Raw genomic sequence first — 72,089 nt, forward strand, 5'->3', positions numbered from 1 at the left:
GTTCTGATATGCATATGCAAAACACGGGGGATACCGGAGATAGCGGCCAAACAATAGAACAGAAGCATTCCACAGTGGATGGCCCCAGACATGTCCGTTTGGTAAATAGCTAGATGAGCTACTCTAAATACACAAATTCTGTGTATTGTCGATGGCTGCCCGTCTGCCACCGGGCCCGCCCCGCGATCGACTTAGAAGGCTTTGATGATCTACCGGTAGATCGTAATCGACTGGTTGGTTACCCCTGCTCTATAGCAATGATTACTATCATAATATAGTGCTTTAACCTTTTAACAAAATACTTTTTGTTTTAACCCAAAAATATCACTTACCCTAGTATGGAGACAGACAATGATATTTTCTGTCAGTTTGGGTCTCGGGGAGACTCAGAGCCGTTTCACACTCGGGTCCCGGGTGCGCACTCCAGACCGCTTGGCTAGTGTGAATGTTGCGAATCGTCCCCCGAAACGGGTAACCGTTCCGTTCCCGAAACCACCTCCGGAGGCAGTTTCGGATCCGGATCATGCGTTTTCGGGTACGGTACGCTGCAATGTGAAAGCAAGCGTACCATTAGACGGAAGTGGCCCGCTATTTGGAATAGGTGACGTATATAAACTCGACAAAAACAGCCAACAAAAACACCGCTCTTCTAGCCGGTGCTACTGAATGAATGAAAACGCCCCAGAATGCATTGCGCACTTAAGGTGGGCAGGTGCATATTACTCTTAAGGTGGAACATAACAATTGAAATAATAATCAACTTATATGATGGGAGCCTTTCTAACAATTTTACTCATTCAATTCTGAACCGATTCTTAAAATTTAAAATTCTCTATTAGCTGTGAAGGGCCTTCTTTCATGTCTATCAGTCATGAAACATTGGCGGGTCTCCATCGCGCATTTCAGGTGCGCGAGCAGCGCATATAGTATATCTTGTGGGTATCTTGTGGAGTTTCAGCTACTATGCATCCCAGAAATATATAGCTTATAAGGCTTTGTAATTTGAAATTTGTAAGTAAATTTGTAAGTTTCCCAAGGACTATAGCCGTTTCACTCATGATGCAATTTCTCTTTCATAACAGATACATACATGTGCCAGATAATCCCCACACCAAGAGAGTCAAAAAAGAAAAGACGTTGGATTGATGTACTTTATTTAGACATGAGACATGAGAAACAGTACATGGAAGTACAATTCACAATACAAGGTTTCAGTCATTCAGTCGGACTTCACTGTATAGGCTACTATAGTTGCCTTTTCATAAATGATATATTTTTGTACTTAAGCTGTCGTGAAAGTTTATAATATTTAGAGAAATTTAAAGTTTCAAATACAAAAGTATTAGTAGTTGTGAAGGTTAGCAAACTGGACATTTAGACTGAATGTTTCCTGTATCCTCATCTTGCGCTAATGCACACAAGTGTTTCACCAGGTTTTATTTGTGTTGTTTCTCATAAGCGTACATCCGTTGTCCGTCAACAACACAGCATTCTGTGCATTGACGCGCTGAGCGCTCAGTGCGTTGACTCACTCCCCAGCCGCAACCCTATATTTATGCGAGCCCAGCACAAACATTGTCGCATAGTTGATGACGTCTGTGTCCACAGAAGAAACACTATGTGCATGCCGCCACCTATAGGATCGGGGGTATACATGCAAGTGTTCTCTGGTGCGATTGGATCTTGGGCAGTGTGAATGCTGGCCATCCAAGCGTACTCGGGACCGGTTTGATTCAAACGAACCCAGTCTGAAACCGCCCTCAAACTCCTTAGGGTCTCAAGATAAAAAGTTTGGGAACCCTGTTATAGCCCATTAAAACCGGGAACGCTTCTGTGTAACCACTTTAACCATTATCTTATACTTTGGCAATTCAAAAATAGCAGATCTACAAGCTCATAGCACGGTACCGAGTGCCGCACTATGAGCTTGTAGATCTGCTATTTGGTTAACCAGATTTGGTTAAAAGCAGTCTGATGAGTGGTGTGACTCTGCGCCTTGCCCTGAAAAGTTTGAAATATTTAAACCTTTCTGTGTTTAACCAAGTTACTTAGGCCAGGAACAGAATACCAGACTACGCCACCTTGGGAGTTTCACCCAGAGAATACCATATACTGCACCATGTACATTGAATACCCAACCACAGGTTTGAAAATAAGGAGGAGCAGAGACGTGTGTTTCCAGTTTAAAAAGGATAATTATTACGGGGCCAGGCTGCCAGCATGGCAGCAGGCCCTGTTTTAAGATTGGCAGTATTCTTCCGATTCTTCTGCCACTTTTTTGGCTGAACCGTGCTGTCGCTTTTTACGAAACTCGGCCATATGGTAGATGGTCATGAAAAACGATCAAGAAATAATTCTCACAATCTTTCGTCAAAAGGTGGTGCTATAGCACTCAATTGAAAAATGCCAACTTTGAACAGGTACAACTCATGCCCTGTTTGACCTACAGCCATGAAACTTCGATACACATATATGTCTCCTCATGCTGAACAACTTTCACCCTCTGACTTTTGACCTCTGACCTTTAGATCTCCCACCATTTAAAATTATATGAAAAACAGTCATTGGCTCATAACTTCTGCATTTTTTCACTTATGGAAATTCCGCTACTAGCGTTTTGTCGGCAGAGGTCCAAAGTTCACGTGTAAAGATTTTGTGCAGTTTACTCAAAAATCCCAGGAGGAGATAGATTTGAACTATTGCAGGTTTATGAAAATTATTCATCTGCCCCTAATACATACATGCAGACTCACATTTCTTTGAAACTTTGCAGAAAGGTTGAGGGTCATTCCAAATATCACTGAAACCAATCTTACTCTAATTGGCCAAAGGGGGGCGCTATAGAAATTTTTAAAAAATGCACACTTTAACAAGGCATAAGTCATGCCTCTTTTGGCCGAAAGTCGTGAAACTTGCTTACACTTGTGCCTTGACTCATGAGGAACACATGTATCTCTTTGACCAGTAATCTCCGCCCTTAGATTGTCCGCAATTTTGAGCAGTTTGAAAAAAACTTAAACCCAGGATTTTTCAGCTATTTGCGTGAAATGGTATCATCTGTCTGACCTCCGTTTTCACTAAATGAGGTCTGTTGGTCCAATGGCTTCCCGCTTAAGTGTATGCCTCACAACCTCAAGATCACCGGTTCAACCCTCACTTGGTGTAACCCTTCATTTAAAGTGCATTGCAAACAACAATACTGTATCAATGAATACATGTGCAATTATTAAAGATAACATGAAATGCTTATTTGAGAGCGTGTTTTTTCAATGTATGACATACTTCATTGTGAAAATAGCCGTTCTACAATCTCAAACTTTTCAGATAGCAACGTTTTGTGAGCTCTCTCGCTCCATTTTCATGTCTGTCTCTCTCTCTCCAGTTTCCATTTCTCTCTCTCTCTCTCTCTTCTCTCTCTCTCTCTCTCTCTCTCTCTCTCTCTCTCTCTCTCTCTTTCTCTCTCTTCTCTCTCTCTTCATTCTATTTCCGTTTCCATGTCTCTCTCTCTCTCTCTCTCTCTCTCTCTCTCTCTCTCTCTCATCTCTCTCTCTCTCTCTCTCTCTCTCTCCTCTCTCTCTCTCTCTCTCCAGTTTCCATGTCTCTCTCTCTCTCTCTCTCTCTCTCAGTTTCCATGTCTCCTCTCTCTCTCTCTCTCTCTCTCTCTCTCTCTCTCTCTCTCCAGTTTCCATCTCTCTCTCTCTCTCTCTCTCTCTCTCTCTCTCTCTCTCTCTCTCTCTCTCTCTCTCTCTCTCTCTCTCTCTCTCTCTCTCTCTCTCTCTCTCTCTCTCTCTCTCTCTGGCCTCTCTCTCACTGCCTCTCTTTCTCTCGCTCTCTCTCTCATCATCATGTAGATCGGCTACTTTCACTGGTTTCTGTTCCGAGGAGACATACAATTTCTCTATCGGTAGATGGTTAGGGAACCAGTGATCTAGATTAGTTAACAAAACAAAGGCCTGGTCCATCAGGGACGGAAATAGTTATATATATCAACAGACACTACTAGGACTATCATATCTCTAGCTCAATGAGAAGAAAGGCAGCCTATGAGTCCGGAGGTCACCGGTTCGTTTTTTAAATCTTTTTTTCTGGATAATTTTAACTTTAAAAATTGATTTGAGGGGTGAGGACGCTCTGAGCCATAATGATAAGTCACTGGGGGCCCCTGGGAATATTAATGGTCAGCCACCAACCAGACACCGACTCTCCTGTGAGCCAGTCAGACATAGGGACACCCCTGACTGCCTGACACACAGTCATGCACCACGTGGAGGTCTTACAACCACAACTATGGGGGGGGGGGGGTCCCTCCTCACTAACTATGCCCACTCACGAGTGCCCATCTCGGGCATAGGAGCCAGCATGGAGGTCCACTTGGGACCAGTGGGACTATCCAGTGAGCCAGGCGACATAGGGAAACTCCTCTCAGCCTAACGCATAAGCTTAATTTCTGCCTCCTCCTCACTCTGTCCTCCAGCGTGAGGTGAGCGCAGGCTCCCTAAGCCACTTGGAGTGAAATCTGGCAAGATACAAGTGTATCTTTCATGTATCGTTTGGGGAACTGTCTTCGTTGAAATGCGTGGCGTATAATTTCTAATAGTCCAGCAATCCAACTGTGTGACACGTCATAATTGCTGTCACTTCAAAATGACGCTCCTTGCCTCCTCGCTCGGAGGTAGGGCTTAGGCGGGAGTGGAGGACTTGAGGATGGACACTTGAAAATTGGAATTTGGCTATCGCGATGCACAACGTGCATCAGGGGCTGACAAGCCCCATTCTCTTTAGCTGCCTATGAACACTCGTCCTGAGCTCCCAAGTGCCCACTATAGCTTTAATGGGACATGTCTGAGCCAACTGTTGAAGGTTTTGCACCTCGGACATGGGGGAGAGGAGAAGCTCAGGGTCTCCTTGGCCCCTATAACTTTGCTCTTCTGTGCTCCAAGTGCCCAGGGAGCAATCCAGTGACCCCCACTCCCCATACTCCCCTGTACCCACCTGAGGGGAACCCTAGGCCCACTAAACTCTACACCAGACCCCATTTTACCTCCTCACACAACCCCACCCTCATACTCCCCTCTGCCTAGGCACCCAGTAGAGAAATGGGTTCTGACAGCTCTGCACTAACCTCCGTAGCCACCCCTCTTTACACACTCACACTGATTGCCTTCCTAATGTGTTAAAAACGTTTTTCAAAATTTTGTCTACAAGATGGCAGTTTGATTCACATTTGATCCGCAGAGCTATCTAAAATGTTTCAATATTGCAAGCAATACTATATCAACTGACAATATTCTCTTTCTCTGCCACCTTCTGAATGAAATTGTGACTATTGTTTTGTTGTGTTTTGAGGATATCTTGAAGCCTTGTTCCAGTAAAACAAATATAACTAGTTGAAACGGGTGAACATTTCAGAGGGTTTTAATAGAGTCAAAAACAAAATATTGGATTTCACAATTATCTCTGCAATTTGGACAAGTCCTGTGGATTTCTATGCCCGCAAAACATAGGGTTAACCACAAAAAGTACTTGTCTAGGATAAATAATGAAGGAGTTAGGTTATTTTAAAGATTTTTTGGCCATTTTGGACGCCATCTTGAAAATAACACCTTTCCAGTGATCAAACTTTGGTAAACTTTTAGTATGTTATTAAGGACACCTAATACTACAAAAAACTTTTGTTGCAATTTGTTTTGGGTAAGGTGCTTTTTTTTCATAACTGCACCCGCCTATTTGCATTTTGCACACTGTTGCCTGACATGCAGTTTTCTTGCCTTTACCATGAAAAGCTGACACAACTGTCTTTCCACTGGCGTGGAAGGACAGCATGCCACTGGATTTCTCTGGGCCAACAATTACTACCATATCATGAATTGGCAATCACCTAATGGACTGACCCTAGCCAAATTATACCCAAATGCCAAATCATTTCTAAGCCTGCACTGACTGCAACAACAAGAATATCTGTGTTGCATGCCTTAATCAACACAGACTTCATTTGTTGCTTGGCTGCATGGAGAGCATGTGTGAAGATGCTGGAGTCAGCTTCTTCGTGGTTGCAAGGACTTAAGCCTTCAAGGCTGATGAGTTTGTTTGAAAGAGGCCATCTGCCATCCAGGTAACTGAAGCCCCGTTACCCTTGGCTCGGCTCTCCCGCGCTGGCACATCCTGTCAATTCAGGTGCGGCTATCTAACTACAATACTACAACTAACTAAACTTGTAGTTGAGATATATACAGGGGCTTATTAGATATCATTTGGGACACTAAAGTATACTACAGTACAAACTACAGTGAGTACACCACTACAACAGTTAGTAAACTACAACTACAGCTAGTACACTACAAGCCGACACTGAACCCCATGCTGAGTCTCACAGCAGTGATGTCACCAGTGTGCCCTGGTTGTGCTTTGACATCACTCTTATAAACAATGACAAACCAATAGAGCTTGACCACAGCATTTCAATGAATGATCATGGATGTTTCCCTTCAACTTAATGCAATATCTGTGATCAGACAGCTTCCGAAAATGCTCATTTTGAGTTACGTAATAGCCGCCATATTGGAATTCAATTGACACTATTGAGTTCTTCCAATCAGAATACATTCATTTAGATTTTTGGATCATTAATACATTTCTGTTCATTCAAGTTGTACTTCAAAAACATTTTTTTATTATTCTGATGGAATATTGATTTAATATGCCCCACTATTAGTGTTAGTGAAACAGGGGCTTGGTTCATGACAGAAGGCAAGAGTTTATGATCTTCAACAGACAACATCAGCCTGGACAAAGCTATAGCACTATAGGTAGTGTTGCAGCCTGTTAATCCGAAGGTTGAGAGTTCGATTCCTGTTAATGGCAATAGGTTGAAATGTCTAATCAATCCATTCTGTTTCCATCTCTCTCTCTCATCAATCTATTCCATTTCCATGTCTCTCTCTCTCTCTTCAATCTATTCCATTTCCATGGCTCTCTCGCTCGCTCTCTCTCTCTCTCTCTCTCTCTCTCTCTTTCACTCTCTATCTTCAATGGGTTGTATTCTTGACAAATACCTGACAGGTGAAAGCATGGCTACAAAGGTGGTCAAAAGAGTAAACCAGAGAACCAAATTTATGGGCAGAGTTTCCTCTTTTGTCAACCCTCAGGCCCTCAGGACCCTCTCTGGGGCCCTGATTCAACCACTTTTTGACTATGCTTGCACCTCCTGGTACTCCAACACCTCAGTGTCACTGAAGACTAAGCTTCAAACCTCCCAAAACAAACTGATTCGGCTACTCCTCGGACTGGGGCCCATGACCCACCTTTCTCCCACCCATTTTGCCAGCCTAGGCTGGCTCAGGGTGGAAGACAGGGTTAAACAACTAAAAATGGGACTGGCCTTCAAAATTGTAAATGCAAATTTGCCCGATATGCCCCCTATTCCCGCATATCTGAGTAAATACCTCCAAAAGGTTAGCGACACCCACAGTCACAATACCAGAGGGAGCGTTAACAACAATTTGGTACCACCCACCCATAAAACAAACATGGGCAAATTCTCCTTCTACAGCACTGCCACCCAGGATTGGAATAGTCTAACTCCATCCCTCAAAAAATGCAGTTCGCTGGGCTCATTTAAAAGAACCTTTCAGGAGGCCAAAAGAGGAGGTAGTACCATTTTCCCGTTAGACAGCAGACCCCCCCCCCCTGTTCTTGTACATATCTTTTTCCCTCTCTTTTTTTTTTTTTTTGTTGTACATACAGTAGTGTTATTTTTTGGCTGTTTTTTTCGTAATGATATTCGAACTGTGGTGCCACTATATATGTCTATGAATTGAATACCAAGGCCCTCATTGGAAACAAGTCCGCAAGGACTTTTAGGAACGGACCTATTAGACAAAGTATTTTAAATGTAACTGTGCTGTTTTACATTTTTTGCCTAATAAAATATTCAATCAATCAATCAATCAATCTATTCCGTTTCCATGTCTCTCTCTCTCTCTCTCTCTCTCTCCAATCTATTCTGTTTCTCTCTCTCTCTCTCTCTCTCTCTCAAAGAAATCTAAAGTGACACAGATACGTTTCAGGTCTTAATGGGTTAACTTTACGAGTCACCAAAGTTATTCAAAGAATTTTTTTTTTATGTTTTTACTTTATAATGAAGAAAATATATAGGCTATATTTTGAATTATTTTACAAAAAAAAAAAAAGTGCCAGACATAGACATGTCTTGCAACAGACACGTTTGTCCGTGTTGTCATGCATTAGGGTATACAGACAAAAAGAGGGAGTCCACACAAAGTAAAACGTTTAAATTATATTTATTGTTCTGAATTAATTAAAGAATATGGATAATCAAAAGCAATCAAAGTATGAGGTGTGAACAAGTCAGTAATCAGTAATGTAATGCAGTGTATGGAGGTGTGGAATGTGCTGTGCGAGTGTTGTATAAGGTGTGTAAAGGAACTGAAAACAAAAGGGTTAGGCCCCACAGGCCAGGTAGCAGAGATCCTGCTTTCAGGGAGGAGCGAGAGAATGAGAGGTTGTGGGAGAGCTCCCTATATACTCTCCCAAACCACCTCACCCAGCTGCACCCAGTTGGTCTAACGGCCTGCCACACTCCGCCCTACTCACTCAGGCTGCCGGCTAGCCATCAGTGAAGGCATAGGGGGCAGGGCCGTCACAGTGTACAGACATGTTGATCACCTCTGTGTTTGGGCCTCAGTAAAAACACTACTAGCACTTCCCCTTCTTGAGATTTTCTGTGGAATTTGCGTCAATGTCCTGCCAACAAAGGCATGGGTTTCCGAGGCTATGCCAACATTGACACATCATCACAGGTCACCAGATAATTGTGTGTACTTTTCCATTCTATTGGATTCACAAATTGAAACAAATCTCTCCCCATAGGAGGCGGGCCCGAAGAACAAGTCATCCCGCTGTCTGATTGGACAGGTAGGTGGTGGAGCCTTTAAAAGTCTGCACTTTGGAAAGGATGAGCTCAGTACAAATTAGACAAGCCCAGAGAAGCACATCTTTCTGCAACCCTATTGGATATAATCATGAGTGAATTAGAGCAGCACTTGTAAGTTGAATCCTTCCATCCTCTGGAGGAATCTGTCTGCTTAGCTGACGGAGGACTATTTTTATTAACCACATGAACCCCAACATGCCTATTCTGGGCAGAACATTCTCCAAAAATAGCAGATCTACAAGCTCAAAACACATCGCATTGCGGCGTGTTTTGAGCTTGTAGATCTGCTATTTTTTGGTGAAGAGATTTGGTGACGGAAGAAAGCGGTCCGAGTGCAGTTGTAACCTTGCGTGGTTAAGCTTTTAATTCAGATATTCTAAATTGATTCGTAACAGGCCTTGGAGTAGTGTTGATTTTGACAGCACATTTTTATTCAATTTTAGTCATAGTATTTTGAATCAAATTCCATTTAGTTTTAGTCATCTGAAATGTTTTACGGTTAGTGTAGTTTTAGTTGACTAAATATCATAAAGATTATTATAGTCTACTAAATCTATGCTACAGTTGATTTAGTCGACTAAAATGTATTTTGGCGGTGCCTTGATGGCGTCGTAATGGCTGATTTTACACTTGGTTGCATGCTGAAAATAGTCGATCTGCAAGCTCATTTTCGGCTATTTTCAGCGCAACCAAGCATAACAATGACTTGTCTTTTAGTTCTACTGGATCTGTTCTCCATTAGTCTAGTTTTTATTTGTTGACAAAATGTCAATATATTTAGTCTTAGTTTCAGTTATAATAGCTTGGTTTTTATTTTGTTCATTTTGTTTTCGTCAGTGAAAAAAGGTAGTCGACGAACATTTTTCGTCATAGTTTTAGTCAACGAAATCAACACTGCCTCTGAGCATTAAGTGCTCAACAGAATCATGTTTTTTGTCCCTGCTGATGGGTTGTCTCTCCACACTGCAGGTTGTTGCGCGAGGATGATGATGTCGCCAAGGCTGGGGTCAACGAGGCCAGTGAAGGGGGCATCACCTATCATGGCTACCTTCAGGTAAAAAAACACCACACATGCGTTTTAACTATGTTTTAAGGGATATGTCACTTTAAAAAAAAAATTGGGTCATTTTATCGTCTACTCAGGCTTTTGTGAACCCCCCTGACAGTTCTTAAGTTGCTTGATTCAGTATTTAGACATTTGATATTCATTTTATCGGACACGCCCCCTTCCTATACAAACCCATTGTAACTTCAAACTCCATTTTAACCATGTTAGATTTATCGAACACACCCGTCCTTGGTTCTGGTGACTCATACCGCCCTCCTAATATGTGAGGGAGGGGCCATGTTTTTTCGAATACTTTTTTCATTTATTTTATCTTTTTTATTTTTAATTTTTTCTGTTTCCAAAATAATTATTAATTTTTTTTTTTTTAAGTAATTGAAAAAACACTAATATACACTATAATATACTATTGTATTAGAAGGACAACATCAGTCACCAGAACCAAGGACTGGTGTTTTACATGGTTAAAATAGAGTTTGAAGTTACAATGGGTTTGTATACAATGGGCGTGTCTGATCAAATGAATATTAAATACTGAATCAATCAACTTAAAGGGATATTTCACTTTCAAAAAAACTTTTGGTCATTTTATCATCTACTCAGGCCTTTGTGAGCCCCCCAGACAGTTTTTAAGTTGCTTGATTCAGTATATAGATATTTGATATTCATTTTATCAGACACGCCCCCTTCCTATACAAACCCATTGTAACTTCAAACTACATTTGAATCATGTTAGATTCATTGAAAACACCCGTCCTTGGTTCTGGTGACTCATCCTGCCCTCCTAATGCGTGAGGGGGCCGTGTTTTTCCGATATTTTTTTTCATTTATTTTATATATTTTTTTTATTGTATTTTATTTTTTTCATTATCCTAAAAAAATATTAAAAATAAATGAAAAAAGTAATTGAAAAAACACGGCCCCCTCGTGTATTAGGGGGGCGGTATGAGTCACCAGAACCAAGGACGGGTGTTTTTGATGAATCTAACATGGTTAAAATGGAGTTTGAAGTTACAATGGGTTTGTATAGGAAGGGGGCGTGTCTAATAAAATTAATATCAAATATCTAAATACTGAATCGAGCAACTTAAAAACTGTCTGGGGGCTCACAAAGGCCTGAGTAGACGATAAAATGACAAAAAGTTTTTTTGAAAGTGAAATATCCCTTTAAAAACTGTCCGGGGTGCTCCCCAAAGCCTGAGTAGACGATAAAATGATCCAAAATTAGTTAGAAAGTGAAATATCCCTTTAACCCATTCAATCCGGGATTTTTTTATTTTAGCTATAACCATTATTTTATACTTTAGCTATTAAAAAATCGTGAACATTTGCGCAAATCTTTGAATGTATGTTTTATAAAGCGAACATTTGTAAAATATTTTGTTCCAGGGACCTCCAGAAGCAAAGATTTGAGTTATAAATGTTCGCTTTAAACAATATATATTCAAAGATTTGCACAAATGCTCACGAAAAAAGAAAAAAAAAGCAGATCTACAAGCTTGTATATCTGCTATTTTTGAATAGTCAAAGAAATCTAAAATAACAGATGCGTTCCCGGTCTTAATTGATTAAGGGGAACTTGATGAACACATTTTGTTGTTTATATCCAGTTGTGTTTTTACACTTTTAGCTTGACAAAGTCCTGAAAGCTCAGGTGCTTCAGAGTGAACTGAAGAATGATAAGATCCATGATGAACACCTCTTCATTATCACCCACCAAGGTACAGTAAATAGCAGTGATGGAAAAAGCACTCAAATGTTTTACTTAGCGAACCTATTCATTCAGTTAATTTAACTTGAAATTAGTCAGAAAATGATCGTTCAAGCCTATCCTATAACAACAACCAACCAGTTATGTCCATCCTTCGGTCCGGTCGTTACAAGGCTAAGATGCTGTATGAATGATCAGTGGTGGAAAGTAACTAAGTACATGTACTCAAGTACTGTACTTAAGTACAATTCTGAGTTTTTTTAAAACGTTTTTTTTACCTTTTTTTTTTACTACTGGAGTATTTCCAATTTTAAATAACTTACTACTTCTGCTACATCTCAGAGGCAAATATTGTACTTTTTACTCCACTATTTTGTGAACATTTTAGTTACTAGTGACTTCTGTAGATTTTGATTATTATTACAAAACATACATTAACCACTTCAGACCTATATACATTGCGGCCACAACGGCTCACAACGCATCGCGATGCGACAAATTGTCAGCTTGTAGATCTGCTATTTTCAAAAGAGAACTTGCGACCCGTTTTGTTATTTATGCCACACGTTTACACCTTTGTTGGATAAGCATAAGATAAAGTTGAATAAGAAACATGACATCACCGCAAGAGCTGTTGTGTCCTACCAAACTGTGGATATACTCTGCAACAGGAGTGACTGCATGCTACTGTACCCTGGACGTCACGACACGTCTAACTCCATTAATAAACTCACCATTAAGTAAAGTATTTACACACTGTAGTTGTCACTATTGAGCGTAGAGCCATGTTTTTTTCTGCTTAAAAAAGAGAAGAAAATCTGGCGTGAGTGCAGCTGTTGCGCACCACCACCTACATTGAGTGACAGCACAACGTCACTTACAGTATGAAATTATTTGACAACAATCAACCATGAATGGATTAGGAGAACTACCAACACCTGAGCTCAGAGCTGTGTCTTCTGCAGAAAAGCCACTGCAAAAAAATAAAAATAAAAATGTAATGACAAATGTCGTCAGAATAATCAGCTTTGATGTACAGTGGTCGAATAGTGGTTTGATTGTCGACTAGTCTGTGAATGCCCTAGTAAATAGCAGCTCTGCTGTCTAAACAACACAAGTTGTCTCATTTTTTTAATTCAGTTTAGAATTTGACTAAATCTGTTGATGAGAAGACATGTATTTCTTTTGTCTTTCCCCCTTCATTCTGCAGTTTCTCTTTTTAAAAATATTCTTCAAAAAAACATACTGTAGTATCTTTCATGGCACATACTCCACTAACAGTCAACATATTGTCACTGCCAAATTCTAAATGATCTGTAATAATTTGATATAATCTGAGCTGCACAGGTCAAGTCCAATGCTTATTATTGTTATATTATTATTTATTTTTATTATGTTAGTACAGTGGTGTATATTTTACATTCTTTTGTTTCAGCTTATGAGCTGTGGTTCAAGCAGATTATATGGGAACTCGACTCTGTGCGAGAAATCTTCATCAGTGGACAAGTGAGTTCTGTTTCTGCCAGGAACACACTGAAACAGTTTTTTCCGTTGTGGCGGGCTATTTAAGGGGCCATGGCCATAGGGCATTTGGACCCCTTATTGCATCTCTACACTTTTTTTCCACTGTTTTTCGCACTTCAGGCTTAACAGTCGCTTTTTACGAAACTCAGTGTAATGGTAGAGAGTCATGTAGGTTCATGTCTCGTTTGGCCAACAGCTATATGACAGCTTTTGTTACTTATTACTTTGCAGATTTAATTATTAATACAACACCTACAGTAACCACATACAGCCGAACTACAATGTGATACGTTATGAGCTTGTAGATCTTCTATTTTCTGAAAAGTTTAGTACTTTTACTTTGGTACTCAAAGTATATTTTTTAATTTGCTAAAACGTTTGTACATTTCACGCTCCAAACCCCCCATACATGGAACTTCGGTGTATATGTACTACAGTGTGTGTGTGTGACAAGTGACACGTGCATTGCAGATCCGTGATGAGAGGAACATGTTGAAGGTGAACACGCGAATCCACAGGATCGTCATGATCTTACGACTGCTGGTGGACCAGTTTGCTATCCTGGAGACCATGACGGCGATGGACTTCTTTGACTTCAGGTGCCATTCTAGAGGAACCTCTGACACTCTCTGTCTCATTGCAGAGCCTTAGGCCACGTTTTGACGACAATAACGGTCTCTAGAGAAAACGGCAAAATAAAGCCGATCTACAAGCACAAATCTTGCATGGGGGTCCCTGGCACAAAATATTTTCAGAAGGGGGGTTTGTGGACAAATACATAATTTGAAGAAGTTGGCGAAATCGTCGGGGAGGAGGGACGAGGAGGGAGGAGGGGGTGGTGGTTGCAGGAGAGAGGAGAAAGTTTCAAAGAGTTTTTTAGGGTTGGAAGCAGAAGCCTGAATTTTAGTGCAGAAAAAAGCAGCTTTAGCAGCTGATAGAGAGGAGGAAAAAGTAGAAATGAGAGATTGGAAGGTGAGAAGGTCCTCCAGGAGGTTGCCATTTCTCCATTTGCGCTCAGCCGCTCTCAGGCTCCGTCTCTCAGTCCGCACTGAGTCCGACAACCAGGGGGCAGGTGGAGTTTGGCGTGCAGGCCTGATGGTGAGGGGACAGAGATGGTCGAGAGAAGAGGATAGAGTAGAGAAAAGAAGATCTGTGGCGGTATCAGGGGATAGAAGAGCAAAGGATTCAGGGGCAGGGAGAGCAGAGAGAACAGAGGAGGAAAGAACAGTGGAGGAAAGTGAGCGAAGATTGTGACGTGAGGCAATCATGTGGGTAGGGAGGGGCTGTGAGGGGGGAGAGGAGAGAGAGAGAGAGAGAGTAGGACATGAAGTAGTGATCAGAGAGTTTCTTACCCTTTTCACTGGAAAGAGGAGTGACAGACAGGTTAGCAATAGAGCAGCCTCTGGTGAAAATCAGGTCCAGTTGGTTGCCCGCCTCATGGGTAGGAGGAGATGGGCAAATAACTAGGTCAAAGGCGGCGAGAAACGAAAGTAGTGGGTCTAGCTGCTTCTCAGTCGGGAGGTTGAAGTCACCCAGAAGGATGAATCCAGAGCCATCGACAGGGAAGTGGGAGACTAGATGGTCCAGCTCCTCCAGGAAGCCACCAGCAGGGCCCGGTGGGCGATAAACAACTGCAATGGTGAGCTTGACTGGATGAGAGACAGTGACCACATGAAATTCAAATGAGGTAGGAGAGAATTGTGACAGTGAAACAGGAGAGTATTTCCATTTTCTGGAAATTAGCAGACCAGCCCCACCACCTGTCCGCACGGCTCTGGGAGTGTGAGAGAAAGAGTACACATCTGACAGAGCCGCGGGCGTAGCAGTGTTTTCTGGTCTGATCCAGGTCTCAGTCAGAGCAAGGAAGTTAAGTGAGAGCAAGGATGCGTAGGCTGAGATGAAAGCAGATTTGCCTTCCACCACAGCCGAGTGGCAATTCCAAAGCCCTCCCGTTACCACTTGCTCGACGTGAGTGGAAAGAGTAGGATATATTAGATTAGTTGTATCGCGACATCTGGGTGTAACCCAGTGTTTTTGCGACCACCAGGAAGAGGAGAGGACAGGACCACACCCTTCCTCTTCTGGGGCCAGTTGCACCACCTAACACTAAGTTCAAACTTAGCCTAGTTATAGCTTAAATGGCCGTGTTATGTGTCTGCTTGTGTCCCCTGTGTGTTTGCATGCGCCTGCATGCATAGGCATGCAGTCACTGCATGTGTGTGCATGCGTGCATTTGTTTGTGTTCACATATTGTAGGCTTATGCTACTGTATGAACATTATTAGATGTATTTATATTGTTTAATTGTCATAGTATGTTATTTAGATGTCATGTTGTCTAGATATATGCTAGGTTTGATGTTTCTAGATACCTAGTACTTTCCCCCTTGCACTCTATTTACTGACCGCTTACCCTATTGTTGGTTGACCACAGTGATGGAAAAAGTACTCATATTTTTTTACTTATATGTAAAAGTAGCAATACCACAATATAAAAAATACTCTGTTAGAAGTAAAATACTTGAGTAAAAGTACAAAAGTATTGGCATGAAAATGTAATTAAAGTACAAAAAGTAAAAGTACTAAAACGTTAGAAAATAGCAGATCTACAAGCTCACAACGCGTAACATCGCGACGCGTTGTGAGCTTGTAGATTGGCTATTTTCAAATAGCCTACGTATAAAATAGGGCTAAATTAGTTAATGTGTGTTTTATAATAATCTGCACAAGTAACTAGTAACTAAGGTTTTCAAATAATTGTAGTGGAGTAAAAATACAATATTTGCCTCTGAGAGTAATGGAGTAAAAGTACTGAAAACTGGAAATACTCCGGTAAAAAATACCTCAAAATTGTACTCAAGTAGCCTACAGCACTTGAGTAAATGTACTTAATTACTTTCCACCACTGGTTGACCAAGGCAGGGTTCATACCGTTGACTCCAATCTTGCACTTTGACACTCTGGACAAGAGCATCTGTTAATTGTAAATGTACGTACATTTTGTGTTCAGGGGGTACCTATTCCCTGCCTCTGGCTTCCAGAGTCTTCAGTTTCGCCTCCTGGAAAACAAGATGGGAGTCCTAGACGAGCTGAGAGTTAAGTACAACAAATGCAGTTACAAAGACACCTTCAAAGGCCACGACAGCGAGATGATATCGACCACAGAGCAGGACCCTCCTCTACTGAAACTCGTAGAGGTACAGTAGCTCACAATCATGCATTTCACTGTTATTTCATGCATTTCACTGTTATTTCCAGTGGTGCAAAGCAACTAAGTACTAAACTACATTTACTCATGTACTGTACTTACTTAACTTAAGTACAATTTTGAGGTACTTTTACTTTACTGGAGTATTTCCAATTGTCAATACTTTTACTTCTACTCCACTACATCTCAGAGGCAAATATAGTACTTTTACTCCTCTACAATTATTTGACAACTTTAGTTACTTTTCAGATATAAATTATGATATTATAAAACGAACATTAACCAATTTAGCCCCATTTTATACCTAGGCTATTTGAAAATAGCCGGTCTACAAGCAGACGCGTTGTGAGCTTGTAGATCGCTATTTTCAAACATTTTAGTGCATTTACTTTTGGTATATATACATATATTTTGATGCCAATACTTTCGTATTTTTACTCAAGTAACATTTTTTACCTTTTACCTATAACAGAGTATTTCTACTTTGCAGTATTGATACTTTTACTTAAGTAAAACATGCGAGTACTTTTTCCACCACTGGTTTTAATTCTGCTTTCTATTTTGGTAAACAGTTTGTGAATGATGAATATAAGCTTTTTATAAGATACTCTGGATAGGACTGTCCAGTACACATGTCAGAAATACCTTATTTGCCAAACAAATGTACAGGACTTCAGATGTGAAACTGATTTACATAGCCACACATAAGTACAGAACCTCACACACTGTACTTTTATATACATCATGCATTATATAAAAATATAATTATTACAACATTCTGTAGGAACAATATGTGGATTCATGGTCTATTTCCAATAATCCACGCATTTGCATTGACAAAGCATTGGCAGATTCCGCCCCAGAGGTAAAATAACATGGATTGTACATACTGTATGTTTTACCTGAGTAAAAGTACAAAAGTGTTGGTATCAAAATGTACTTAAAGTATCAAAAGTAAAAGTACTAAAATGTTTGAAAATAGCAGATCTGCAAGCTCACAACGTGTTGCATCGTGACACATTGTGAGCTTGTAGATCGGCTATTTTCAAATAGGTATAAAACAGGGCTAAAGTGGTCAATGTATGTTTTATGATGTATTCATTTATATCTCCAAAGTAACTAGTTACTAAAGTTTTCAAATTGTAGTAGAGTAAAATTTCAATATTTGCCTCTGAGATGTAGTGGAGTAGAACTAAGAGTACTGAAAATTGGAAATACTCCAGTAAAGTAAAAGTACCTCAAAACTGTACTCAAGTACAGTACTTGAGTAAATGTACTTAGATACTTTACACATGAAGACCACCATGTAGGCTACCTTGTAGATTGAGTAAAGCCTGGTTCTTGTTGTTGTTAGGAGTGGCTGGAGAGAACTCCTGGCCTTGAGGAAGATGGCTTCAACTTCTGGCAGAAACTGAAAGTCAACATAATGTCTAAACAAGAGCTGACGGATGATCTGGTCAAGCAGAAAGAGCTGTTCACTTCGCTCTTTGACGAAAAACTCTTTGACAAAAAACGAGAAGGTGCGAGAGTCCGGAGTCAGTTTAAATATATAAATACTTTTTTCTGTGACTTCCCTTTTAACAATAATGCTTTTTTTCTTTTGACACAACTATATACTACAGTTGTAATTCTTTTTGATGCCATGCCATGCCATAGTATATAGAACAATTAAGTTTGTAATAGCACGTGATTTCACATGAACTATTTATTTCCTGTGTGTGCAGGTGACAAGCATCATCATATGTCATACAAAGCTCTCCAAGGAGCTCTGATGATCTATTTCTACAGGTATGAGGAGTTCATACCAACACTTTCTCACCTTCTGTGTACTGTATAGTCAGGTGACATTTACTCAGAATGCATGTTTATTCAGCAGCAACCTGCACTCACACACTCACACACTCACACACTCACACACTCACACACTCACACACACACACACACACACACACACACACACACACACACACACACACACACACACACACACACACACACACACTCACACACTCTCACTCACCTAAATCGTCACGGACGGGGGCAAATCAGTTGGCCTGTTTTGAGACCAATTTACATAAAACCCCAGATATGCTGTGAAAGCCTGAGTGCTCAAACTGGGGTATTTTTCAGGATAGAAGAGAGGCATGAGAGACCAAAAACACACAACAAGTTCATATTCATGGTCTAGTCCCTTAAGTTGTCTCCGCCGTGACGCCGTCTCCCACAGTGCAATAAATAGCCTTACATTGTACAACCTTCTGTTTTCCTTCAGAGATGTGCCCAGGTTTCAGGTTCCTTTCCAGCTGCTCACCGGTCTCATGGACATCGATTCCATGATTGCTAAATGGAGATGTAAGTCACTGGCACTGCTGTTAGCACACACACACACACACACACTCAGGGACGTGCTGGCCACTGGGATATTCGGGAAAATTCCAGAACGGCCGCGGTTTTCTTTTTTTTTTCTTTTTTTTTTAATCAAACATTTTTTTTGCTCCCGTTTTAGGATTATTACGGTAATTTCCGGGTCGCGCGGCCCAATTATTAGTTACGTTACTGTTGGGCTGGGACGTTTTTCAGCAGTGGCGTAATTTACAAAGGGTTGCTGGGTTAAAACCAGCCCCCCCCCCCCGAAAATGAAGCTGAATTTTGGTCCCAGCACGCCCCTGCACACATTCAATCCTCATCACAAGCTGCTTATACTGTACCAACCAGTGGACAAGACATATTACTGCACGTACATACAGTATGTACAATCCATGTTATGCCAGACAGCAGCAGTGTTTGGCAGTGGTGGAAAGTAACAAAGTACATTTACTTACAGTAAGTACTGTACTTAAGTAAAATTGAGATTTTTTCTTTACTTGAGTATTTCCAATTTCCAATACTTTGAAAATAGCCGATCTACAAGCTCACAGATGCGACGCGTTGTGAGCTTGTAGATCTGCTATTTTCAAACATTTTAGTACTTTTACTTTTGGTACTTTAAGTACATTTTGATATCAATACTTTTGTATTTTTATTCAAGTACATTTTGAATTCCGGACTTTTACTTGTAACAGAGTACTTCTACATTGCAGTATTGATACTTTTACTTAAATCAAACATTTGATTACTTTTTCCACCACTGCATACAGTATGTACAACCCATTTTATGCCAGACAGCAGCAGTGTTTGGGGATCCCTCTGGCAGACAAGTCACACAATTTATACCACATCTAGATTTGTTTCTTCACCTGGAACATGAGATCATTTTATTTTGTTGATTTCAAGAACTTACGCAAATGAGCTTTCACATTGTTGGTCAATAACATGTTTTATAAACTTCAATTCAACTTTATTATCGTTTTACAGGTGTAAAAGAAGTGGGTGAAATATATTTTGTTCCCATCATTTGTAGTTTTCAGGAAAGGGAAAAAGAATAGAGGTAGAAGGAAACAACAAGGAAAACATGTCAGATATTCAAATATTCCTGATATGAGTAAAATGAATAACAGCAAAATGATGTGTTGCAGACAGAATTCTTCAAACACTCTTAAACTCGGTTACATTTTCCATCGCACAATGGTGTCACTTTCCAACTAGAACTAATCTTCAAGATCGTCAGCTTTGTGCTATGGATTATAAATTAAGCTACAGTATACATTCTAATGATCCTGGAATGATTCCCTGGCTATTGTAGAGGAAAAGATCAACCCCCAAAACTGAGATCAACCCCCAAAACTGATTCTAAGTTGTTTGTAATGTTTCTTGTGTTTTAGACACTCATATGTTCATGGTGCATCGCATGATCGGCAGCAAAGCTGGTACAGTGGGCTCATCTGGGTACCACTACCTCAAACCCACTACCCTTGGGTAAATATCATCATCATCATCATCACAGTTGAAGCTGTTGAATGGTCAATTCAGACACGTTGTACAGCACATTTGAAAAGGGTGTCTACATGGCATCTCTTCTATAATGAGGATCCAGTCTTTAGAGAATTTGCCAAACAGTACTTATAACTAACTTTTAAGAGAAGAATCATGGGCAAAATTGGATGACTTTGTATTTTTATTTTCTACTGAATCTAAATGCTGATCTAAATTTCCACCAATTGATTATTTAATCATAAATTGACTGTTTTTGTTCTTCCATTCCAGTGATCGCTACACGGTGTTTTTCGATCTGTTTAATCTGGCTATGTTCCAGATCCCTCCTAGCTGGGTGCCAAAGCTGGACCCCACCATTCACACCTTCATGTATAGACTAATCCACAGGCGCGCTGCCTGTAGCTGCATGTAGGCGGCCATTGCTGCGGTGTCTCGTCCGCGGAGCATTGACACCGCAGCAATGACTGCGCGCAGGGCAGCGCTCCGTGGATTCGTGTATACAGCAGAGCTTGACAGTTCAGTAGCCGCGGCCCGTCCATAGAGGGCGCCGCACCACCACCCCCACCGACCTGAATAAAAATCACTTTCACTTTGATATCTGCGTCGTCCTGTAATTTAATTAAAATTAGCAAGGTAAATATATAATAGTAAGTAACAAGTGGGTAAAAGGTATAATCTGCCCTGATGAAATGTCAAATGTTGATAAAAATGTTCTACGTTGTTCTACTTACTGATAGGTTACAGACTGTCACATGTTTGTGCGCAGAGATCTTTACTCTCTGCCTCTCGTTTTAAGTTGGACATGCGCAGTTGGATCCTCTTCAATGCAAACGATAGGATCGCTGTTGGTCGCACATTAAAGGAGAATACCGGACAAATTAAGTGTTGTCTTTGATGTCTCGTTACTCACCTATTGACGTGAAAAGTGGCGTTCTTTTTTTCCATCAATTCCCCTGTCGTCATTTTTTAAACCCCCTCCGTTGTCATAATGGGAGCGCGTGGGTTAGGGAGATTCGTCTATTATAACCGATGCAAAGTTGTTTTTTTCTCTACTGCTAGTCATTGTGGAGTCTCATGATAGTCAAACATGAGAGTAGCTAGCCTGAGAGGCTAGCGCTACTGCCGAACGATTTAACACTGGATGCTTGTTTCTTTCCAGAACCTGGCAACTCGTGTTGCCAGGTTCTTGATTTGTCCGGTATTCTCCTTTAACTGCATTCAGACCAATACACACCACCAACCTCTTGGGGGCAGCATACACCTCATAACAGACTGACACACAGCGTTCATAAATGAATGATATTGAGGAGTAGTAGATTTATTTAGCACTTATCATAAGGCACTTTTTATTTAGTTTTGGAAATGTTCAAGTCATATGAAAAAATAAAAGCCTTCCTCTGAATGTGATAATACCTTTGTGCATGTTTGCTTGATTTTTGAGAAAGAAAAAGAGATGCATCATAGGTTCCTCTTTGCCTGGCCTACTTGTTAACTAGTTGTACGAACTCTTGTTTTATTTTTGTATTGGATCTTGTTTAGTCGATACACTTATTTGTTTTAGCTCGTGCTCATTTGATTTTGCTATTTTGTCTCATCTGTTTAAGAAAGTAGGTAGCTGATATATTGCACTTTTACCTTAGCGCTAGGTATACATATATACTTGGTTGCTTGTTTTTGCAGGAAATGCACTTAAGACTTCTGGTGATTAGTAGTTTCGTTCCCTACCTATGTTGAATGCACTTATTGTAAGTCGCTTTGGATAAAAGCGTCTGCTAAATGACTAATGTAATAGGTAATTAATAATGAAGAATTAACATAACACAGTGTCAAATTAGCTAGATTTGAGGATAAGTAGAAAAAAAACAAAAAATACAAAAATGAATGATAATACCTTTGTGCATGTTTGCTTGATTTTTGAGAAAAAAAGAGATGCATCATAGGTTATTAATAATGAAGAATTAACATGACAGTGTCAAATTAGCTAGATTTGAGGATGAGCGAACAGAATCACATTTACGAGTTATAAAAAGAAATAACCGCAAATAACCACCAAAAACTCGGAAATATCCACCCAAAACCGCAAAAATAATTCCGCCACTACAGTTCACACCATGGACCAGGGTTCCCCAATTACTTTTCCTCAATGGCCAAATTGTATCTCGGGTACCAAGCTGAGGGCCAGGGGTAAATCGTGCACGCGCGCAACATTTAGTTTTTTTATTCACTTTCTTCACTTTTCTTTTTGCTAATCGAGCTTATTTGACACTGTTATTTTATTCTATTGGGGAACCCTGCCATAGACGCATATCCTGTGGGGACCACGGGGCATAAGCCCCCACCTGAAATGATCAGCCCCCACACGAATTTGAGATGTCAGGGCCCAAATTTACAGTACTACCATTAATAATAACTACAAGGTACAAAAGCGTGCCCACGAGAGAGCCGGCAACGCGTCGATAGACACCTAGAACAATAGCCCAAACAGAGTGCAAAAGGGGATTCAGCGGCCAGATGAATTTAATCAACCCCCAATCCTTAAGGTTCATCAAGTTACATAGCCCACCTATACTGACTGGGACTCTACAGATTATGTGATAACTTGGCTGAGAGATCCCATTTTTCTTTGCCATTATTTTAATGCCATTATTTAAAATGATTTTAATGTTCTTGCTCTTCTTTTTGCTGTATTATATTATTATTGCTTTTTTTTATACGATGACGTATATGACATTTATGATATTTGATATTTGCCTTTTAAAGAATATGGTAGGATATATGTAGGATTGTAGGATGTTCTGTATGTTTTCTGTCTTGTCGTCTTGTAAAATGCTGACCCTGGGAGCTGGACTCCAAAATGTCCTATGGCAAATAAAGTCTATTCTATTCTATATACATAAAGTTGTATTATTATGATTATTGAGAACCAGACACTCTAACTAGGTTATCCCTGTCATTTTGACAAGTTGTCTGATTATTTTAATTTAAATTTTATTTTTGAGTTGAGCCCCCACGACCGCGCACATAAATCGTTGCAGTGGTTCATACTGTAGTAGTGATGACTCCGACTCCTGAGTCGTCACATAAGATGTCTTCTTCTCTCTGACGTCAGTCCTCTGAACACTGATTGACTCGCGTGAGAAGCAGGACGATTGAAACATTTTGTTGAGTAAAGAGGCAAAAATTAAGCCTGCATTTAATTAATGTTTTAATCTCAACATGATAGACCTGAACGCATGGGTTCATGGGAAGGCAAATTGTATAGTCTGTCAGCTTCTCCTCTCCCTGATGCTTGTGAGGATTGGGTCAAAGAAAAGAAGTCATGCACAATGTCTCACAAACACCAACATGTAAAATGTGACAATTATAAAATATACTATGGTATGTACATATTGTTATATATAGTTTGTACGGTGCATTTATTGATGCTGTATTTTTGTGTACTATGCTGCCATTGTTCCTATAAAGACTCCATTAAAGTGACATGAAGGTGTTAGGATATTATGCAGTGGGCAACATAGGCACACATACATACCGTTCCACATCCTGCACACATGTTTTGTTTATTTTCATTTATTGTTTTGGCACTGTTTCTGTACGTCACAGCGGCGGAGGCCGGCCACTGGAGGCACGGCTATATTGCCCCCGGGTTATTGCCCCGCACCTGAACGGTGATATATCCAGCATCTCGCTCCGGCTGCGCGGGCCAATGCCAGGGCTGGTCGTAGCCAGTAGGTGAGTGGATATGAGGGGTTGTTGACGTAAGAGGGAACAGTGCCGAATTGTTTTAGTTTACCATTATACACACACGCACACGCTCACACTTCCACACACACACACACATTTCAGGTCAGGGTAGCTCCTATCTACGGTGTTTAGCGAGCTGGTAGGAATAGCCTGTGACAAAGGTAAATTACTGCAACAAAACAAGTACTGTAGTTAAAGGAACTGCCACAGAATCTGCAACACCTGTCAAGAACAAGGAAAGCAATCAATATATCAGTTTACTTTTTAGTAATGTTCTCATTTCTCGTTGAAAATCATTCATACTTAGTTGACCGTATTCCCTAGGGCTCTATAATTGGCCCTCTCCTGTTTTATATAATTACACCAAATAACCGAAAATGGACGATCTAGAAGCTCACAACATGCATGATAACGTTACTTGTGACACGTTGTGACATGTCGTGAGCTTGTAGATCAGATGTTCACTGTTAGCCCCTGAATAGGAATGCTAAGATTCAAGTGGTTAATTACAACCAGTGTTGGGCATAACGGCGTTTAAATAAACGGCGTTACCTAACGCCGTTATTTTTTTCAGTAACGAGTAATCTATTTAATTACAATTTCCATCGTGACAACGCCGTTACCGTTACTGACAATGAAAGCTCCGTTACTATGTCAAGCGTCCCCAAGCTTTCTGTTACCACGGGCCGGCTGACTGTGTGTGTGTGTGTGTGTGTGTCTGTGTGTGTCTGTGTGTGTGTGTGTGTGTGTGTGTGTGCGCGCATCGCTACTACAGGCTGGGGCTGCTGCTCCTGCTGCAAACATGACACGGTTAGAAAAAATACCAAGGATACGACAGTGATGTCTCTTACTTTTTGCTGTTACGCAACCAGGAAGTAACACAGACTCGACGCTGTTTAAGCAGTGACATGTGACATAACATCACTGACGAATCCTTGGTATTTATATCTTCATGGGTATTTTTTACACACAAACCCAGCGCGGCGCACACACAAACAAACTAACTTTAACAACCAGACCAGTAGAGAAGAGATGGCGAGTCACGAGCAATCCGACAAGATGGCTTTCACAAATTTGCGGTACAAGCACTACTTTACCTTTATTGAAAGGAAAGGAAAGAATGTACACGTGAAGTGCACGTTGTGTGCCGGGGGGAAGCGTTTGTCCACGTCTGTCCAAAGCAACTCCAATTTAGTGTGTGTGTGTGTGTGTGTGTGTGTGTGTGTGTGTGTGTGTGTGTGTGTGTGTGTGTGTGTGTGTGTGTGTGTGTGTGTGTGTGTGTGTGTGTGTGTGTCAGCCAGTTTGTGTCTTTAATTCACACTAGTTTTAAAAGCACTTGTTGTTGTTTAACTGTTTACTTCTGCTCAAAGAAAATACTTGAAGTAGGCTACAGTATTGTCTACCAGTACCATACCAGTTGTCTTGTCTGAAGTTGTAACTAAGAGAGTTTTTCTTTAATTTACACTAAAAGCACTGTAGTGTAGTCCAGTGTTGTTCTTTATGGTTGACAAATGTATGTGAACATCTCTGTAAAGCTTTAAACCAAATTAAAGGTAGGGTAAGTGATATTTTTTGGTTAAAACAAAAACTATTTTGTTAAAAGGTTAAAATACTATATTCTGATAGTAATCATTGCTATAGAGTGTTTTTTCAGTAACAGATGTCTCCCTGTCTCTCCAGCTCTTTAATAAACAGAAAATATTTTTTTCGGTAGGTGTCAAAATCTCAGCCAATCAGGAGAAAGTACCCATTTTTAAGCTTAATTTGTATAGTGTTCCAGTTCCAATTTTGCATGCTCATTTCTTAGTGTCATCACTTCCAATTTCACTTGTTTAATCTGTATCCTGATTGAGTTCTCTGTCCTGATTGGATAAAATTGGAAATGAAACTGAAACTGAAACGAAAATGCATTTTCTGTTTAATAAAGAGGTGGAGAGACAAGGAGACTCCTAATACTGAACAAACACTCTATAGCAATGAGTACTATCAGAATATAGAGCTATTTAACAATTATTTTAACCAACGCAAATCACTTACCCTACCTTTGAGGAAGAATTTTGACTAGCACAACTGTCAATGAATGGAAAATAGGATACTTAAAAAAAAACGTATTTCAACATATTGAGACTTAAAAACTGGACTTTCAAAAAGTTTGAGAACCACTGGTGTAGGCAATTACACCTGTTTTACTGTTGTTATCTACCAGTTGCTGTGCGTTGAGGTGCAATATATTATATTGAATTGCAATACATATATTGAAGTTTATTTCTCCCTCATGGCAAAGGTTATTATGTGTAAGTAGTAAGTACCTGTCTATGCTGTTCTACTCTATGCACCTGGCTTGTGAAACCTGCTCCCAAAAACAATCCAAATTCTTTGACATATTACAACTTTTTCATGCAAATAGTTACTTTTCCTAGTAACTAGTTACTTTTACAATAGAGTAATTCAGTTACTAACTCAGTAACTTTTTTGGAGAAGTAACTAGTAACTATAACTAATTACTTTTTTAAAGTAACACGCCCAACACTGATTACAACTGTAAGACCCGAGATTTGAGCCCGTAAGTAACTAGTAACTAAAGTTTTCAAATAGTTGTAGTGGAGTAAAAGTACAATATTTGCCTCTGAGATGTAGTGGAGTAGAAGTAAAAGTATTGACAATTGGAAATACTCCAGTAATGTAAAAATACCTCAAAACTGTGCTTAAGTACAGTACTTGAGTACATGTACTTAGTTACTTTACACCACTGTCAGCTTGAGAGAGGTCATGTATGGGGCATTTGTGCAGCAGTGACAGTGGAGCAAGGATGGAAAACAGAAGTTGGTTAAATGACAAAACCACACACAGGCACACCCACACACATACAGTAGATTGGGTGTGAGGCCGAATGCTGTGATACAGACACACACTCATATGGGAAAAGTCCTGGGCCATTACAAAACCACAGGAACCACCTCAAGAAAGAGGATCTTGACCATACATGGGCAACTGGCAGCCCGTAGGTTAATATCGAAATACTGATATATTATTGATTTCAGCTGTTACAATTGCAAACATGACCCGCTTTAATTACTTCAGTCTATATTAGTAGCTTAATGACTAGTATTAAAATTATATTGTCTTTTTTTTGTCCAATGTATTTGTATTTAAGTTCATAAAGTTAAAGGTAGGGTGATATTTTTTGGTTAAAACATAAAGTATTTTGTTAAAAGGTTAAAGCACTATATTCTGATAGTAATCATTGCTATAGAGTGTTTGTTCAGTAACAGGAGTCTCCCCGTCTCTCCAGCTCTTTAATAAACAGAAAATACATTTTCCGGTAGGTGTCAAAATCTCAGCCAAAATAAGAAATAACCCGTGTATACTCCACTCTGTGAATATGGGATTCTGTCCATACGTTTTTGAACTGGAGAAGACCTCTATCACCCTATGCTCCCATTTGGAAAAACCCCACATTACCTTTTATCTTCAATGGTAGTATATTTAAGCAACTGGTGGACAAAGGTATTTCAACTTTTATAAATGTATACAAAAACGGAATTTTGCTTGCTTTTAGAGAACTCCAAGCAAAATTTGGTATACCTAATTCACTATTTTTTTGTTTTTTACAACTAAGAAGTTTTATTCAGTCCACACAACATACACTTGACGAACCAGAACCCTCTACAATGGAGAGGATCCTGAGACAAACAGAAAAACCAGTAAAATGATTGTCTAAATTATACCATGGGCTGATAGAGGCTTAATACTTTGGCTACAAAAACAAAATGGGAGACAGATGTGAGAGAGGGCATCAGTGAGGAAGAGTGGGTACAGATATGGTCAAGCATACATTCCGAATCATATAATTGGAGACATAAACTTTTGCAATTTAAGATCGCACATAGAACATATTATACTCCAGTGAAATTGAACGCTATGCATCCAGAAATGTTCTTTCTATGCTGGAGATGTAAGAAAAAAAAAAGGTTCTTTTTTACATAATGTTATGGTCCTGCCATAGACTTGTCCCGTTTTGGGAAGATATATGTTCCTTTATGTCCTCTTGTCTTGACCTTAGGCTGATGCCCTCCCCTCGCCTCTGCTTGATCGGTAATTTCAAACATGGTGACAGTTACCAAAGAAAATTGAGCAACCTTGTATTCATCGCTGCCAAAAAATGTATTGCTGTAAATTGGAAAGCCCCTTCCCCCCCAACACTAGCCCAATGGAAGACAGAAATATCAAGTTATATACCTCTAGATTACTTACACTACAAAATTAAAGGAAAGTTGGACATCTATGATAAAATATGGACTCCATTCATATTCTCAGATGGGCTGATGTAAGAACTAGACCCTGGAGGGTGTTTGGAAAGACAGCTGCATCGGCAAACCTATGTGTTTTGTTTGTCTATTTTTGGTTATTGTAATATTTTATTTTGTTGTTATTTTTCGTGGTGTTTTTTTTGTATTGTCTAACACTGTATTGTCTAAAAAATAAAAATAAAATCTCAGCCAATCAGGAGAAAGTACCCATTTTTAAGCTTCATTTGTATAGTGTTCCAGTTCCAATTTTGTCTGCTCATTTCTTAGTGTCATCACTTCCAATTTCACTTGTTTAATCTATATCCTGATTGAGTTCTCTGTCCTGGTTGGATAAAATTGGAAATTAAACTGAAACTGAAACGAAAATGCTTTTTTAAATAAAGAGGTGGAGAGACAAGGAGACTCCTGTTACTGAACAAACACTCTATAGCAATGAGTACTATCAGAATATAAAGCTATTTAACACTTATTTTAACCAAAGCAAATCACTTACCATACCTTTAACATAAATAACTAAATGCATTTGAAATTAAATAAAAAAAAATACTTTTCAGGATTCCAATTCATCCTGAAACGTTTTTTGTACTTTCGCTATTCAAACGCGTTTTGAGCTTGTAGATCGGCAATTTTTGCTACTTTTGTGTGACATAGAATGGCCCGACGGTATATGTTATGTGGCCCTCTGGACTGGAGTGAGTGTTGAAATATAGTGGCCCTCTCCATCATCAAAGTTGCCCACCCCTTATCTTGCCTGTATTGAAGCAGAGTGGCAGAGCTAATGCTGGACATGATGACATTTATGATTATTTGAATAATGTAATTTAATCAACAGTATCGATCATGCTGAAGTATGAAACTAACTCAAAGATATGTGTACAACATCTGATAATGAAATGGAGGAGAAGTGATCTGTTGCTTCTAATATGAGTGATGGAATTAATTGTTTATTATAATAGAAATGTGGAATTAATCATGACTAATTGTTTAATGTAAACAAGGTAGGGTACGTGATATTTTGGGGGTAAAAAGGTTAAAGTACTTCATTCTGATAGTAATCATTGCTACAGAGCGTTTGTTTGGTCACAGGGGTCTCTCCAGCTCTTTAGTAAACAGAATATTGTACATTTTCAGGTAGGTGACACAATTTAAGCCAATCAGGAGAGAGCACTGAAAATGCATTTTCTGTTTAATAAAGAGCTGGAGAGACATAAGACTCCTTTTACTGAACAAACACTCTATAGCAGGGGTGATGCAACTTTGAGGAGGGGGAGGGCCACTATATATTTCCACACTCATTCCAGGGGGCCACATTGCATATTGTTGCTGTCGGGCAGACACCTCTTATCTCCATATTGTAACCTTTATCGTAAATGAATGCAGCACTTCATCATTCTAGTATGTCACACAAAGGTTTTGAGCTTGTATATCTGCTATTTTTCCTTTTTTTGAATTGGAATCCTGAATTCTTTTTTGATATTTTTGAATTGGAATCCTGAAAAGTAACATTATTATTTAATTTCAAATGCATTATGCAGTTGATTAAGTGTTTATGAACTTAAATACAAATACATCGGTCTTAAAAAAGTCATTACACTAATAATATAGACTGAAGTAATTAAAGCGGGTCATGTTTGCAGGTTTGGAATTGTAACAGCTGAAATCAATAATGTATCAGTATTACGATATTAACCTGCGGGCCGCATTAAGTGAGGGTGCTTGGACATGACATGGCATTTCCTGTTAAACCTTTCTGCTTGGACAGGGGTCATCACCATGGCAGCTTGTGATGGACATGTTCATTAATATTTCATTTTTGCCACGGACATGCAAAAACACATTGGCCTAGCCCTGAATGTATACTGGACTCCTAATGGGTCATAGGGTCTATTCCAATGTGCTGCACATTTTAAAACTATAGTATGTCTGCATTAACTACTGAGCCACTTAACCACCAAAAAGTACAGTACAGACAGTGCTTCCATCGCAAAGTACAGTACAGACAGTGATTGTGACAATGGGAAAAAGACACACACGGCAAGAAATTGATTTGATCTATTAGACGTAATAATTCATGTTAAATGCTTCTCACAGAAACGTCAAGGATAAAATGCCAATGGAACACTGGAACAAGGAAAAAAGATATGTAGGCCAACATGATGAGTGATTAATGAAGGGTATGCCATTTAACTGAATGCAGTCACAATAGTTTAATGCGAAGTCACCTAACTCATGATTTATAACCTTTATCTGCATGACTCAGTACATGTGGTGAATCACTCATCTAAGTAAGCATAACATAAATCAATCTGTGCGTAAACAACCTTTACTGAGTGGCAAATATGTGCCATCGTTAAGAGAATTTTTTATTTTTGAGCAGATACAATACATGAATTGTAGGGCAAGAAATTAAGTTGATTTCAGAGATCAGAGGTGAGCTAACTTTTAGGTTGGAGAAGGACCAGGCTGTGGATGGAGGGTTTCCATGGATGATGATTGTGGAGTGTTATTATAGTTGTTATTGTCATTAGTGGACACTTTGAAACACTTTCTCTCAACTAACGACAACCAGCTTTATACTTGTCCAGTTCTGCCCTCCTTTGCCTTGGTAGCAAATAGCTCCTTCTGAAAAGATGACATGCCTTCTGTTTTTGCTCTTCTCCTGCACCATTTTTTCACTATGGACCCTCGCATAACATTAAATGTGTCATTGTCTGACCACACCAAATTGTCTGACCTGTACACAATACAAGGTACCATGTGCAATACAAATCTCCTGCCCATTGAGGCCTGAGGTTCCGATTATACAAAATATATATATATATTTTTAAATAAAATAAGTAAAGAAATATATATATATTCAAAGATTTGCACACATTTCCCCAAAAATTGCAGATCTACAAGCTCGTAGCGCGGCATTCGGTGCCGCGCTATGAGCTTGTAGATCTGCTATTTTTGAATAGCCAAAGAAATCTAAAGTGACACAGATACGTTCCAGGTCTTAATGGGTTAATGAGCATGTTACTTTACGAGTCACCAAAGTTATTCAAAGACATTTTTTAATATGTTTTTACATTATAATGAAGAAAATATATAGGCTATATTTTGAATTATAAAACAAAACAAAAAGTGCCACAGACATAGACATGTCTTGCAACAGACACGTTTGTCCGTGTTGTCATGCATTAGGGTATACAAGACAAAAAGAGGGAGTCCACACAAAGTAAAACGTTTAAATTATATTTATTGTTCTGAATTAATTAAAGAATATGGATAATCAAAAGCAATCAAAGTATGAGGTGTGAACAAGTCAGTAATCAGTAATGTAATGCAGTGTATGGATGTGTGGAATGTGCTGTGCAAGTGTTGTACAAGGTGTGTAAAGGAACTGAAAACAAAAGGGTTAGGCCCCACAGCCCAGGTTGCAGAGATCCTGCTTTCAGGGAGGAAAGAGAGAGAACTAGACGCGTCGCAATTCAGGGCAATTGCAAAGTGTGGTTGCGCCGACGCCGGTCGCGGGTCGTTGCCGCCGGGACGCGAGGAATATGCTTGGAGGAATACCGTCGGAGGCCGCGTGACGTGCCATTCGAATTTGGTGCTGATTGGATCCTGTGTTTGTGATACATGGCGTTTTGATTTGAAGAAATTGGCCCCTCCCACTAAAATAAATAAGCCCCTCCCACAAATGTAGCGGGCCAATGACATCGTCATGTCACTCCTGAGATCACCTGCTTTTCAATTTGAGAGGAGTGATCCCCCCAAAAATCATGTTTTTGCATCAAACGGTTACGTTTTGCGCAGTTGTGGCGCCCCCTATGGGTCAAAGTGGAAATGCTTTTGGGGATTCGTTGAGTAAACCTCCCTCGACATGTGATTCAAATTTGGGATTGATTGGACGTTTCGTTCGTGATTTTTGGCCTTTTTGGTAAAACGGGCTCCTCCCACTAACTTTGGAAGCCAATTACGGACGAACAGTAAGGACTATCAAAATGCCGTTTGGATAGGTTTATCGCATGAGTCCATAGATCACGTGTACCGATTTTTGTGAGATTTGGAAGAAAAAAAAATGGAAAAGGTGCAAAAAGTGTGTTTCGAAGAAAATTCAAAATGGCGGGAAATCTATCCAGACGCAAATGGGCGTGGCCTATATGGGGAGATGCGTAGTGACCCAAGGAATCCAGGGAAAAATACATTTTGATTTTACGACCTACGGTTCAAGAGTTATAGGCCAAAACGTAAAGGGCACTGTTATAGCGCCACCATGTGGCCGATTAGTGTAATAATTTTTTCAATAATTTCTGACTAAATTATGAACCTCCCCTCCAAATGTGGTAACTCTAGCTCTTACGGTTTCTGAGAAAAAAATACTTCAATTTGAGTTTTTTCACTTTTACATTAAAGCGGATGGGGAAATTTAATGCACTAATAAATCAATATCAATTAAACTATTAAACCAATCTCTTAGCAAAATACAAGCGCACGATTCCAGGTCAAGACGGTCATTTTGAGATATGGCACAACATTGGGGGAAAAACTGTGGGAAAAATAGCAGTTTGAAATATTGTTTATATATAAGTACTATAGTCTGGTTGTTGTGGGAGAGCTCCCTATATAGGCTACTCTCCCAAACCACCTCACCCAGCTGCACCCAGTTGGTCTAACGGCCTGCCACACTCCGCCCTACTCACTCAGGCTGCCGGCTAGCCATCAGTGAAGGCATAGGGGGCAGGGCCGTCACAGTGTACAGACATGTTGATGACCTCTGTGTTTGGGCCTCAGTAAAAACACTACTAGCACTTCCCCTTCTTGAGATTATCTGTGGAATTTGCGTCAATGTCCTGCCAACAAAGGCATGGGTTTCCGAGGCAATGCCAACATTGACACGTCATCACAGGTCACCAGATAATTGTGTGTACTTTTCCATTCCATTGGATTCACAAATTGAAACAAATCTCTCCCCATAGGAGGCGGGCCCGAAGAACAAGTCATCCCGCTGTCTGATTGGACAGGTAGGTGGTGGAGCCTTTAAAAGTCTGCACTTTGGAATGGATGAGCTCAGTACAACTTAGACAAGCCCAGAGAAGCACATCTTTCTGCAACCCTATTGGATATAATCATGAGTGAATTAGAGCAGCACTTGTAAGTTGAATCCTTCCATCCTCTGGAGGAATCTGTCTGCTTAGCTGACGGAGGACTCTTTTTATTAACCACATGAACCCCAACATGCCTATTCTGGGCAGAACATTCACCAGCAGATCTACAAGCTCAAAACACATCGCATTGCGGCGTGTTTTGAGCTTGTAGATCGGCTATTTTTTGGTGAAGAGATTTGGTGACGGAAGAAAGCGGTCCGAGTGCAGTTGTAACCTTGCGTGGTTAAGCTTTTAATTCAGATATTCTAAATTGATTTGTAACAGGCCTTGGAGTAGTGTTGATTTTGACAGCACATTTTTATTCAATTTTAGTCATAGTATTTTGAATCAAATTCCATTTAGTTTTTGTCATATTTTAGTCTGAAAATGTTTTACTGTTAGTGTAGTTTTAGTTGACTAAATATCATAAAGATTATTATAGTCGACTAAATCTACAGTTGATTTAGTCGACTAAAATGTATTTTGGCGGTGCCTTGATGGCGTCGTAATGGCTGATTTTACACTTGGTTGCATGCTGAAAATAGTCGATCTGCAAGCTCATTTTCGGCTATTTTCAGAGCGTAACACCCGAGTGCAACCAAGCATAACAATGACTTGTCTTTTAGTTCTACTGGATCTGTTCTCCATTAGTCTAGTTTTTATTTGTTGACAAAATGTCAATATATTTAGTTTCAGTTATAATAGCTTGGTTTTTATTTCGTTTTCATTTTGTTTCCGTCAGTGAAAAAAGGTAGTCGACGAACATTTTTCGTCATAGTTTTAGTCAACGAAATCAACACTGCCTCTGAGCATTAAGTGCTCAACAGAATCATGTTTTTTGTCCCTGCTGATGGGTTGTCTCTCCACACTGCAGGTTGTTGCGCGAGGATGATGATGTCGCCAAGGCTGGGGTCAACGAGGCCAGTGAAGGGGGCATCACCTATCATGGCTACCTTCAGGTAAAGAAAACACCACAAATGCGTTTTAACTATGTTTTAAGGGATATGTCACTTTAAAAAAAAAATTGGGTCATTTTATCGTCTACTCAGGCTTTTGTGAACCCCCCAGACAGTTCTTAAGTTGCTTGATTCAGTATTTAGACATTTGTTATCCATTTTATCAGACACGCCCCCTTCCTATACAAACCCATTGTAACTTCAAACTCCATTTTAACCATGTTCGATTTATCGAACACACCCGTCCTTGGTTCTGGTGACTCATACCGCCCTCCTAATATGTGAGGGAGGGGCCATGTTTTTTCGAATACTTTTTTCATTTATTTTACCTATTTTTTTTGGTCTTTAGTTTTTTTTCTGTTTCCAAAATAATTATTAAAAATAAATTAAAAAGTAATTGAAAAAACACTTATATACTATTGTATATTGTATTAGAAGGACAACATCAGTCACCAGAACCAAGGACGGGTGTTTTACATGGTTAAAATGGAGTTTGAAGTTACAATGGGTTTGTATACAATGGGCGTGTCTGATCAAATGAATATTAAATACTGAATCAATCAACTTAAAAACTGTCCGGGGTGCTCCCCAAAGCCTGAGTAGACGATAAAATGATCCAAAATTAGTTAGAAAATGAAATAGGCCTATCCCTTTAACCCATTCAATCCGGGACTTTTTTATTTTAGCTACTGTATAACCATTATTTTATACTTTAGCTATTAAAAACTCGTGAACATTTGCGCAAATCTTTGAATGTATGTTTTATAAAGCGAACATTTGTAAAATATTTTGTTCCAGGGACCTCCAGAAGCAAAGATTTGAGTTATAAATGTTCGCTTTAAACAATATATATTCAAAGATTTGCACAAATGTTCACGAAAAAAGAAAAAAAAAGCAGATCTACAAGCTTGTATATCTGCTATTTTTGAATAGTCAAAGAAATCTAAAATTTGTGTTGTGTTTTTACACTTTTAGCTTGACAAAGTCCTGGGAGCCCAGGTGCTTCAGAGTGAACTGAAGAATGATACTGATAAGATCCACGATGAACACCTCTTCATTATCACCCACCAAGGTACAGTAAATAGCAGTGATGGAAAAAGCACTCAATTTTTTTACTTAGCGAACCTATTCATTCAGTTCATTTAACTTGAAATTAGTCAGAAAATGATTGTTCAAGCCTATCCTATCTATGTTCAACGACAACAAACCAGTTATGTCCATCCTTCGGTCCGGTCGTTACAAGGCTAAGATGCTGTATGAATGATCAGTGGTGGAAAGTAACTAAGTACATTTACTCAAGTACTGTACTTAAGTACAATTCTGAGTTGTTTTTTTTACTTTACTGGAGTATTTCCAATTTTAAATAACTTACTACTTCTGCTACATCTCAGAGGCAAATATTGTACTTTTTACTCCACTACAATTTTGTGAAAATTTTTGTTACTAGTGACTTTTGTAGATTTTGATTATTATTACAAAACATACATTAACCACTTCAGACCTATATACATTGCGGCCACAACGGCTCACAACGAATCGCGATGCGACAAATTGTCAGCTTGTAGATCTGCTATTTTCAAAAGAGAACTTGCGACCCGTTTTGTTATTTATGCCACACGTTTACACCTTTGTTGGATAAGCATAAGATAAAGTTGAATAAGAAACATGACATCACCGCAAGAGCTGTTGTGTCCTACCAAACTGTGGATATACTCTGCAACAGGAGTGACTGCATGCTACTGTACCCTGGACGTCACGACACGTCTAACTCCATTAATAAACTCACCATTAAGTAAAGTATTTACACACTGTAGTTGTCACTATTGAGCGTAGAGCCATGTTTTTTTCTGCTTAAAAAAGAGAAGAAAATCTGGCGTGAGTGCAGCTGTTGCGCACCACCACCCACATTGAGTGACAGCACAACGTCACTTACAGTATGAAATTATTTGACAACAATCAACCATGAATGGATTAGGAGAACTACCAACACCTGAGCTCAGAGCTGTGTCTTCTGCAGAAAAGCCACTGCAAAAAAATAAAAATAAAAATGTAATGACAAATAATGTCAGAATAATCAGCTTTGATGTACAGTGGTCGAATAGTGGTTTGATTGTCGACTAGTCTGTGAATGCCCTAGTAAATAGCAGCTCTGCTGTCTAAACAACACAAGTTGTCTCATTTTTTTAATTCAGTTTAGAATTTGACTAAATCTGTTGATGAGAAGACATGTATTTCTTTTGTCTTTCCCCCTTCATTCTGCAGTTTTTCTTTTTAAAAATATTCTTCAAAAAAAACATACTGTAGTATCTTTCATGGCACATACTCCACTAACAGTCAACATATTGTCACTGCCAAATTCTAAATGATCTGTAATAATTTGATATAATCTGAGCTGCACAGGTCAAGTCCAATGCTTATTATTGTTATATTATTATTTATTTTTATTATGTTAGTACAGTGGTGTATATTTTACATTCTTTTGTTTCAGCTTATGAGCTGTGGTTCAAGCAGATTATATGGGAACTCGACTCTGTGCGAGAAATCTTCATCAGTGGACAAGTGAGTTCTGTTTCTGCCAGGAACACACTGAAACAGTTTTTTCCGTTGTGGCGGGCTATTTAAGGGGCCATGGCCATAGGGCATTTGGACCCCTTATTTTATTGCATCTCTACACTTTTTTTCCCCCTCCTTCTTCCACTGTTTTTCGCACTTCAGGCTTAACAGTCGCTTTTTACCAAACTCAGTGTAATGGTAGAGAGTCATGCGGTTCATGTCTCGTTTGGCCAACAGCTATATGACAGCTTTTGTTACTTATTACTTTGCAGATTTAATTATTAATACAACACCTACAGTAACCACATACAGCCGAACTACAATGTGACGCGTTATGAACTTGTTAGCCTCGATCTCCAGGCTTTTATTGTTTAGTGTTGCTAAAAAATAAAAGCCTGGCCCAGCGCGTCGGTGTACTCGGTATAAGGAAGTGTTTCACTTCCCAACCAACCAGAGTGCAGTGGGCGTCGCTCGTAATGTTGTGTTAACGGGGCGGGGGTTGACGGACAGATCGGTGAACCAATGGGATCAGCCGCAGTCTCTCGCCGGCTCTTTACACCCGCCCCTCTATACACGAAATCAGGAGCGTTGGGGCAGTCTATGAACTTGTAGATCTTCTATTTTCGGAAAAGTTTAGTACTTTTACTTTGGTACTCAAAGTATATTTTTTAATTTGCTAAAACGTTTGTACATTTCACGCTCCAAACCCCCCATACATGGAACTTCGGTGTATATGTACTGCAGTGTGTGTGTGTGTGTGTGACACGTGCATTGCAGATCCGTGATGAGAGGAACATGTTGAAGGTGAACACGCGAATCCACAGGATCGTCATGATCTACCGACTGCTGGTGGACCAGTTTGCTATCCTGGAGACCATGACGGCGATGGACTTCTTTGACTTCAGGTGCCGTTCTAGAGGAACCTCTGACCTTCTCTGTCTCATTGCAGAGCCTTAGGCCACGTTTAGACGACAATAACGGTCTCTAGATAAAACGGCAAAATAGAGCTGCTATTTTCAAAAAAGAAAAGAATAATCTTGAGAAAATAAAGAGGTCATTTTGGAAAATTTTTGAAACATTTTAACAACACAAATCTTGCATGGGGGTCCCTGGCACAAAATATTTTCAGAAGGGGGGGGGTTTGTGGACAAATACATAATTTGACATGAAGATGTTTAAGAACCACTGGTTTAAACAACATTAGGAAATGAGCCCAAATAAGCAACTAATCTTTAGAAACAAGCCCAAAGTCGCTTATAATAAAAAGACATGGCAACCAAGCAAACAGCTGTGATAAGAACTAGAACAGAAGTTGTTCTATGAATGCCTGACATGTCTATCTGGCAGTGCGTCACCGCCACCTAGCCACCTGGCATGCACACTGCATCGTTTTCAATCACTGAGTCTCCGTGTAAACTCAAAATAAAAAGTGAGAACGGAACTTTGACGTTTTCTGTTCTTATTGTTGCCGTGTAAACTGGCCTTAGTTGTGAAAACTTTATAAGGGGCACCTCTTTATGACCGCACCTTTCCTCTTCTGGGGCCAGTTGCACCACCTAACACTAAGTTAAAACTTAGCCTAGTTATAGCTTAAATGGCTTTTTTAAAAGCCATTTAAGCTATAACGAGGCTAAGTTTGAACTTAGTGTGAGGTGGTGCAACTGGCCTGTTGACCGTCCTGTGGCCGTGTTATGTGTCTGCTCGAGCCTGTGTCCCCTGTGTGTTTGCATGCGCCTGCATGCATAGGCATGCAGTATATCACTGCATGTGTGTGCATGCGTGCATTTGTTTGTGTTCACACATTGTAGGCTTATGCTACTGTATGAACATTATTAGATGTATTTATATTGTTTAATTGTCATAGTATGTTGTTTAGATGTCATGTTGTCTAGATATATGCTAGGTTTGATGTTTCTAGATACCTAGTACTTTTCCCCCTTGCACTCTATTTACTGACCGCTTACCCTATTGTTGGTTGACCACAGTGATGGAAAAAGTACGCATTATGGTAAAAGTAGCAATACCACAATATAAAAAATACTCTGTTAGAAGTAAAATACATAAAAGTACAAAAGTATTGGCATGAAAATATAATGATGAAAATATAATTAAAGTACCAAAAGTAAAAGTACTAAAATGTTAGAAAATAGCAGATCTACAAGCTCACAACGCGTCACATCGTGACGCGTTGTGAGCTTGTAGATTGGCTATTTTCAAATAGCCTACGTATAAAATAGGGCTAAATTAGTTAATGTATGTTTTATAATAATCTGCAAAGTAACTAGTAACTAAAGTTTTCAAATAATTGTAGTGGAGTAAAAATACAATATTTGCCTCTGAGAGTAATGGAGTAGAAGTAAAAGTACTGAAAACTGGAAATACTCCGGAAAACTAAAAAATACCTCAAAATTGTACTCAAGTAGCCTACAGCACTTGAGTAAATGTACTTAATTACTTTCCACCACTGGTTGACCAAGGCAGGGTTCATACCGTTGACTCCAATCTTGCACTTTGACACTCTGGACAAGAGCATCTGTTAATTGTAAATGTACGTACATTTTGTGTTCAGGCAGTACAGTCTAGCCCCTTCCTCTGGCTTCCAGAGTCTTCAGTTTCGCCTCCTGGAAAACAAGATGGGATTTGACTACAAACAATACAATTACAAAGACAACTTCAACGGTCACGACAGCAAGATTCTATCGGCCACAGAGCAGGAACCTCCTCTACTGAAACTCGTAGAGGTACAGTAGCTCACAATCATGCATTTCACTGTTATTTCCAGTGGTGCAAAGCAACTAAGTACATTTACTCATGTACTGTACTTACTTAACTTAAGTACAATTTTGAGGTACTTTTACTTTACTGGAGTATTTCCAATTGTCAATACTTTTACTTCTACATCTCAGAGGCAAATATAGTACTTTTACTCCTCTACAATTATTTGACAACTTTAGGTACTAGTTACTTTTCAGATATAAATTATGATATTATAAAACATACATTAACCACTTTAGCCCCATTTTATACCTAGGCTATTTGAAAATAGCCGATCTACAAGCAGACGCGTTGTGAGCTTGTAGATTGGCTATTTTCGAACATTTTAGTGCATTTACTTTTGGTACTTAAAGTATATTTTGATGCCAATACTTTTGTATTTTTACTCAAGTAACATTTTGAACACAGGCCTTTTACTTGTAACAGAGTATTTCTACTTTGCAGTATTGATACTTTTACTTAAGTAAAACATGCAAGTACTTTTTCCACCACTGGTTTTAATTCTGCTTTCTATTTTGGTAAACAGTTTGTGAATGATGAATATAAGCTTTTTATAAGATACTCTGGATAGGACTGTCCAGTACACACGTCAGAAATACCTTATTTGCCAAACAAATGTACAGGACTTCAGATGTAAAACTGATTTACCTAGCCACACAAGTACAGAACCTCACACACTGTACTTTTATGTACATCATATGCATTATATAAAAATATAATTATTAAAACATTCTGTAGGAACAATATGCAGATGTGGATTCATGGTCTATTTCCAAGAATCCACGCATTTGCATTGACAAAGCATTGGCAGATTCCGCCCCAGAGGTAAAATAAAAGTGCGGTGGGAGCGCGCCTTTACAAGTAAAAGTCATAAATTCTAAATTTACTTGAGTAAAAGTACAAAAGTGTTGGTATCAAAATGTACTTAAAGTATCAAAAGTAAAAGTACTAAAATGTTTGAAAATAGCATATCTGCAAGCTCACAACGTGTTACATCGTGACACATTGTGAGCTTGTAGATCGGCTATTTTCAAATAGCCTAGGTATAAAACAGGGCTAAAGTGGTTAATGTATGTTTTATGATGTATTCATTTATTTATCTCCAAAGTAACTAGTTACTAAAGTTTTCAAATAATTGTAGTGGAGTAAAATTTCAATATTTGCCTCTGAGATGTAGTGGAGTAGAACTAAGAGTACTGAAAATTGGAAATACTCCAGTAAAGTAAAAGTACCTCAACTGTACTCAAGTACAGTACTTGAGTAAATGTACTTTACACCACTGAAGACCACCATGTAGGCTACCTTGTAGATTGAGTAAAGCCTGGTTCTTGTTGTTGTTAGGCGTGGCTGGAGAGAACTCCTGGCCTTGAGGAAGATGGCTTCAACTTCTGGCAGAAACTGGAAGTCAACATAATGTCTGAATATAAAAAAGAGAAGGAGAAAATCGAGGTAAGTTGACTTTCTTCTCCCTTCATATCGTCGGTTCATATCGTCGGTGTCCAGGACGAACCAGCTAACTCCATTTTTTTTTTTTTTTCATAAATCAACGCTATTGAACATCCTTTACGTCTATGTAAAAATTCTAAACATTTGAACCAATGAAAAGTATCAAAAAATGCCTCTGACAAAAACTCCCAACTCCATTGGATCCTCAAACTGTCCGTCAAAAACAAACAACTCCCCCCTCTCCTCTCCAGTGCTGCCTTTTAACAGCATGAGTAGTGCGCGCTGCGCAGTGAACGAGGAGGAGGACCACGTAAACACTCCCCGTAGTCTGTTAAAACTATGCAGTGTACCTTTTTATCAAACTTAGCACTGACGCTAATGTTATGAAAACAAGTAATTATATTTCTAAAATATATGAAGTGTTTAATGAGGAGAGGCTGGAGAGCAATCTGACAAGAAGAAAGGAGTTCATAGCATTTCTGTCGCGCTAGTTCTACTACCTCTTTGCAGAAGTTATTGTAATATTTAAAGTCCTGTTTATTATTGTAGGCCTATATAATCAGTGTCATGAAGCATCAGGGCATTAATTCACACGTTGTTGAACTTGTGATGCATTGTGAGCTTGGAGAATTTGTACCCTTTTGAAACCTCTCCCTCAGCAGCGAGTGGAGCTATTGTTGTTTGGACACCTAACTCCATTTCAGCTTGATTTCTGCTCGTCTGAAACTCCACTTGCGCTGCGTAAAGTGTTGATTTACCCGCGATTTGGGTAAAGTGTTGATAATATATTGACACATGCAAGTATCTGACAATATATAAAGTCACTATACCAACTTTGATGAGGCAGTATTGATTTGTTTTAAAAATAGAAGGTTTTCTTCATTTCCTGAAAAACGTATATTTTGTTTTTTCGTTTCCTGAACAATGAGCGTTTTGGAGTTAGCAGGTTCAGGCTGGACAGCAGAGATATGTAGTTTGCAGTGGTGTAAAGTAACTAAGTACATTTACTCAAGTACTGTACTTATGTACGATATTGAGGCTTTTACTTTACTGGAGTATTTCCAATCGTCTATACTTGTACTTCTACTCCACTACATCTCAGAGGCAAATATTGTACTTTTACTCCACTACAATTATTTGAAAACTTTAGTTACTTTGCAGATATAAATTATTACAATTATTTGCATTGTTATAAAACAAACATTAACCACTTTAGCCCCATTTTATACACAGGCTATTTAAAAATAGCCGATATACAAGCTCACAACGACACGTTGTGAGCTTGTAGATCTGCTATTTTCAAACATTTGTGTACTTTAACTGTTGGTACTTTACGTACATTTTGATACCAATACTTTTGTAATAAGTACATTTTGAATTGTGGACTTTTACTTGTAACAGAGTACTTCTACATTGCAGTATTGATACTTTTACAGTTTTACTTATGTTAAGTTTTACTTAACATTTGAGTACTTTTTCCACCACTGGTAGTTTGTGTGTAGAGAAGTGAAATGACTGACAGATACTGTTTTATTTATTGTTGCCGTTGTCAATTCTGACAGCAAATGACCGACTCTGAAAATAAGCGGGAGCTGACGGCTGATCTGGACAAGCAGAAAGAGCTGTTCACTGAGCTCTTTAAAGAAACACATCATGATACGCTCCTGAAGAAAGGTGCGAGAGTCCGGAGTCAGTTTAAATATATAAATACTTTTTTCTGTGACTTCCCTTTTAACAATAATGCATTTTTTTCTTTTGACACCACTATATACTACAGTTGTAATTCTTTTTGATGCCATGCCATAGTATCTAGAACAATATAACTTCGTAATAGCACGTGATTTCACATGAACTATTTATTTCCTGTGTGTGCAGGTGACAGGCGTCTGTCATACAAAGCTCTCCAAGGAGCTCTGCTGATCTATTTCTACAGGTATGAGGGGTTCATAGCATACCAAAACTCTCACCTTCTGTGTACTGTAGTCAGATGACATTTACTCAAAATGCATGTTTATTCAGCAGACACACACACACACACCCCCCTAAGCCTAAATCAAATCGTCACGGACGGGGGCAAACAGTTGGCCTGTTTTGAGACCAATTTACATAAAACCCCAGATATGCAGTGAAAGCCTGAGTGCTCAAACTGGGGTATTTTTCAGGATAGAGAGGCAGGAGAGACCAAAAACACACAAAGTTCAAATTCATGGTGTAGTTCCTTTAAGTTGTCTCCGCCGTGACGCCGTCTCCCACAGTGCAATAGCCTTACATTGTACAACTTTTGTTTTTTTAGAGAGGTGCCCAGGTTTCAGGTTCGTTTCCAGCTGCTCACCGGTCTCATGGACATCGATTCCATGATGGCTATATGGAGATGTAAGTCACTAGCACTGCTGTTAGCACACACACACACACACACACTCAATCCTCATCACAAGCTGCTTATACTGTACCAACCAGTGGACAAGACATATTACTGCACATATTACTGCACGTACATACAGTATGTATGTGTAATTTGACTTCTGGAGGAACTCTGTAAACTGCCTGACCCACCTAGACAGCTTGAGTATATTTTCTTGTATTAGCAGGTTGCTTTAAGTAGCTGTACTTTGCTCCAAAGTATCAGTGTTGTATAGTTGGTTTAGCTTAAAAGTAGTTTGTTTTTTTGCTTAGCTTATTGTTAGGTCCTAGCTGACAGCCCCATTAAAGGCAGTTTCACCTGAACCAGCTCAATAGTCTTCGATAAATAGGGGAGGGGCCTACACTCCTCGCAGGCGATTAGCAATCAGTTGAAGTGGCCTTAAATACTTGCTCTGAAAGAGTCAGCTTTTAAGCGGCGGCCAGCAACCGAAGGCCAGGCGAACAAAGGCGACAGGCGACTTTGTCAAAGTCCGACTTCGTCAATTTACGACCTTCCACATTGAGTGCTTCTTCTCTTCATCAGTGTTTAGTGATATATAGTAGTGTGATAGTAGTAGTATTTATAGTAGTGTGTGTATATGTTTAGTGATCTACGATGTGTTTTCTTCCTATTCCTGTCCTCTCCTCTTCCTGGTGGTCGCAAAAACACTGGGTTACACCCAGATGTCGCGATACAACTAATCTAATATATCCTACTCTTTCCACTCACGTCGAGCAAGTGGTAACGGGAGGGCTTTGGAATTGCCACTCGGCTGTGGTGGAAGGCAAATCTGCTTTCATCTCAGCCTACGCATCCTTGCTCTCACTTAACTTCCTTGCTCTGACTGAGACCTGGATCAGACCAGAAAACACTGCTACGCCCGCGGCTCTGTCAGATGTGTACTCTTTCTCTCACACTCCCAGAGCCGTGCGGACAGGTGGTGGGGCTGGTCTGCTAATTTCCAGAAAATGGAAATACTCTCCTGTTTCACTGTCACAATTCTCTCCTACCTCATTTGAATTTCATGTGGTCACTGTCTCTCATCCAGTCAAGCTCACCATTGCAGTTGTTTATCGCCCACCGGGCCCTGCTGGTGGCTTCCTGGAGGAGCTGGACCATCTAGTCTCCCACTTCCCTGTCGATGGCTCTGGATTCATCCTTCTGGGTGACTTCAACCTCCCGACTGAGAAGCAGCTAGACCCACTACTTTCGTTTCTCGCCGCCTTTGACCTAGTTATTTGCCCATCTCCTCCTACCCATGAGGCGGGCAACCAACTGGACCTGATTTTCACCAGAGGCTGCTCTATTGCTAACCTGTCTGTCACTCCTCTTTCCAGTGAAAAGGGTAAGAAACTCTCTGATCACTACTTCATGTCCTACTCTCTCTCTCTCTCCTCTCCCCCCTCACAGCCCCTCCCTACCCACATGATTGCCTCACGTCACAATCTTCGCTCACTTTCCTCCACTGTTCTTTCCTCCTCTGTTCTCTCTGCTCTCCCTGCCCCTGAATCCTTTGCTCTTCTATCCCCTGATACCGCCACAGATCTTCTTTTCTCTACTCTATCCTCTTCTCTCGACCATCTCTGTCCCCTCACCATCAGGCCTGCACGCCAAACTCCACCTGCCCCCTGGTTGTCGGACTCAGTGCGGACTGAGAGACGGAGCCTGAGAGCGGCTGAGCGCAAATGGAGAAATGGCAACCTCCTGGAGGACCTTCTCACCTTCCAATCTCTCATTTCTACTTTTTCCTCCTCTCTATCAGCTGCTAAAGCTGCTTTTTTCTGCACTAAAATTCAGGCTTCTGCTTCCAACCCTAAAAAACTCTTTGAAACTTTCTCCTCTCTCCTGCAACCACCACCCCCTCCTCCCTCCTCGTCCCTCCTCCCCGACGATTTCGCCAACTTCTTTGACAAGAAGGTGAACGATATCCGATCCTCCTTCCCTCCTCCCCCGGCTGGTGCCCTGCGCACTACCCACACCCGTCTGCCTGCCACCCCCCCCTCTCTACCCTCATCTACTCCTCTTGACACTTGACCCCTCTGAGATCAAGAACTACAGACCGGTTTCCCTTCTATCCTTCCTATCTAAAACTCTCGAACGTGCTGTCTTTAAACAACTGTCCTCCTATCTCCACCAGAACAACCTCCTGGACTCCAACCAGTCTGGGTTCAAAGTGGGTCACTCGACAGAGACTGCCCTCCTGGCAGTGACGGAGTCGCTCCATGCCGCTAGAGCGAACTCTCTCTCCTCCGTTCTGATACTCCTGGACCTGTCTGCAGCGTTCGACACGGTGAACCATCAGATCCTCCTCTCTACCCTCGAGGGGATGGGTGTCTCAGGCTCTGCACTCTCCCTGTTTGCATCCTACCTGACGGGTCGCTCCTACCAGGTGATGCTGAGAGGGTCTGTGTCAGAACCACACAGGCTCACAACTGGGGTTCCCCAAGGCTCGGTTCTGGGTCCTCTTCTTTTCTCTCTCTTCTACACTACATCTCTGGGTGCTGTCATCCACTCCCATGGCTTTTCCTACCACTGCTATGCCGATGACACCCAGCTAATCCTCTCATTCCCCCCCTCTGATACCCAGGTGGAGACACGCATTGCTGCTTGTCTGGCTGACATCTCGGAGTGGATGTCGACAAACCACCTGAAGCTCAACCTGGACAAGACCGAGCTGATGTTCCTCCCGGGGAAGGGCTGTCCGCACCGAGACATGGCCATCACCATTGATAATGCTGTGGTGACCTCAACTCGGACTGCGAAGAATCTGGGTGTGACCCTGGACGATCAACTGACGTTCTCGGCAAACATCGCATCAGTGACGAGGTCCTGCAGATTCCTGCTCTACAACATCAGGAGGATTCGCCCCTTCCTCACGGAGAAGGCAGCCCAGGTGCTCATCCAGGCTCTCGTCATCTCCCGCCTGGACTACTGCAACTCCCTCCTTGCTGGTGCTCCGGCATCTGCCATCAAACCTCTGGAGCTTGTTCAGAAAGCTGCGGCTCGTCTGGTGTTCAACCGCCCCAAGTTCTCCCACACAACCATCCTTCTCCGCTCTCTACACTGGCTCCCCGTAGCGGCTCGCATCCAGTTCCAAACCCTGGTGCTAGCCTATAGGGCAGTGAAAGGAACAGCTCCTTCCTACCTCCGGGCTATGGTCGATGCCTACACCCCTGCCCGACCACTTCGGTCTGCCACCTCGGGGCGACTGATTGCCTCGTCACTCAAGGGTCCTTCTGGCCGATCCACACGGTCACGACTCTTTTCTGTTCTGGCCCCACAGTGGTGGAATGAACTTCCCACTGATGTTAGGACAGCAGAGTCACTGCCCATATTTCGCCGCAGGCTGAAAACTCACCTCTTCAGGAAACACTACCCTTCCTCTCTCCCTGACCTACTTGTTGTTAACTAGTTGTACGAACGCTTGTTTTCTATTGCTGTATTGTTTATTGGATTATTGGATTGTTTATTGGATCTTGTTTAGTCGATACACTTATTTGTTTTAGCTCATGCTCATTTGATTTAGCTATTTTGTCTCATCTGTTTAAGGAAATAGGTAGCTGATATATTGCACTTTTACCTTGGCGCTAGGTATACTCTTAGTTGCTTGTTTTTGCAGAAAATGCACTAAAGACTTCTGGTGATTAGTAGTTTTCGTTCCCTACCTATGTTGAATACACTTATTGTAAGTCGCTTTGGATAAAAGCGTCTGCTAAATGACTGTAATGTAATGTAATGTATGTACAATCCATGTTATGCCAGACAGCAGCAGTGGTGGAAAGTAACAACGTACATTTACTTAAGTACTGTACTTAAGTACAATTTTGAGATTTTTTCTTTACTTGAGTATTTCCAATTTCCAATACTTTGAAAATAGCCGATCTACAAGCTCACAGATGCGACGCGTTGTGAGCTTGTAGATTTGCTATTTTCAAACATTTTAGTACTTTTACTTTTGGTACTTTAAGTACATTTTGATATCAATACTTTTGTACTTTTACTCAAGTAAATTTTGAATTCCGGACTTTTACTTGTAACAGAGTACTTCTACATTGCAGTATTGATACATGATACTTTTACTTAAGTCAAACATTTGAGTACTTTTTCCACCACTGCATACAGTATGTACAACCCATTTTATGCCAGACAGCAGCAGTGTTTGGGGATCCCTCTGGCAGACAAGTCACACAATTTATACCACATCTAGATTTGTTTCTTCACCTGGAACATGAGATCATTTTATTTAGTTGATTTCAAGAACTTACGCAAATGAGCTTTCACATTGTTAGTCAATAACATGTTTTATAAACTTCAATTCAACTTTATTATCGGTTTACAGGTGTAAAAGAAGTGGGTGAAATATATTTTGTTCCCATCATTTGTAGTTTTCAGGAAAGGGAAAAAGAATAGAGGTAGAAGGAAACGACAAGGAAAACATGTCAGATATTCAAATATTCCTGATATGAGTAAAATGAATAACAGCAAAATGATGTGTTGCAGACAGAATTCTTCAAACACTCTTAAACCCGGTTACATTTTCCATGGTGTCACTTTCAACTAGACCTAATCTTCAAGATCGTCAGCTTTGTGCTATGGATTATAAATTAAGCTACAGTATACATTGCAAATGTGCAATACATTCTAATGATCCTGGAATGATTCCCTGGCTATTGTAGAGGAAAAGATCAACCCCCAAAACTGAGATCAACCCCCAAAACTGATTCTAAGTTGTTTGTAATGTTTCTTGTGTTTTAGACGATCATGTGGGCATGGTGCATCGCATGATCGGGGGCTCACCTGGGTACGAATACCTCAAGCATACTACTGGGTAAATATCATCATTATCATCATCACAGTTGAAGCTGTTGACTGGTCAATTCAGACACGTTGTACAGCACATTTGAAAAGGGTGTCTACATGGCATCTCTTCTATAATGAAGATCCAGTCTTTAGAGAATTTGCCAAACAGTACTTAATAACTTTTAAGAAAAGAATCATGGGCAAAATTGGATGACTTTTGTATTTTTATTTTCTACTGAATCTAAATGCTGATCTAAATTTCCACCAATTGATTATTTAATCATAAATTGACTGTTTTTGTTCTTCCATTCCAGTGATGGCTACAGGGTGTTTGTGGATCTGTTTAATCTGGCTACGTTCCTGATCCCTCGTAGCTGGGTCCCAAAGCTGGACCCCACCATTCACACCTTCATGTACACAGCAGAGCTTGACAGTTCACCAGCCGCGGCCCGTCCATAGAGGGCGCAAGTGCGCCGCACCACCACCCCCACCGACCTGAATAAAAATCACTTTCACTTTGATATCTGCGTTGTCCTGTAATTTATTTAAAATTAGCAAGGTAAATATATAATAGTAACAAGTGGGTAAAAGGTATAATCTGCCCTGAAGAAATGTCAAATGTTGATAAAAAATGTTCTACGTTGTATAACGTTACTGATAGGTTACAGACTGCCTCTCGTTTTAAGTTGGACATGCGCAGTTGGATCCTCTTCAATGCAAACGATAGGATCGCTGTTGGTCGCACATTAACTGCGTTCAGACCAATACACACCACCAACCTCTTGGGGGCAGCATACACCTCATAACAGAGACTGACACACAGCGTTCATAAATGAATGATATTGAGGAGTAGTAGATTTATTTAGCACTTATCATAAGGCACTTTTTGTTTAGTTTTGGAAATGTTCAAGTCATATGACTGATAATGGGAAAAAATTAAAGCCTTCCTCTGAATGTGATAATACCTGTTTGCTTGATTTTTGAGAAAGAAAAAGAGATGCATCATAGGTAATGAAGAATTAACATAACACAGTGTCAAATTAGCTAGATTTGAGGAAAGGTGAACAGAATCACATTTATTAAGAGTTACAAAAAGAAATAACCACCAAAAACCCGGAAATATCCACCCAAAACCGCAAAAATAATTGCGCGTGTGCGGAATTTTCGGCGCCCCCCAGGCCAATAAATGACCAACCGCCACTGCAGTTCACACCATAGACCATGGTTCCCCAATTACTTTTCCTCAATGGCCAAACAGAGTGCAAAAGGGGATTCAGCGGCCAGATGAATTTAATCATCAACCCCCAATCCTTAAGGTTCATCAAGTTACATAGCCCACCTATACTGACTGGGACTCTACAGATTATGTGATAACTTGGCTGAGAGATCCCATTTTTCTTTGCCATTATTTAAAATGATTTTAATGTTCTTGCTCTTCTTTTTGCTGTATTGTTATTGCTTTTTTTTATACGATGACGTATATGACATTTATGATATTTGCCTTTTAAAGAATATGGTAGGATATATGTAGGATTGTACGATGTTCTGTATGTTTTCTGTCTTGTCTTCTTGTAAAATGCTGACCCTGGGAGCTGGACTCCAAAATGTCCTATGGCAATAAAGTCTATTCTATATACATAAAGTTGTATTATGATTCTTGAGAACAAGAGCCGCACCAGACACTCTAACTAGGTTATCCCTGTCATTTTGACAAGTATTTTAATTTTAATTTTATTTTTTTAGTTGAGCCCCCACGACCGCGCACATAAATCGTTGCAGTGGTTCATACTGTAGTAGTGATGACTCCGACTCCTGAGTCGTCACATAAGATGTCTTCTTCTCTCTGACGTCAGTCCTCTGAACACTGATTGACTCGCGTGAGAAGCAGGACGATTGAAACATTTTGTTGAGTAAAGAGGCAAAAATGAAGCCTGCATTTAATTAATGTTTTAATCAACATGATAGACCTGAACGCATGGGTTCATGGGAAGGCAAATTGTATAGTCTGTCAGCTTCTCCTCTCCCTGATGCTTGTGAGGATTGGGTCAAAGAAAAGAAGTCATGCACAATGTCTCACAAACACCAACATGTAAAATGTGACAATTTGCACATTATAAAATATACTATGGTATGTACATATTGTTATATATAGTTTGTACGGTGCATTTATTGATGCTGTATTTTTGTGTACTATGCTGCCATTGTTCCTATAAAGACTCCATTAAAGTGACATGAAGGTGTTAGGATATTATGCAGTGGGCAACATAGGCACACATACATACCGTTCCACATCCTGCACACATGTTTTGTTTTGTTAATTTTCATTTATTGTTTTGGCACTGTTTCTGTACGTCACAACGGCGGAGGCCGGCCACTGGAGGCACGGCTATATTGCCCCCCGGGTTATTGCCCCGCACCTGAACGGTGATATATCCAGCATCTCGCTCCGGCTGCGCGGGCCAATGTAATCATTGCTACAGAGCGTTTGTTTGGTCACAGGGGTCTCTCCAGCTCTTTAGTAAACAGAATATAGTACATTTTCAGGTAGGTGACACAATTTAAGCCAATCAGGAGAGAGCACTGAAAATGCATTTTCTGTTTAATAAAGAGCTGGAGAGACATAAGACTCCTTTTACTGAACAAACACTCTATAGCAGGGGTGATGCAACTTTGAGGAGGGGGAGGGCCACTATATATTTCCACACTCATTCCAGGGGGCCACATTGCATATTGTTGCTGTCGGGCAGACACCTCTTATCTCCATATTGTAACCTTTATCGTAAATGAATGCAGCACTTCATCATTCTAGTATGTCACACAAAGGTTTTGAGCTTGTATATCTGCTATTTTTCCTTTTTTTGAATTGGAATCCTGAATTCTTTTTTGATATTTTTGAATTGGAATCCTGAAAAAAAAATATTATTTAATTTCAAATGCATTATGCAGTTGATTAAGTGTTTATGAACTTAAATACAAATACATCGGTCTTAAAAAAGTCATTACACTAATAATATAGACTGAAGTAATTAAAGCGGGTCATGTTTGCAGGTTTGGAATTGTAACAGCTGAAATCAATAATGTATCAGTATTACGATATTAACCTGCGGGCCGCATTAAGTGAGGGTGCTTGGACATGACATGGCATTTCCTGTTAAACCTTTCTGCTTGGACAGGGGTCATCACCATGGCAGCTTGTGATGGACATGTTCATTAATATTTCATTTTTGCCACGGACATGCAAAAACACATTGGCCTAGCCCTGAATGTATACTGGACTCCTAATGGGCCATAGGGTCTATTCCAATGTGCTGCACATTTTAAAACTATAGTATGTCTGCATTAACTACTGAGCCACTTAACCACCAAAAAGTACAGTACAGACAGTGCTTCCATCGCAAAGTACAGTACAGACAGTGATTGTGACAATGGGAAAAAGACACACGGCAAGAAATTGATTTGATCTATTAGACGTAATAATTCATGTTAAATGCTTCTCACAGAAACGTCAAGGATAAAATGCCAATGGAACACTGGAACAAGGAAAAAAGATATGTAGGCCAACATGATGAGTGATTAATGAAGGGTATGCCATTTAACTGAATGCAGTCACAATAGTTTAATGCGAAGTCACCTAACTCATGATTTATAACCTTTATCTGCATGACTCAGTACATGTGGTGAATCACTCATCTAAGTAAGCATAACATAAATCAATCTGTGCGTAAACAACCTTTACTGAGTGGCAAATATGTGCCATCGTTAAGAGAATTTTTTATTTTTGAGCAGATACAATACATGAATTGTAGGGCAAGAAATTAAGTTGATTTCAGAGATCAGAGGTGAGCTAACTTTTAGGTTGGAGAAGGACCAGGCTGTGGATGGAGGGTTTCCATGGATGATGATTGTGGAGTGTTATTATAGTTGTTATTGTCATTAGTGGACACTTTGAAACACTTTCTCTCAACTAACGACAACCAGCTTTATACTTGTCCAGTTCTGCCCTCCTTTGCCTTGGTAGCAAATAGCTCCTTCTGAAAAGATGACATGCCTTCTGTTTTTGCTCTTCTCCTGCACCATTTTTTCACTATGGACCCTCGCATAACATTAAATGTGTCATTGTCTGACCACACCAAATTGTCTGACCTGTACACAATACAAGGTACCATGTGCAATACAAATCTCCTGCCCATTGAGGCCTGAGGTTCCGATTATACAAAATATATATATATATTTTTAAATAAAATAAGTAAAGAAATATATATATATTCAAAGATTTGCACACATTTCCCCAAAAATTGCAGATCTACAAGCTCGTAGCGCGGCATTCGGTGCCGCGCTATGAGCTTGTAGATCTGCTATTTTTGAATAGCCAAAGAAATCTAAAGTGACACAGATACGTTCCAGGTCTTAATGGGTTAATGAGCATGTTACTTTACGAGTCACCAAAGTTATTCAAAGACATTTTTTAATATGTTTTTACATTATAATGAAGAAAATATATAGGCTATATTTTGAATTATAAAACAAAACAAAAAGTGCCACAGACATAGACATGTCTTGCAACAGACACGTTTGTCCGTGTTGTCATGCATTAGGGTATACAAGACAAAAAGAGGGAGTCCACACAAAGTAAAACGTTTAAATTATATTTATTGTTCTGAATTAATTAAAGAATATGGATAATCAAAAGCAATCAAAGTATGAGGTGTGAACAAGTCAGTAATCAGTAATGTAATGCAGTGTATGGATGTGTGGAATGTGCTGTGCAAGTGTTGTACAAGGTGTGTAAAGGAACTGAAAACAAAAGGGTTAGGCCCCACAGCCCAGGTTGCAGAGATCCTGCTTTCAGGGAGGAAAGAGAGAGAACTAGACGCGTCGCAATTCAGGGCAATTGCAAAGTGTGGTTGCGCCGACGCCGGTCGCGGGTCGTTGCCGCCGGGACGCGAGGAATATGCTTGGAGGAATACCGTCGGAGGCCGCGTGACGTGCCATTCGAATTTGGTGCTGATTGGATCCTGTGTTTGTGATACATGGCGTTTTGATTTGAAGAAATTGGCCCCTCCCACTAAAATAAATAAGCCCCTCCCACAAATGTAGCGGGCCAATGACATCGTCATGTCACTCCTGAGATCACCTGCTTTTCAATTTGAGAGGAGTGATCCCCCCAAAAATCATGTTTTTGCATCAAACGGTTACGTTTTGCGCAGTTGTGGCGCCCCCTATGGGTCAAAGTGGAAATGCTTTTGGGGATTCGTTGAGTAAACCTCCCTCGACATGTGATTCAAATTTGGGATTGATTGGACGTTTCGTTCGTGATTTTTGGCCTTTTTGGTAAAACGGGCTCCTCCCACTAACTTTGGAAGCCAATTACGGACGAACAGTTTGGATAGGTTTATCGCATGAGTCCATAGATCACGTGTACCGATTTTTGTGAGATTTGGAAGAAAAAAAAATGGAAAAGGTGCAAAAAGTGTGTTTCGAAGAAAATTCAAAATGGCGGGAAATCTATCCAGACGCAAATGGGCGTGGCCTATATGGGGAGATGCGTAGTGACCCAAGGAATCCAGGGAAAAATACATTTTGATTTTACGACCTACGGTTCAAGAGTTATAGGCCAAAACGTAAAGGGCACTGTTATAGCGCCACCATGTGGCCGATTAGTGTAATAATTTTTTCAATAATTTCTGACTAAATTATGAACCTCCCCTCCAAATGTGGTAACTCTAGCTCTTACGGTTTCTGAGAAAAAAATACTTCAATTTGAGTTTTTTCACTTTTACATTAAAGCGGATGGGGAAATTTAATGCACTAATAAATCAATATCAATTAAACTATTAAACCAATCTCTTAGCAAAATACAAGCGCACGATTCCAGGTCAAGACGGTCATTTTGAGATATGGCACAACATTGGGGGAAAAACTGTGGGAAAAATAGCAGTTTGAAATATTGTTTATATATAAGTACTATAGTCTGGTTGTTGTGGGAGAGCTCCCTATATAGGCTACTCTCCCAAACCACCTCACCCAGCTGCACCCAGTTGGTCTAACGGCCTGCCACACTCCGCCCTACTCACTCAGGCTGCCGGCTAGCCATCAGTGAAGGCATAGGGGGCAGGGCCGTCACAGTGTACAGACATGTTGATGACCTCTGTGTTTGGGCCTCAGTAAAAACACTACTAGCACTTCCCCTTCTTGAGATTATCTGTGGAATTTGCGTCAATGTCCTGCCAACAAAGGCATGGGTTTCCGAGGCAATGCCAACATTGACACGTCATCACAGGTCACCAGATAATTGTGTGTACTTTTCCATTCCATTGGATTCACAAATTGAAACAAATCTCTCCCCATAGGAGGCGGGCCCGAAGAACAAGTCATCCCGCTGTCTGATTGGACAGGTAGGTGGTGGAGCCTTTAAAAGTCTGCACTTTGGAATGGATGAGCTCAGTACAACTTAGACAAGCCCAGAGAAGCACATCTTTCTGCAACCCTATTGGATATAATCATGAGTGAATTAGAGCAGCACTTGTAAGTTGAATCCTTCCATCCTCTGGAGGAATCTGTCTGCTTAGCTGACGGAGGACTCTTTTTATTAACCACATGAACCCCAACATGCCTATTCTGGGCAGAACATTCACCAGCAGATCTACAAGCTCAAAACACATCGCATTGCGGCGTGTTTTGAGCTTGTAGATCGGCTATTTTTTGGTGAAGAGATTTGGTGACGGAAGAAAGCGGTCCGAGTGCAGTTGTAACCTTGCGTGGTTAAGCTTTTAATTCAGATATTCTAAATTGATTTGTAACAGGCCTTGGAGTAGTGTTGATTTTGACAGCACATTTTTATTCAATTTTAGTCATAGTATTTTGAATCAAATTCCATTTAGTTTTTGTCATATTTTAGTCTGAAAATGTTTTACTGTTAGTGTAGTTTTAGTTGACTAAATATCATAAAGATTATTATAGTCGACTAAATCTACAGTTGATTTAGTCGACTAAAATGTATTTTGGCGGTGCCTTGATGGCGTCGTAATGGCTGATTTTACACTTGGTTGCATGCTGAAAATAGTCGATCTGCAAGCTCATTTTCGGCTATTTTCAGAGCGTAACACCCGAGTGCAACCAAGCATAACAATGACTTGTCTTTTAGTTCTACTGGATCTGTTCTCCATTAGTCTAGTTTTTATTTGTTGACAAAATGTCAATATATTTAGTTTCAGTTATAATAGCTTGGTTTTTATTTCGTTTTCATTTTGTTTCCGTCAGTGAAAAAAGGTAGTCGACGAACATTTTTCGTCATAGTTTTAGTCAACGAAATCAACACTGCCTCTGAGCATTAAGTGCTCAACAGAATCATGTTTTTTGTCCCTGCTGATGGGTTGTCTCTCCACACTGCAGGTTGTTGCGCGAGGATGATGATGTCGCCAAGGCTGGGGTCAACGAGGCCAGTGAAGGGGGCATCACCTATCATGGCTACCTTCAGGTAAAGAAAACACCACAAATGCGTTTTAACTATGTTTTAAGGGATATGTCACTTTAAAAAAAAAATTGGGTCATTTTATCGTCTACTCAGGCTTTTGTGAACCCCCCAGACAGTTCTTAAGTTGCTTGATTCAGTATTTAGACATTTGTTATCCATTTTATCAGACACGCCCCCTTCCTATACAAACCCATTGTAACTTCAAACTCCATTTTAACCATGTTCGATTTATCGAACACACCCGTCCTTGGTTCTGGTGACTCATACCGCCCTCCTAATATGTGAGGGAGGGGCCATGTTTTTTCGAATACTTTTTTCATTTATTTTACCTATTTTTTTTGGTCTTTAGTTTTTTTTCTGTTTCCAAAATAATTATTAAAAATAAATTAAAAAGTAATTGAAAAAACACTTATATACTATTGTATATTGTATTAGAAGGACAACATCAGTCACCAGAACCAAGGACGGGTGTTTTACATGGTTAAAATGGAGTTTGAAGTTACAATGGGTTTGTATACAATGGGCGTGTCTGATCAAATGAATATTAAATACTGAATCAATCAACTTAAAAACTGTCCGGGGTGCTCCCCAAAGCCTGAGTAGACGATAAAATGATCCAAAATTAGTTAGAAAATGAAATAGGCCTATCCCTTTAACCCATTCAATCCGGGACTTTTTTATTTTAGCTACTGTATAACCATTATTTTATACTTTAGCTATTAAAAACTCGTGAACATTTGCGCAAATCTTTGAATGTATGTTTTATAAAGCGAACATTTGTAAAATATTTTGTTCCAGGGACCTCCAGAAGCAAAGATTTGAGTTATAAATGTTCGCTTTAAACAATATATATTCAAAGATTTGCACAAATGTTCACGAAAAAAGAAAAAAAAAGCAGATCTACAAGCTTGTATATCTGCTATTTTTGAATAGTCAAAGAAATCTAAAATTTGTGTTGTGTTTTTACACTTTTAGCTTGACAAAGTCCTGGGAGCCCAGGTGCTTCAGAGTGAACTGAAGAATGATACTGATAAGATCCACGATGAACACCTCTTCATTATCACCCACCAAGGTACAGTAAATAGCAGTGATGGAAAAAGCACTCAATTTTTTTACTTAGCGAACCTATTCATTCAGTTCATTTAACTTGAAATTAGTCAGAAAATGATTGTTCAAGCCTATCCTATCTATGTTCAACGACAACAAACCAGTTATGTCCATCCTTCGGTCCGGTCGTTACAAGGCTAAGATGCTGTATGAATGATCAGTGGTGGAAAGTAACTAAGTACATTTACTCAAGTACTGTACTTAAGTACAATTCTGAGTTGTTTTTTTTACTTTACTGGAGTATTTCCAATTTTAAATAACTTACTACTTCTGCTACATCTCAGAGGCAAATATTGTACTTTTTACTCCACTACAATTTTGTGAAAATTTTTGTTACTAGTGACTTTTGTAGATTTTGATTATTATTACAAAACATACATTAACCACTTCAGACCTATATACATTGCGGCCACAACGGCTCACAACGAATCGCGATGCGACAAATTGTCAGCTTGTAGATCTGCTATTTTCAAAAGAGAACTTGCGACCCGTTTTGTTATTTATGCCACACGTTTACACCTTTGTTGGATAAGCATAAGATAAAGTTGAATAAGAAACATGACATCACCGCAAGAGCTGTTGTGTCCTACCAAACTGTGGATATACTCTGCAACAGGAGTGACTGCATGCTACTGTACCCTGGACGTCACGACACGTCTAACTCCATTAATAAACTCACCATTAAGTAAAGTATTTACACACTGTAGTTGTCACTATTGAGCGTAGAGCCATGTTTTTTTCTGCTTAAAAAAGAGAAGAAAATCTGGCGTGAGTGCAGCTGTTGCGCACCACCACCCACATTGAGTGACAGCACAACGTCACTTACAGTATGAAATTATTTGACAACAATCAACCATGAATGGATTAGGAGAACTACCAACACCTGAGCTCAGAGCTGTGTCTTCTGCAGAAAAGCCACTGCAAAAAAATAAAAATAAAAATGTAATGACAAATAATGTCAGAATAATCAGCTTTGATGTACAGTGGTCGAATAGTGGTTTGATTGTCGACTAGTCTGTGAATGCCCTAGTAAATAGCAGCTCTGCTGTCTAAACAACACAAGTTGTCTCATTTTTTTAATTCAGTTTAGAATTTGACTAAATCTGTTGATGAGAAGACATGTATTTCTTTTGTCTTTCCCCCTTCATTCTGCAGTTTTTCTTTTTAAAAATATTCTTCAAAAAAAACATACTGTAGTATCTTTCATGGCACATACTCCACTAACAGTCAACATATTGTCACTGCCAAATTCTAAATGATCTGTAATAATTTGATATAATCTGAGCTGCACAGGTCAAGTCCAATGCTTATTATTGTTATATTATTATTTATTTTTATTATGTTAGTACAGTGGTGTATATTTTACATTCTTTTGTTTCAGCTTATGAGCTGTGGTTCAAGCAGATTATATGGGAACTCGACTCTGTGCGAGAAATCTTCATCAGTGGACAAGTGAGTTCTGTTTCTGCCAGGAACACACTGAAACAGTTTTTTCCGTTGTGGCGGGCTATTTAAGGGGCCATGGCCATAGGGCATTTGGACCCCTTATTTTATTGCATCTCTACACTTTTTTTCCCCCTCCTTCTTCCACTGTTTTTCGCACTTCAGGCTTAACAGTCGCTTTTTACCAAACTCAGTGTAATGGTAGAGAGTCATGCGGTTCATGTCTCGTTTGGCCAACAGCTATATGACAGCTTTTGTTACTTATTACTTTGCAGATTTAATTATTAATACAACACCTACAGTAACCACATACAGCCGAACTACAATGTGACGCGTTATGAACTTGTTAGCCTCGATCTCCAGGCTTTTATTGTTTAGTGTTGCTAAAAAATAAAAGCCTGGCCCAGCGCGTCGGTGTACTCGGTATAAGGAAGTGTTTCACTTCCCAACCAACCAGAGTGCAGTGGGCGTCGCTCGTAATGTTGTGTTAACGGGGCGGGGGTTGACGGACAGATCGGTGAACCAATGGGATCAGCCGCAGTCTCTCGCCGGCTCTTTACACCCGCCCCTCTATACACGAAATCAGGAGCGTTGGGGCAGTCTATGAACTTGTAGATCTTCTATTTTCGGAAAAGTTTAGTACTTTTACTTTGGTACTCAAAGTATATTTTTTAATTTGCTAAAACGTTTGTACATTTCACGCTCCAAACCCCCCATACATGGAACTTCGGTGTATATGTACTGCAGTGTGTGTGTGTGTGTGTGACACGTGCATTGCAGATCCGTGATGAGAGGAACATGTTGAAGGTGAACACGCGAATCCACAGGATCGTCATGATCTACCGACTGCTGGTGGACCAGTTTGCTATCCTGGAGACCATGACGGCGATGGACTTCTTTGACTTCAGGTGCCGTTCTAGAGGAACCTCTGACCTTCTCTGTCTCATTGCAGAGCCTTAGGCCACGTTTAGACGACAATAACGGTCTCTAGATAAAACGGCAAAATAGAGCTGCTATTTTCAAAAAAGAAAAGAATAATCTTGAGAAAATAAAGAGGTCATTTTGGAAAATTTTTGAAACATTTTAACAACACAAATCTTGCATGGGGGTCCCTGGCACAAAATATTTTCAGAAGGGGGGGGGTTTGTGGACAAATACATAATTTGACATGAAGATGTTTAAGAACCACTGGTTTAAACAACATTAGGAAATGAGCCCAAATAAGCAACTAATCTTTAGAAACAAGCCCAAAGTCGCTTATAATAAAAAGACATGGCAACCAAGCAAACAGCTGTGATAAGAACTAGAACAGAAGTTGTTCTATGAATGCCTGACATGTCTATCTGGCAGTGCGTCACCGCCACCTAGCCACCTGGCATGCACACTGCATCGTTTTCAATCACTGAGTCTCCGTGTAAACTCAAAATAAAAAGTGAGAACGGAACTTTGACGTTTTCTGTTCTTATTGTTGCCGTGTAAACTGGCCTTAGTTGTGAAAACTTTATAAGGGGCACCTCTTTATGACCGCACCTTTCCTCTTCTGGGGCCAGTTGCACCACCTAACACTAAGTTAAAACTTAGCCTAGTTATAGCTTAAATGGCTTTTTTAAAAGCCATTTAAGCTATAACGAGGCTAAGTTTGAACTTAGTGTGAGGTGGTGCAACTGGCCTGTTGACCGTCCTGTGGCCGTGTTATGTGTCTGCTCGAGCCTGTGTCCCCTGTGTGTTTGCATGCGCCTGCATGCATAGGCATGCAGTATATCACTGCATGTGTGTGCATGCGTGCATTTGTTTGTGTTCACACATTGTAGGCTTATGCTACTGTATGAACATTATTAGATGTATTTATATTGTTTAATTGTCATAGTATGTTGTTTAGATGTCATGTTGTCTAGATATATGCTAGGTTTGATGTTTCTAGATACCTAGTACTTTTCCCCCTTGCACTCTATTTACTGACCGCTTACCCTATTGTTGGTTGACCACAGTGATGGAAAAAGTACGCATTATGGTAAAAGTAGCAATACCACAATATAAAAAATACTCTGTTAGAAGTAAAATACATAAAAGTACAAAAGTATTGGCATGAAAATATAATGATGAAAATATAATTAAAGTACCAAAAGTAAAAGTACTAAAATGTTAGAAAATAGCAGATCTACAAGCTCACAACGCGTCACATCGTGACGCGTTGTGAGCTTGTAGATTGGCTATTTTCAAATAGCCTACGTATAAAATAGGGCTAAATTAGTTAATGTATGTTTTATAATAATCTGCAAAGTAACTAGTAACTAAAGTTTTCAAATAATTGTAGTGGAGTAAAAATACAATATTTGCCTCTGAGAGTAATGGAGTAGAAGTAAAAGTACTGAAAACTGGAAATACTCCGGAAAACTAAAAAATACCTCAAAATTGTACTCAAGTAGCCTACAGCACTTGAGTAAATGTACTTAATTACTTTCCACCACTGGTTGACCAAGGCAGGGTTCATACCGTTGACTCCAATCTTGCACTTTGACACTCTGGACAAGAGCATCTGTTAATTGTAAATGTACGTACATTTTGTGTTCAGGCAGTACAGTCTAGCCCCTTCCTCTGGCTTCCAGAGTCTTCAGTTTCGCCTCCTGGAAAACAAGATGGGATTTGACTACAAACAATACAATTACAAAGACAACTTCAACGGTCACGACAGCAAGATTCTATCGGCCACAGAGCAGGAACCTCCTCTACTGAAACTCGTAGAGGTACAGTAGCTCACAATCATGCATTTCACTGTTATTTCCAGTGGTGCAAAGCAACTAAGTACATTTACTCATGTACTGTACTTACTTAACTTAAGTACAATTTTGAGGTACTTTTACTTTACTGGAGTATTTCCAATTGTCAATACTTTTACTTCTACATCTCAGAGGCAAATATAGTACTTTTACTCCTCTACAATTATTTGACAACTTTAGGTACTAGTTACTTTTCAGATATAAATTATGATATTATAAAACATACATTAACCACTTTAGCCCCATTTTATACCTAGGCTATTTGAAAATAGCCGATCTACAAGCAGACGCGTTGTGAGCTTGTAGATTGGCTATTTTCGAACATTTTAGTGCATTTACTTTTGGTACTTAAAGTATATTTTGATGCCAATACTTTTGTATTTTTACTCAAGTAACATTTTGAACACAGGCCTTTTACTTGTAACAGAGTATTTCTACTTTGCAGTATTGATACTTTTACTTAAGTAAAACATGCAAGTACTTTTTCCACCACTGGTTTTAATTCTGCTTTCTATTTTGGTAAACAGTTTGTGAATGATGAATATAAGCTTTTTATAAGATACTCTGGATAGGACTGTCCAGTACACACGTCAGAAATACCTTATTTGCCAAACAAATGTACAGGACTTCAGATGTAAAACTGATTTACCTAGCCACACAAGTACAGAACCTCACACACTGTACTTTTATGTACATCATATGCATTATATAAAAATATAATTATTAAAACATTCTGTAGGAACAATATGCAGATGTGGATTCATGGTCTATTTCCAAGAATCCACGCATTTGCATTGACAAAGCATTGGCAGATTCCGCCCCAGAGGTAAAATAAAAGTGCGGTGGGAGCGCGCCTTTACAAGTAAAAGTCATAAATTCTAAATTTACTTGAGTAAAAGTACAAAAGTGTTGGTATCAAAATGTACTTAAAGTATCAAAAGTAAAAGTACTAAAATGTTTGAAAATAGCATATCTGCAAGCTCACAACGTGTTACATCGTGACACATTGTGAGCTTGTAGATCGGCTATTTTCAAATAGCCTAGGTATAAAACAGGGCTAAAGTGGTTAATGTATGTTTTATGATGTATTCATTTATTTATCTCCAAAGTAACTAGTTACTAAAGTTTTCAAATAATTGTAGTGGAGTAAAATTTCAATATTTGCCTCTGAGATGTAGTGGAGTAGAACTAAGAGTACTGAAAATTGGAAATACTCCAGTAAAGTAAAAGTACCTCAACTGTACTCAAGTACAGTACTTGAGTAAATGTACTTTACACCACTGAAGACCACCATGTAGGCTACCTTGTAGATTGAGTAAAGCCTGGTTCTTGTTGTTGTTAGGCGTGGCTGGAGAGAACTCCTGGCCTTGAGGAAGATGGCTTCAACTTCTGGCAGAAACTGGAAGTCAACATAATGTCTGAATATAAAAAAGAGAAGGAGAAAATCGAGGTAAGTTGACTTTCTTCTCCCTTCATATCGTCGGTTCATATCGTCGGTGTCCAGGACGAACCAGCTAACTCCATTTTTTTTTTTTTTTCATAAATCAACGCTATTGAACATCCTTTACGTCTATGTAAAAATTCTAAACATTTGAACCAATGAAAAGTATCAAAAAATGCCTCTGACAAAAACTCCCAACTCCATTGGATCCTCAAACTGTCCGTCAAAAACAAACAACTCCCCCCTCTCCTCTCCAGTGCTGCCTTTTAACAGCATGAGTAGTGCGCGCTGCGCAGTGAACGAGGAGGAGGACCACGTAAACACTCCCCGTAGTCTGTTAAAACTATGCAGTGTACCTTTTTATCAAACTTAGCACTGACGCTAATGTTATGAAAACAAGTAATTATATTTCTAAAATATATGAAGTGTTTAATGAGGAGAGGCTGGAGAGCAATCTGACAAGAAGAAAGGAGTTCATAGCATTTCTGTCGCGCTAGTTCTACTACCTCTTTGCAGAAGTTATTGTAATATTTAAAGTCCTGTTTATTATTGTAGGCCTATATAATCAGTGTCATGAAGCATCAGGGCATTAATTCACACGTTGTTGAACTTGTGATGCATTGTGAGCTTGGAGAATTTGTACCCTTTTGAAACCTCTCCCTCAGCAGCGAGTGGAGCTATTGTTGTTTGGACACCTAACTCCATTTCAGCTTGATTTCTGCTCGTCTGAAACTCCACTTGCGCTGCGTAAAGTGTTGATTTACCCGCGATTTGGGTAAAGTGTTGATAATATATTGACACATGCAAGTATCTGACAATATATAAAGTCACTATACCAACTTTGATGAGGCAGTATTGATTTGTTTTAAAAATAGAAGGTTTTCTTCATTTCCTGAAAAACGTATATTTTGTTTTTTCGTTTCCTGAACAATGAGCGTTTTGGAGTTAGCAGGTTCAGGCTGGACAGCAGAGATATGTAGTTTGCAGTGGTGTAAAGTAACTAAGTACATTTACTCAAGTACTGTACTTATGTACGATATTGAGGCTTTTACTTTACTGGAGTATTTCCAATCGTCTATACTTGTACTTCTACTCCACTACATCTCAGAGGCAAATATTGTACTTTTACTCCACTACAATTATTTGAAAACTTTAGTTACTTTGCAGATATAAATTATTACAATTATTTGCATTGTTATAAAACAAACATTAACCACTTTAGCCCCATTTTATACACAGGCTATTTAAAAATAGCCGATATACAAGCTCACAACGACACGTTGTGAGCTTGTAGATCTGCTATTTTCAAACATTTGTGTACTTTAACTGTTGGTACTTTACGTACATTTTGATACCAATACTTTTGTAATAAGTACATTTTGAATTGTGGACTTTTACTTGTAACAGAGTACTTCTACATTGCAGTATTGATACTTTTACAGTTTTACTTATGTTAAGTTTTACTTAACATTTGAGTACTTTTTCCACCACTGGTAGTTTGTGTGTAGAGAAGTGAAATGACTGACAGATACTGTTTTATTTATTGTTGCCGTTGTCAATTCTGACAGCAAATGACCGACTCTGAAAATAAGCGGGAGCTGACGGCTGATCTGGACAAGCAGAAAGAGCTGTTCACTGAGCTCTTTAAAGAAACACATCATGATACGCTCCTGAAGAAAGGTGCGAGAGTCCGGAGTCAGTTTAAATATATAAATACTTTTTTCTGTGACTTCCCTTTTAACAATAATGCATTTTTTTCTTTTGACACCACTATATACTACAGTTGTAATTCTTTTTGATGCCATGCCATAGTATCTAGAACAATATAACTTCGTAATAGCACGTGATTTCACATGAACTATTTATTTCCTGTGTGTGCAGGTGACAGGCGTCTGTCATACAAAGCTCTCCAAGGAGCTCTGCTGATCTATTTCTACAGGTATGAGGGGTTCATAGCATACCAAAACTCTCACCTTCTGTGTACTGTAGTCAGATGACATTTACTCAAAATGCATGTTTATTCAGCAGACACACACACACACACCCCCCTAAGCCTAAATCAAATCGTCACGGACGGGGGCAAACAGTTGGCCTGTTTTGAGACCAATTTACATAAAACCCCAGATATGCAGTGAAAGCCTGAGTGCTCAAACTGGGGTATTTTTCAGGATAGAGAGGCAGGAGAGACCAAAAACACACAAAGTTCAAATTCATGGTGTAGTTCCTTTAAGTTGTCTCCGCCGTGACGCCGTCTCCCACAGTGCAATAGCCTTACATTGTACAACTTTTGTTTTTTTAGAGAGGTGCCCAGGTTTCAGGTTCGTTTCCAGCTGCTCACCGGTCTCATGGACATCGATTCCATGATGGCTATATGGAGATGTAAGTCACTAGCACTGCTGTTAGCACACACACACACACACACACTCAATCCTCATCACAAGCTGCTTATACTGTACCAACCAGTGGACAAGACATATTACTGCACATATTACTGCACGTACATACAGTATGTATGTGTAATTTGACTTCTGGAGGAACTCTGTAAACTGCCTGACCCACCTAGACAGCTTGAGTATATTTTCTTGTATTAGCAGGTTGCTTTAAGTAGCTGTACTTTGCTCCAAAGTATCAGTGTTGTATAGTTGGTTTAGCTTAAAAGTAGTTTGTTTTTTTGCTTAGCTTATTGTTAGGTCCTAGCTGACAGCCCCATTAAAGGCAGTTTCACCTGAACCAGCTCAATAGTCTTCGATAAATAGGGGAGGGGCCTACACTCCTCGCAGGCGATTAGCAATCAGTTGAAGTGGCCTTAAATACTTGCTCTGAAAGAGTCAGCTTTTAAGCGGCGGCCAGCAACCGAAGGCCAGGCGAACAAAGGCGACAGGCGACTTTGTCAAAGTCCGACTTCGTCAATTTACGACCTTCCACATTGAGTGCTTCTTCTCTTCATCAGTGTTTAGTGATATATAGTAGTGTGATAGTAGTAGTATTTATAGTAGTGTGTGTATATGTTTAGTGATCTACGATGTGTTTTCTTCCTATTCCTGTCCTCTCCTCTTCCTGGTGGTCGCAAAAACACTGGGTTACACCCAGATGTCGCGATACAACTAATCTAATATATCCTACTCTTTCCACTCACGTCGAGCAAGTGGTAACGGGAGGGCTTTGGAATTGCCACTCGGCTGTGGTGGAAGGCAAATCTGCTTTCATCTCAGCCTACGCATCCTTGCTCTCACTTAACTTCCTTGCTCTGACTGAGACCTGGATCAGACCAGAAAACACTGCTACGCCCGCGGCTCTGTCAGATGTGTACTCTTTCTCTCACACTCCCAGAGCCGTGCGGACAGGTGGTGGGGCTGGTCTGCTAATTTCCAGAAAATGGAAATACTCTCCTGTTTCACTGTCACAATTCTCTCCTACCTCATTTGAATTTCATGTGGTCACTGTCTCTCATCCAGTCAAGCTCACCATTGCAGTTGTTTATCGCCCACCGGGCCCTGCTGGTGGCTTCCTGGAGGAGCTGGACCATCTAGTCTCCCACTTCCCTGTCGATGGCTCTGGATTCATCCTTCTGGGTGACTTCAACCTCCCGACTGAGAAGCAGCTAGACCCACTACTTTCGTTTCTCGCCGCCTTTGACCTAGTTATTTGCCCATCTCCTCCTACCCATGAGGCGGGCAACCAACTGGACCTGATTTTCACCAGAGGCTGCTCTATTGCTAACCTGTCTGTCACTCCTCTTTCCAGTGAAAAGGGTAAGAAACTCTCTGATCACTACTTCATGTCCTACTCTCTCTCTCTCTCCTCTCCCCCCTCACAGCCCCTCCCTACCCACATGATTGCCTCACGTCACAATCTTCGCTCACTTTCCTCCACTGTTCTTTCCTCCTCTGTTCTCTCTGCTCTCCCTGCCCCTGAATCCTTTGCTCTTCTATCCCCTGATACCGCCACAGATCTTCTTTTCTCTACTCTATCCTCTTCTCTCGACCATCTCTGTCCCCTCACCATCAGGCCTGCACGCCAAACTCCACCTGCCCCCTGGTTGTCGGACTCAGTGCGGACTGAGAGACGGAGCCTGAGAGCGGCTGAGCGCAAATGGAGAAATGGCAACCTCCTGGAGGACCTTCTCACCTTCCAATCTCTCATTTCTACTTTTTCCTCCTCTCTATCAGCTGCTAAAGCTGCTTTTTTCTGCACTAAAATTCAGGCTTCTGCTTCCAACCCTAAAAAACTCTTTGAAACTTTCTCCTCTCTCCTGCAACCACCACCCCCTCCTCCCTCCTCGTCCCTCCTCCCCGACGATTTCGCCAACTTCTTTGACAAGAAGGTGAACGATATCCGATCCTCCTTCCCTCCTCCCCCGGCTGGTGCCCTGCGCACTACCCACACCCGTCTGCCTGCCACCCCCCCCTCTCTACCCTCATCTACTCCTCTTGACACTTGACCCCTCTGAGATCAAGAACTACAGACCGGTTTCCCTTCTATCCTTCCTATCTAAAACTCTCGAACGTGCTGTCTTTAAACAACTGTCCTCCTATCTCCACCAGAACAACCTCCTGGACTCCAACCAGTCTGGGTTCAAAGTGGGTCACTCGACAGAGACTGCCCTCCTGGCAGTGACGGAGTCGCTCCATGCCGCTAGAGCGAACTCTCTCTCCTCCGTTCTGATACTCCTGGACCTGTCTGCAGCGTTCGACACGGTGAACCATCAGATCCTCCTCTCTACCCTCGAGGGGATGGGTGTCTCAGGCTCTGCACTCTCCCTGTTTGCATCCTACCTGACGGGTCGCTCCTACCAGGTGATGCTGAGAGGGTCTGTGTCAGAACCACACAGGCTCACAACTGGGGTTCCCCAAGGCTCGGTTCTGGGTCCTCTTCTTTTCTCTCTCTTCTACACTACATCTCTGGGTGCTGTCATCCACTCCCATGGCTTTTCCTACCACTGCTATGCCGATGACACCCAGCTAATCCTCTCATTCCCCCCCTCTGATACCCAGGTGGAGACACGCATTGCTGCTTGTCTGGCTGACATCTCGGAGTGGATGTCGACAAACCACCTGAAGCTCAACCTGGACAAGACCGAGCTGATGTTCCTCCCGGGGAAGGGCTGTCCGCACCGAGACATGGCCATCACCATTGATAATGCTGTGGTGACCTCAACTCGGACTGCGAAGAATCTGGGTGTGACCCTGGACGATCAACTGACGTTCTCGGCAAACATCGCATCAGTGACGAGGTCCTGCAGATTCCTGCTCTACAACATCAGGAGGATTCGCCCCTTCCTCACGGAGAAGGCAGCCCAGGTGCTCATCCAGGCTCTCGTCATCTCCCGCCTGGACTACTGCAACTCCCTCCTTGCTGGTGCTCCGGCATCTGCCATCAAACCTCTGGAGCTTGTTCAGAAAGCTGCGGCTCGTCTGGTGTTCAACCGCCCCAAGTTCTCCCACACAACCATCCTTCTCCGCTCTCTACACTGGCTCCCCGTAGCGGCTCGCATCCAGTTCCAAACCCTGGTGCTAGCCTATAGGGCAGTGAAAGGAACAGCTCCTTCCTACCTCCGGGCTATGGTCGATGCCTACACCCCTGCCCGACCACTTCGGTCTGCCACCTCGGGGCGACTGATTGCCTCGTCACTCAAGGGTCCTTCTGGCCGATCCACACGGTCACGACTCTTTTCTGTTCTGGCCCCACAGTGGTGGAATGAACTTCCCACTGATGTTAGGACAGCAGAGTCACTGCCCATATTTCGCCGCAGGCTGAAAACTCACCTCTTCAGGAAACACTACCCTTCCTCTCTCCCTGACCTACTTGTTGTTAACTAGTTGTACGAACGCTTGTTTTCTATTGCTGTATTGTTTATTGGATTATTGGATTGTTTATTGGATCTTGTTTAGTCGATACACTTATTTGTTTTAGCTCATGCTCATTTGATTTAGCTATTTTGTCTCATCTGTTTAAGGAAATAGGTAGCTGATATATTGCACTTTTACCTTGGCGCTAGGTATACTCTTAGTTGCTTGTTTTTGCAGAAAATGCACTAAAGACTTCTGGTGATTAGTAGTTTTCGTTCCCTACCTATGTTGAATACACTTATTGTAAGTCGCTTTGGATAAAAGCGTCTGCTAAATGACTGTAATGTAATGTAATGTATGTACAATCCATGTTATGCCAGACAGCAGCAGTGGTGGAAAGTAACAACGTACATTTACTTAAGTACTGTACTTAAGTACAATTTTGAGATTTTTTCTTTACTTGAGTATTTCCAATTTCCAATACTTTGAAAATAGCCGATCTACAAGCTCACAGATGCGACGCGTTGTGAGCTTGTAGATTTGCTATTTTCAAACATTTTAGTACTTTTACTTTTGGTACTTTAAGTACATTTTGATATCAATACTTTTGTACTTTTACTCAAGTAAATTTTGAATTCCGGACTTTTACTTGTAACAGAGTACTTCTACATTGCAGTATTGATACATGATACTTTTACTTAAGTCAAACATTTGAGTACTTTTTCCACCACTGCATACAGTATGTACAACCCATTTTATGCCAGACAGCAGCAGTGTTTGGGGATCCCTCTGGCAGACAAGTCACACAATTTATACCACATCTAGATTTGTTTCTTCACCTGGAACATGAGATCATTTTATTTAGTTGATTTCAAGAACTTACGCAAATGAGCTTTCACATTGTTAGTCAATAACATGTTTTATAAACTTCAATTCAACTTTATTATCGGTTTACAGGTGTAAAAGAAGTGGGTGAAATATATTTTGTTCCCATCATTTGTAGTTTTCAGGAAAGGGAAAAAGAATAGAGGTAGAAGGAAACGACAAGGAAAACATGTCAGATATTCAAATATTCCTGATATGAGTAAAATGAATAACAGCAAAATGATGTGTTGCAGACAGAATTCTTCAAACACTCTTAAACCCGGTTACATTTTCCATGGTGTCACTTTCAACTAGACCTAATCTTCAAGATCGTCAGCTTTGTGCTATGGATTATAAATTAAGCTACAGTATACATTGCAAATGTGCAATACATTCTAATGATCCTGGAATGATTCCCTGGCTATTGTAGAGGAAAAGATCAACCCCCAAAACTGAGATCAACCCCCAAAACTGATTCTAAGTTGTTTGTAATGTTTCTTGTGTTTTAGACGATCATGTGGGCATGGTGCATCGCATGATCGGGGGCTCACCTGGGTACGAATACCTCAAGCATACTACTGGGTAAATATCATCATTATCATCATCACAGTTGAAGCTGTTGACTGGTCAATTCAGACACGTTGTACAGCACATTTGAAAAGGGTGTCTACATGGCATCTCTTCTATAATGAAGATCCAGTCTTTAGAGAATTTGCCAAACAGTACTTAATAACTTTTAAGAAAAGAATCATGGGCAAAATTGGATGACTTTTGTATTTTTATTTTCTACTGAATCTAAATGCTGATCTAAATTTCCACCAATTGATTATTTAATCATAAATTGACTGTTTTTGTTCTTCCATTCCAGTGATGGCTACAGGGTGTTTGTGGATCTGTTTAATCTGGCTACGTTCCTGATCCCTCGTAGCTGGGTCCCAAAGCTGGACCCCACCATTCACACCTTCATGTACACAGCAGAGCTTGACAGTTCACCAGCCGCGGCCCGTCCATAGAGGGCGCAAGTGCGCCGCACCACCACCCCCACCGACCTGAATAAAAATCACTTTCACTTTGATATCTGCGTTGTCCTGTAATTTATTTAAAATTAGCAAGGTAAATATATAATAGTAACAAGTGGGTAAAAGGTATAATCTGCCCTGAAGAAATGTCAAATGTTGATAAAAAATGTTCTACGTTGTATAACGTTACTGATAGGTTACAGACTGCCTCTCGTTTTAAGTTGGACATGCGCAGTTGGATCCTCTTCAATGCAAACGATAGGATCGCTGTTGGTCGCACATTAACTGCGTTCAGACCAATACACACCACCAACCTCTTGGGGGCAGCATACACCTCATAACAGAGACTGACACACAGCGTTCATAAATGAATGATATTGAGGAGTAGTAGATTTATTTAGCACTTATCATAAGGCACTTTTTGTTTAGTTTTGGAAATGTTCAAGTCATATGACTGATAATGGGAAAAAATTAAAGCCTTCCTCTGAATGTGATAATACCTGTTTGCTTGATTTTTGAGAAAGAAAAAGAGATGCATCATAGGTAATGAAGAATTAACATAACACAGTGTCAAATTAGCTAGATTTGAGGAAAGGTGAACAGAATCACATTTATTAAGAGTTACAAAAAGAAATAACCACCAAAAACCCGGAAATATCCACCCAAAACCGCAAAAATAATTGCGCGTGTGCGGAATTTTCGGCGCCCCCCAGGCCAATAAATGACCAACCGCCACTGCAGTTCACACCATAGACCATGGTTCCCCAATTACTTTTCCTCAATGGCCAAACAGAGTGCAAAAGGGGATTCAGCGGCCAGATGAATTTAATCATCAACCCCCAATCCTTAAGGTTCATCAAGTTACATAGCCCACCTATACTGACTGGGACTCTACAGATTATGTGATAACTTGGCTGAGAGATCCCATTTTTCTTTGCCATTATTTAAAATGATTTTAATGTTCTTGCTCTTCTTTTTGCTGTATTGTTATTGCTTTTTTTTATACGATGACGTATATGACATTTATGATATTTGCCTTTTAAAGAATATGGTAGGATATATGTAGGATTGTACGATGTTCTGTATGTTTTCTGTCTTGTCTTCTTGTAAAATGCTGACCCTGGGAGCTGGACTCCAAAATGTCCTATGGCAATAAAGTCTATTCTATATACATAAAGTTGTATTATGATTCTTGAGAACAAGAGCCGCACCAGACACTCTAACTAGGTTATCCCTGTCATTTTGACAAGTATTTTAATTTTAATTTTATTTTTTTAGTTGAGCCCCCACGACCGCGCACATAAATCGTTGCAGTGGTTCATACTGTAGTAGTGATGACTCCGACTCCTGAGTCGTCACATAAGATGTCTTCTTCTCTCTGACGTCAGTCCTCTGAACACTGATTGACTCGCGTGAGAAGCAGGACGATTGAAACATTTTGTTGAGTAAAGAGGCAAAAATGAAGCCTGCATTTAATTAATGTTTTAATCAACATGATAGACCTGAACGCATGGGTTCATGGGAAGGCAAATTGTATAGTCTGTCAGCTTCTCCTCTCCCTGATGCTTGTGAGGATTGGGTCAAAGAAAAGAAGTCATGCACAATGTCTCACAAACACCAACATGTAAAATGTGACAATTTGCACATTATAAAATATACTATGGTATGTACATATTGTTATATATAGTTTGTACGGTGCATTTATTGATGCTGTATTTTTGTGTACTA

General features: G+C 40.2%; 3 protein-coding genes and 1 long non-coding RNA gene across 4 annotated transcripts; all 4 read left to right on the top strand.

Annotated features, from left to right (window-relative positions):
* Positions 1-9,041: 9,041 nt before the first annotated feature.
* On the top strand, positions 9,042-17,883 carry LOC308085984 (tryptophan 2,3-dioxygenase A-like; the record flags this gene model as incomplete). Its single annotated transcript, XM_080429300.1, has 7 exons — positions 9,042-9,064; positions 9,923-10,007; positions 11,650-11,740; positions 13,166-13,236; positions 13,726-13,853; positions 16,263-16,449; positions 17,815-17,883. Coding segments are annotated over 7 exons (654 nt in total), but the record flags the coding sequence as incomplete, so codon positions are not given.
* A 5-nt stretch (positions 17,884-17,888) lies between these two features.
* LOC308084948 lies at positions 17,889-18,767 on the top strand. Its single transcript, XR_013933131.1, has 3 exons — positions 17,889-17,980; positions 18,185-18,248; positions 18,733-18,767. It is a non-coding gene; the product is annotated as an uncharacterized lncRNA (long non-coding RNA).
* An 11-nt stretch (positions 18,768-18,778) lies between these two features.
* LOC308085985 (tryptophan 2,3-dioxygenase A-like) lies at positions 18,779-48,906 on the top strand (the record flags this gene model as incomplete). The annotated part of the gene is made up of 14 exons (XM_080429301.1): positions 18,779-18,812; positions 20,222-20,315; positions 20,604-20,702; positions 34,391-34,475; positions 35,448-35,544; positions 36,961-37,031; positions 37,803-37,930; positions 39,595-39,766; positions 41,142-41,249; positions 42,809-42,920; positions 43,122-43,179; positions 43,540-43,619; positions 48,403-48,475; positions 48,762-48,906. The coding sequence occupies 14 exons, from the start codon at positions 18,779-18,781 to the stop codon at positions 48,904-48,906; spliced, it is 1,356 nt and encodes a 451-aa protein (XP_080285427.1).
* A 6,043-nt stretch (positions 48,907-54,949) lies between these two features.
* On the top strand, positions 54,950-70,355 carry LOC308085986 (tryptophan 2,3-dioxygenase A-like; the record flags this gene model as incomplete). Its single annotated transcript, XM_080429302.1, has 12 exons — positions 54,950-54,972; positions 55,840-55,924; positions 56,897-56,993; positions 58,410-58,480; positions 59,252-59,379; positions 61,044-61,215; positions 62,591-62,698; positions 64,258-64,369; positions 64,571-64,628; positions 64,989-65,068; positions 69,852-69,924; positions 70,211-70,355. 12 exons carry the CDS (start codon positions 54,950-54,952, stop codon positions 70,353-70,355), a joined length of 1,152 nt encoding a protein of 383 aa, XP_080285428.1.
* Between the last annotated feature and the right edge of the window lie 1,734 nt (positions 70,356-72,089).

The sequence above is a fragment of the Gymnoscopelus braueri genome (assembly GCF_963280865.1).
Source record: "Gymnoscopelus braueri genome assembly, chromosome: 5".
NCBI lineage: Eukaryota > Metazoa > Chordata > Actinopteri > Myctophiformes > Myctophidae > Gymnoscopelus > Gymnoscopelus braueri.